The 71,447-nt window shown below is 46.8% G+C and overlaps 1 protein-coding gene and 1 pseudogene across 2 annotated transcripts; both read right to left on the bottom strand.

Moving 5' to 3' along the window:
* Positions 1-6,484: 6,484 nt before the first annotated feature.
* Positions 6,485-6,904, bottom strand: LOC107979326 (annotated as a pseudogene).
* A 45,641-nt stretch (positions 6,905-52,545) lies between these two features.
* Positions 52,546-63,521, bottom strand: Tbx3 (T-box transcription factor 3). Of its 2 annotated transcripts, XM_027414165.2 has the most exons (8): positions 63,133-63,521; positions 61,218-61,485; positions 60,237-60,296; positions 59,721-59,867; positions 57,782-57,858; positions 56,616-56,773; positions 54,525-55,195; positions 52,546-53,007 (listed from the first exon to the last, which is right to left on the bottom strand). In XM_027414165.2, exons 1-8 carry the CDS (start codon positions 63,519-63,521, stop codon positions 52,546-52,548), a joined length of 2,232 nt encoding a protein of 743 aa, XP_027269966.1. The 2 variants fall into 2 exon arrangements, with proteins under 2 accessions (XP_027269966.1, XP_027269967.1); XM_027414166.2 differs by lacking the exon at positions 60,237-60,296.
* Positions 63,522-71,447: the final 7,926 nt, after the last annotated feature.

Here is a 71,447-nt window from a genome sequence, read left to right as displayed (position 1 = left end):
AGTGGTCTTACAAGTTTGCACTCCCACCAGCAATGGAGGAGTTTTCCTTTTTCTCCACATCCTCTCCAGCATAGATCATCATTGGTGTTTTTGATTTTAGCCATTCTGGCCGGTGTAGGATGGTATCTCAGAGTTGTTTTGAATTACATTTCTCTGATGGCCAAGGATTTTGAGCACTTTCTTAAGTGTCTTTCAGCCATTTCAGATTTCTCTGTTGAGAATTCTCTATTTAGTTCTGTAGCCCACTTTTTAATTTCATTGTTTGGTGTTTTGGTGGGTAGCTTCTTGAGTTCATTGAATATTTTGGAAATCAGCCCTCTGTCAGATGTAGGTTTGGTGAAGATCTTTTCCTATTCTGTGGGCTGTCAATTTGTCTTATGGACTGTGTCCTTTGTCTTACAGAAGCCTCTCAGTTTCAGGAGGTCCCATTTATTAATTGCAGATCTCAATGTCTGTGCTACTGGTGTAATGTTCAGGAAGTGATCTCCTGTGCTAATTTGTTCAAGGGTATCTCCCACTTTCTCTTCTAGAAGATTCAGTGTGGCTGGGTTTATGTTGAGATCTTTGATCCATTTGCACTTAAGTTTTGTGCATGGTGACAGGTATGGATCTACCGGCAATCTTCTGCATGTCTGAATTCAGTTGCGCCAGCACCATTTGTTGAAGATGCTATCTTTTTCCATTTTATAGATTTAACATCTTTGTCAAAAATAAGGTGTTCGTAGATGTGTGGGTTAATATCAGGGTTTTCAATTTGATTTCATTGGTCTATCTGTCTATTTTTTGTGCCAATACCAAGCTGCTTTCAGAACTATGGCTCTATAATAGAACTTCAAGTCAAGGATGGTGATGCCTCCAGAAGATCCTTTATTGTACAGAGTTGTTTTGGCTATCCTGGACTTTTTTTGTTTTTCCATATAAAGTTGAATATTGTTCTTTCAAGGTCTGTGAAGAACTGTGTTGGGGTTTTGATGGGGATTGTGTTGAATCTGTAGATTACTTTTGGTAGGATTGCCATTTTTACTATGTTGATTCTACCTATCCAAGAGCATGGGAGATCTTTCCATTTTCTGGTATCTTCTTTAACTTCTTTCTTTAAAGACTCAAAGTTCTTACTGTACAGGTCTTTTACTTTTTTGGTTAGAGTTACCCCAAGATATTTTATGTTGCCTGTGGATTTTGTGAAGGGTGATGTTTCTCTGATTTCTTTCTCATTGCATTTATCATCTGTATATAGCAGGGCTACTGATTTTTTTTAGTTAATTTTGTATCCTGCTACTTTACTGAAGGTGTTTATCAGCTGTAGGAGTTCCCTGGTAGAGTTTTTCGGGTCATTTATGTAGATGATCATATTATCTGCAAATAGTGAAAGTTTGAGTTCTTCCATTCCAATTTGTATCCTCTTGATCTCCTTTTCTTGTCTTATTGCTCTAGCTATAACTTCAAGTGTAATAAGAAGAGATATGGAGGTAGTGGGCAGCCTTGTCTTGTTCCTGATTTTAGAGGAATCGCTTTGAGTTTCTCTCCATTTAGTTTGATGTTGGCTGTTGGTTTGGTGTATATTGCTTTTATCATGTTTAGATATGTTCCTGTTATTCCTGTTCTCTCTAAGATCTTTATCATGAAGGGATGCTGTTTTTTGTCAAAGGCTTTTTCAGCATCTAGTGAGATGATCATGTGGTTTTTCTTTTTCAGTTTGTTTATATGGTGGATTACATTGATGGATTTTCACATGTTGAACCATCCTTGCATCCCTGGGATGAAGCCTACTTGATCATAGTGGATGATTTTTCTGATGTGTTCTTGGATTTGATTCGCCAATATTTTGTTGAGTATTTTTGCATCGATGTTCATGAGGGATATTGGTCTGTAGTTCTCTTTTTTAGTTGTATCTTTGTGTGGCTTGGGTATCAAAATGATTGTAGCCTCGTAAAAAGAGTTTGGCAATGTCCCTTCTGCTTCTATTGTGTGGAACAATTTGAGGAGTACTGGTATTAGCTCTTGTTTGAATTTCTGGTAGAATTCTGCAGTGAAGCCATCTGGCCCTAGGCTTTTTTTGGTTGGGAGTCTTTTGATGACTGTTTCTATTTCATTAGGGGTTATTGGTCGATCTAAACTGTTTATCTGTTGTTGGCTTAATTTTGGTAAGTGATATCTATCCAGAAAATTGTCCATTTTCTAGATTTTTGAATTTTGTGGAGTACAGGTTTTCCAAGTATGACGTGATGATTCTTTGGATTTCCCCAGTGTCTGTTGTTATGTTCCCCTTTTCGTTTCAGATTTTGTTAATTAGTGTGCTCTCTCTCTGTCTTTTGGTTAATTTGGATAGAGGTTTGTCTATCTTGTTGATCTTCTAAAAGAACTAACTCTTTGTTTCATTGATTCTTTGCAATGTTTTCCTAGTTTCTACTTTATTGTTTTCAGCCCTCAGTTTGATTATTTCCTTGTGTCTACTCCTCCATGGTAAGTTTGCTTCCTTTTGCTCTTAAGCTTTCAGTTGTTCTGTCAATTCTCTAGTGTGACTATTCTCCAGTTTCTTCAAGTGGGCACTTAGTTCTATGAACTTTCCTCTTAGCACTGCTTTCAGAGTGTCCCATAGGTTTGGGTATGTTGTGTCTACAACTCATTAAATTCTAGGAAGTCTTTAATTTCTTTTTTTATTTCTTCCTCAACCCAGGAATGGTGCAATTTCTTTGTTAAGTTTCTGCCTGGTGGTCTTGTCTAGTGGTTAAAGAGGGGTGTTGAAGTCTCCTACTATAAGTGTATGTGGTTTTATATGTGGTTTGAGCTTTAGTATGTTTCTTTAGTATGTGGGTGCCTGGGCTGGAGAGATGGCTCAGAGGTTAAGAGCACTGACTGCTCTTCCAAAGGTTCTGAGTTCAATTCCCAGCAATCACAGGGTGGCTCACAACCATCCATTATGAGATCTGGTGCCTTCTTCTGATGTGTAGATATACATGGAAGCAGAATGTTTTATACATAATAAATAAATAAATTCTTTTAAAAAAACAAATGTGTGTGCCTTCTTATTTGGGGCATAGATGGTCAGAATTGAGACTTCATCTTGATGGACTTTTCCTGTGATGAGTATGAAATGCCCTTCTTCATCTCTTTTGATTGATTTTAGTTTGAAGTCTAATTTGTTAGATATTAGGAGTGCTACAGCAGCTTGTTTCTTGGGCCCATTTGATTGGAAAATCTTTTCCCAACCCTTTACTCTGAGGTAACGCCTGTCTTTGAAGTTGAGGTGTGTTTCTTGTATACAGCAGAAGGATGGATTCTGTCTTCGTATCCATTTGGTTAGCCTGTATCTTTTTATAGGCAGGTTAAGACCATTGACATTGAGGGATATTAATGTCCATTGATTTTTGGTTCTTGTTTGTTTTGGATTTATTGTTGGTCGTGTCATTGTTTGTGGATTTCGCCCTCCTGTTTCTTTTTGTGTTTGGTAAAAATGGATTATCTGTTGCCTATGTTTTTGTGAGTGTAGTTATCTCCATTGGGTTGGAGTTTTCCTTCCAGAACTTTCTGTAGTGCTGGATTTGTGGATATGTATTGTTTAAGTCTGGTTTTGTCATGGAATATCTTGTTTTCTCCATCTACATGGGATATCTTGTTTTCTCCATCTATAGTGACTGAAAGTTTTGCTGGGTACAGTAGTCTGGGTTGGCATCCATGCTCCCTTAGTGTTTGTAGGATATCTATCCAGGACCTTCTGGCTTTCAAAGTTTCCATAGAGATGTTGGATGTGATTCTGGATGGATGGTCTTGCCTCTCCTTGTAGTCTCTTCACTCGGTAAGGGTCGGGAAAGGGGAAGGAAGAGTGAGGTGTTTCCAGACTCAGGGAGCTCCTCCATGCTTGGGAAGGTCCACTCTAAGCAGGCGCAGGCCCAGAGAGATGAGGGGTGAATGGGAAATTGGGTAGGAATAGGACAGGAGCAGAGGGTACCCTCACCATGGTAGGGGTCAGGCCGTTGGAGGAGCAGGAAGGAGTATTTTATGTTTTTAAAGAGGTAATGTGGGGCTGGAGAGATGGCTCAGCGGTTAAGAGCACGGGGTGCTTACTCTTCTGGGGATCCTGAGTTCAATTCCCAGCAACCCCCTGGTGACTCACAACCATCTACAATGAGATCTGGTGTCCTCTTCTGGCATGCAGGCAGAAACACTATATACATAATAAATAAATAAATATTTTTAAAAAGTAATATGACCCTGACACCAAAGCAGAGTTCCTTTAACATATAATCTCGATATATGATCTGCTTGTGTTTATGGTAATGAACTGTGCATATTTTCTAAAGATTTTATTTTATTTATTATGCATACAACATTCTGCTTCCATGTATATCTGCACATCAGAAGAGGGCACCAGATCTCATAGCGGATGGTTGTGAGCCACCATGTGGTTGCTGGGACGTGAACTCAGGACTTTTGGAAGAGCAGTCAGTGCTCTTAACCTCTGAGCCATCTCTCCAGCCCGAACTGTGCGTATTATATCTATATTAAAATTATTCTGAAATATTGACTGCTACCCTGTCATAGAAACATTGTTTAACTTTTAGACAACCAAGTCACTTAGTTACACAAATTTTCTCTCTTAGCTGATTCTGAAATGGCTTTTTGGTTTCTTTAAATTAATTAATGTATTTTATTACATATACAATGTTTTGCCTGCATATATACCTGCATGCCAGAAAAGGGCACCAGACCTCATTACAGACAGTTGTGAGCCACCATGTGGTTGCTGGGAATGAACTCAGGACCTCTGGAAGAGCAGATAGTGCTCTTAACCTCTGAGATATCTCTCCAGGCCCCCAAAATGGCTTTTTGTATGTGATCACATGACTAGTTTTTATATTTTTTTTTGGCCTGTGCTAAATGCAAGTGAGTTTCTGTCTAGACTGTTAGCTGCTTCCACAGGCATCAGATAAATGTACTTATTAGTATATATTAATTGCATAACACAATGGCTTTCATTGTGTCATTTTCAGACATATATGTGACACTTTTTTTTTTTTTTCGTGAGACTGGGTCTCACTGTGTAGCCCTGGATGTCCTGGAACTCATTCTGTTAGACCAGGCTGACCTCAAACCTACAGAGATCTGCCTGCTTCTGCCTCCTGAATGCTGGGATTAAAGGCATGCGCCATATCTGGACTATATAAGATACTTGTCCCTCTTGTCTTCATTGTCCACACTTACCGCCCCCACTTCCTGTAAGTCCCTTCTGTTCCCCAATAGTCCTGTCTTCTTCTCTCATGCCAATCCCTCCCCAATTCTGCACCAAGAGAAAACATGACATTTCTGTTGTTCCATTATTATACTCAAGTCAGTGGTCTCCATCTCTCCCCATTTCCCTACAGATGACGTCATTTCTCTTCGTTCTGGCTGGTAAACCCCCGTTGCACACATTTTCCGTGTTTTCTCTGTCCTTTCTCCTGCTGATGGTGGTTAGGTTGATTCTGTACCATGGCTTAGGAAACGGTACAGCAATGATGGTGGGTGTGCAGGTGTCACCCTGGGGTGTATGGGCTCAGTTTCTTTCTGGTGAGCAACCGGGCATGCTACAGCAGGTCATGAGGTAACTCTTGTGTTTAGCTTTTGACAAACTTCTACACTGATTTCCATAGCAGTTGCACTAATTCACACTCCCACCATCAGTGAACGAGAACTCTTCCTTTCCCACCTCCTCACCAGCAGCTGTTGGTTGTTTTAGTTTTTAAGAATTTATTTTATTTTATGTGTACGGGTATTTTCCCCACCTGTATGTGCAGCAAAATTCTGTAATACCCCCAGAGGCCAGAAGAGGGCACTGGATCCCCTGTAACTGGAGTTACAGTTGGTTGTGCGTGATCAGTATCAAACCCAGGCCCCCTGCGAGAGCAGACAGAACTCTTAACTGCCCAGCCATCTCTCCAGCCCTTATTGTTTGCTTTCTTGATGATCGCTATTCTGACTGGGCTGAAAGAATATAAATATAGCATAATTTGGTTTTTCTGACAGCTAAGACGTTGAACATTTTTCTTATGAACTTAACTGACAACTCTTATTTGAGAAAAAGAAATCTGTTCAGTGCATTTACCCATTATTGGATTATTTGTTGATTTTTTGAAACATATTTCTGGGAGGGAGAGAGACACACACATTTCTAAGCTTTTGTGTGGGAGTCGCAGGGTAACTTGCAGGAGTCAGTTCTCTCCTTCCACCATGTAGGTCCCAAGGCCTGAGCTCAGGTCCTTTTAGTGACGAGCGCCTTTACCCACCAAACTACCTAGCAGCCCCTATTCAGTTCATTTTCTGGTTAACCCACACTGACCTCGAATTTACAGAGACCCTCCTGCCTTTGCCTCCAACTGCTAGGTTTAGGGCATGCACCCCCACACTTGGCTCCTTCATTTTCTTTCTTTAAAAAAAAAACATTAAACCCCTGGATGTTTATTATTATTTATTACAAAGGTAAACCTTGATCCTTGAGATGGGTTTATCAGTAGGACTTCTGGAATCTAGCTCGGGCTCCAGGACCTCCAAACTTTTTGGATTCACAGGGATGAGCATCAGCTACAAGCAGGATCCGATCATACTAGATGAAGATATTGTTACCCTCCTTCTTAGAGACCTGATCCACATATTTTTGGTAATAAACCCCCAGGGCTTTAGAGATGGACTGTCGGATAGCATAAATCTGGGCTGCATGGCCACCACCCTTCACATGGACCTGGATATACACACCAGCCGGTTGCTCCTTGCCAGCAGCAGAACAGGCTCCAGGAACTTATACTGCAGTGTGCCGGCTCAATCATCTCCGTGTCCATTCACCTTAATGAGCCTGCTTCCCCATTCACAGCTGTGGCTGTCTTCTTGCCTGGAAGACCTGCACAGACTGCAGCGGACCCTTGAATCGCATAGCTGAGATTATAAACATGAGCTCCTCACTCTGCTCTGTGCCACCATCAGAAAAGGTGGCTCCTTCATTTTCTATATTCTAGATATTATTCCCCTGTCAGTTGACTAGCTGGAAAAGATCTCCCATTCTGCAACTGCCTCTTCGCTCTGCATTTCCTGGGCCATATAGCTTTTCAGTTTGCTGCAAACTCACTGAGCAGATCTTGTTGACATTTCCTTGTTGTGGAATATTAGTTGAAGTTAGGTCACATTTCTTTATGCTGTGGAATATGTGTTTAATGATGCAGAGATGTGTTGCATTCTTTTGCGTTGCATTTGTTTAACTCTGTGAAGCTGTGTTACTTTGCCTGTCTAAAACACCTGATTGGTCTAATGAACAGGTGAATGGCAACAGCCAGGCAGGAGAAAGGATAGGCGGGGCTGGTAGGCAGAGAGAATAAATAGGAGGAGTCTGGTAAAAGGAGATCAAGGGATGAAGAAAGGAGAGGAGGAAGTCAGGGGCCAGCCACCTAGCTACACAGCAAGCCATGGAGTAAGAAATAAAAAAAGACATACAGAATAAGAGAAAGATAAAAGCCCAGAGGCAAAAGGTGATGGGATAATTAAGTTAAGAAAAGCTGGCTGAAAATAAGGTTGAGGCCAGGCCTTCATAAGTAAGAATAAGTCTTTGTGTGATTTATTTGGGAGCTGGGTGAAAAGTAAAGAGCAAAAAACAAAAACAAAAAAACCAATGTTTCTTGATCTGCTGGAGTCTTAGCTGAGCCCAGTGCTTGTCCTTCTCCTTGCACCCTTGGGACAGCAGTGATCTCTCTGCTTCTCATGAAGCTGTCTCTACAGGAATTAAGTTGTAGTGGGAGCTCTCATTTTGCTGCACCTCTGCACGTCCATTGGAAGGAGGAAGTGGGAGGAGGGGCAGAGAAAATGGCCCAGGCAAAGAGCCAGAGTGGGCTGAGGAAGAAGTGTTCAGAAGGAGGGAAATTTGAGCAGATGGTTTAGCTAGCCCTCCTCCACCTCTTTTTTTCCTCCCTAAGATAGATTTGGGGGTGGGGTGTTCAAGACAGGATTTCTCTGTGTAGCCCTGGCTGTCCTGGAACTCACTCCGTAGACCAGGCTGGCCTTGAACTCATAGAGATATGCCGGCCTCTGCCTCCCCAATGCTGGGATTAAAGGTGTGCTCCATCAATGCCTGGCTCTCCACAAGATTGATTTAATTTTTAATTATGTGTATGTCTCTGTGTGGGTTTGTGATGCTAGTATAATGTCCATGCAGGCCAGAAGAGGACCCTGGATCTCCCAGAGATGGGGTTACAGATAATCATGAGCCACAATGTGAGTGTTGGGAATCGAACCCAGTTCCTTTGGAAGAGCAACCACTGCTCTTAACCTCTGAGCCAGTTCTCTAGTTCCAAATACAATTTTAAAATATTAGCTAAAATAAATCCTTTCTCACTTAAAACAACTAAATACAGCGATGATTAAAAGTATAAAACAGGGAGCTGGTGAAATGGCTCAGTAGAGTAGGGCCCTTGCCGCCAGGTCTGACAACCCGAGTTGTATCCTCTGGGCCCACATAGCGGAGGGAGTGAACTGATTCCTGAAAGGTGTCCTCTGACCTCCACGTGTGTGCCATGGCAAATGGACCACCCACATATATACACATACAAACAAATGGATATAATAACTAATAACTGATAACTAGCCAACTAAATAAAGGATAGACTAGAAAGTCAGGTTTGGTGGTGCACGCTTGGAATCCCAGCACTCAGGAGGCTGAGGGAGGAGGATTGCAAGTTCCAGGCTAGATTAGGGGACATTGGGAGACCCTGTCTCAAAAACAGTAGCAAAACACACAGTCCACTTGTTGCCATTTCAAAGCCTCATATACACTACGTTTTCTTGTGCCTTTGTACATTGAACTTCACTGCAGCAGCATCAATGCTGTGTGAGTCTTGCTCTGTGGCAGCTGTGATGTCCTTAGTCATGTCACAGCTCCTGGGATGGCTAATCTTCATGGACAACTTGGCAGGCATAAGAGTCACCTGGGGGACACTGAGGCCCACAGGAATGTCTGTGAGGACAGAAAGGATTGTCTGAGTGTGGAGGGGACATCCCACCCTTTTGTTGCTGAGATAAACACCATGACCAAAGCAACTTAAGGGAGGAGAGGGTTCTTTGTAGCTCACGGGTCACAGCCCACAAGTCAGGGCAGAAGCTTGTGAAACAGAGGCCGAGGGAGTCAGCTCAGTGGTTAATAGCACGTGTCTGCTCTTCCATAGTATTTGGGTGCTGCTCTCAGCACCTATATGGTTGCTCACAACCATCTGAAACTCTGGTTCGAGTGCATCCAACACCTTCTTCTGGCCTCTGTTAGCACCAGGCACATATGTAGTACACAGACATACATGCAGATGAAACACCTATGCATGTAAAATAAAAATAAATCTAAAAGCAAAAAAAAAAAAGAAAGAGTGGGGCATGGTGAGTCACACCTTTCATCCCAGCACTCAGGAGGCAGAGGTGGGTGGATCTCTGTGAATTCAAGGCCAGACTGGTCTACAGAGTGAGTTTCAGGTCAGCTAGGGCTACAGAGAAACCCCGTCTCAAAACAAACAAACCCACAAAGGAGTTCAGATAACTGGCTTGCACTCTGGCTCACATCAGTCTTCTTTCTTATACAACGCCAGACTATCTATTCACCTAGGGATGGTCCCATCCACAGTGGACTGCACCATTTACATTAATCATCAATCAGGACAATTCCACACAGTCGTGCCCACAGGACAGTCTGGTAGAGGCAATTCCCCAGCTTAGGTCCTCTCTTCCCAGGTGACTCTAGGTTGTGTCAATTTGATGATAAAAAGTTACCAGCACAGGGTGGGTATCACCTGGAAGCATGGGCGGAATAGAGGGTACAACAGACATCCGATGCTGGCCTCGTGCCAAAGCTCCTTGTCGAGGCTCAGGGCCCTGTGGCTGACTCTCAATGGCACTTGATCCAACTCCCCCAAGTACTCCAGCTGCCTTGCGATGGAGTCCTGCCCACTACCACCTGTGCTACAACAGACGGAGATCTTCAAAAACCATGAGCCAAATCAACCCCCTCCTCCTGGTGGCTATCTTCTAAGATACCTAATTCCACCATAAACTCTTGGATATATTGACCCTACCTGCCATTGATCATGGTGCTATTAGGTGGTTTGGGGCTACATCATTATCCCATGCACTTGCAAGGACATTAGAACAGAAAGATGGTGTCATTATGCAGAGGTAAATGTCAGTGTGTGGTTCTGTCATTGATACCACACCGTCAGGGTCAAAGGAGTGGACATTCCTCACTTGTGTACATGAATGTAATATGAGTGTGCATAATTTTTAAAGTTATATTTATTTAGTATTGTGTGTCCCTGTACCACTGATCCCACATAGAGGTCTAAGGACAATTTTCAGAAATTGGTTCTCCATTTCTACCATGAAGGTCCAGGAGATGGAACTCGGGTTGCTGTGTTTGGCACCAGGTGAGCCATCTCACTAGCACCACATATGTGTAAGTCTGCTGTCGTTTGTTTGTTTTGCTTTTTGTTTTTTTAAGGCAGGGTTTATTTGTGTAGTTCTGGCTGCCCTGGAACTTGCTCTGTAGACCAGGCTGTCCTTGAACTCAGAGATCCACTTGCCTCTGCCTTCTGAGTGCTGCTGAGATTAAAGGCATGAGCCACCACCACCCCATGTGTATATATTTTAAAAGCTGCGCTCATGCTAGCTGAGGCCTCAGTAAAGTGACATATGGATTTGACACTCAGCAACTCTGCTAACACCCCGTGTTTCTCTTTTCATCTCCGTTGAAGGAATTTAATTTTCTCAGGCATGTCCCTTTTTGCCACCAGGAAACCACAAGGTGACAGAACTTTGGCAGATCTTCCTGAAGGCTCCCATAGCTGTAACTGGCCTCAGCCTAATACCACAGAGGGCAGGGGAGTCCTGAAAGTCAGGTACAGCAGACATCCGATGCTGGCCTTGTGCCAAAGCTCCTTGTCGAGGCTCAGGGCCCTGTGGCTGACTCTCATCTGTTCCCATCTTCCTTCCAACTTCACCCAGCTATCCATCATACCCCCTGTCATTTACTGCCTCTCCCTGTTCATAGCATTCTTACCTAGTTGTCTGTTCTAAACACACCACCCAAATCAATTATTCCATAATTACATAATCCATGGCCGTCAGAGGAATTCAGGGCTCTCTGTCAATGCTGTCAGGATACCTCAGACTTTCTGCTGTTCAGTGATGGTCTTCTTGGACCTCAGGTGGGTCTGCCTCCATCAGGCTGGCCTGTGGGCATGACTGTTCTGTGATGGTGTTCTTGGGTTGGTGTAGAAGTCTCTGTCTATAAACCTTAAACTCCTGCTGTGAGATGGGACACAGTCACAGAGATGAGACTCTAGAAACCTTGGGCCAGCTGCTGTGGCATTCACAGCGGGCAACAGCAATGACCCTGTCTCAGACAAGTGGAATGGGAGGACTCACACTGGAGTTGTCCTCTTACCTCCACATGGGCACCTTGGCATTCAAATGTACTCTCTCTCTCTCTCTCTCTCTCTCTCTCTCACACACACACACACACACACACACACACACACACACACAGAGAGAGAGAGAGAGAGACAGACAGAGACAGAGACAGAGACAGACAGAGACAGAGACAGAGAGAGACAGAGAGAGAGGGAGTAGCTATGACTCAGTTGGTAAGGGGTTTGCCTAGCCCATACAAAGTCCTGGTTTTCCTTCCCCAGCATCACATTCAGGCATTAAGAAACCTGTGATCCCAGCACTCGGAAGGTGGAGGCAAGAAGATCAGGAGATCAAGGTCATTCTTGAATGCACATGGAATTCAAGGCTAGCCTGGGCTACCTGAGATCCTGCTCCAAGGAGCATCTTGGCTCCTAGCCACTAGAAGTAATGTTGGCGGGTGGCCCTCTCTTTTTAGAGTGGATTTACCTACTATCTCCACACTAAAGCAAACTGTATGCAAATTGCTACCTCTGTAGGTTAAAAATATTCAAACATCAACAATTTCAGACAGCTTGTCCTAAATGGTCTTTTTACTAGTTGGGAGGAAGTAGTAGAAGAGTTGAGAAAAGACAAGCCAAGTGTCTTGATAGCTGAGGAAAGCTGTTTTGCTATGAGTACCTTGCTCAGAGTCTGCAGTCCACCTACTCCCCCATTCCCCCTTGCAGCTGCAGAAAACCCAACATTCAAACCCAAGGAAGGAAAGACATGTGCCTTTAAGAGTGTCACAGCTTGGTTTTATGGGGCCATAACCAACCCCAAGTCAATGGTGGAGTTTGGTTGGTGATCTGCACTGCATCTTGCTTTTAAAACATCACACAGAAACTTGTGTGTGGGTTCTGGCTATGTAGCCCTGGCAGTACCTATGTAAACTAAGCTGGCTCCAAACTTACAGAGATCTGCCTGCCTCTGCCTGCTGAGTGATGGGATTAAAGGCATGTACCACCATGCCCTACACACTCAGTCATTTTATATAAGATGGATGTAGAACAAACTTATCCCTGTACCTCCTATGAACCTTTACTCTCTCTATTACATCATAGGCTGAAAACTTAGAACCTCACCATGGACTGTTGAGAGGATTCATCAAGTTAATGAATGACATCATTAGTAGGAAATGCTTGGTATAAAGTGGTTAATCATAGACCCAGCATCTGCTGTATTGGGAGCTATGGTCCAAACTTCACATATACACATATATCTGCCAGCTACTCCATAAAGCATAAAGATTCTCTCTCTCTCTCTCTCTCTCTCTCTCTCTCTCTCTCTCTCTCTCTCTCTCTGTGTGTGTGTGTGTGTGTGTGTGTGTGTGTGTTTCTCTATGCTCTATGTGAAGACATTGCATTCAGAAAGTTTAAGTCGCCTGCCTGGCATCACACAGCAAGAAGAGGATCAGGTAGCCTTTGACTCCTAGGTGAGTATGTGGCTTCCTTAGGAGATCAGTATTAACTACATTCATCTCATTGTCTTTGTGACTCTGGGTGCCAGCCCAGGGACACTTGCACAGTTTCTCCCGTCTGCACATACTGCCAGGTTCCCTGTTAGATGGATACAAGACAACATTCAGGCCTTACTTTTCTCTCTCTCTTTTGTGGGAGGGCTGTGAGATCAGTCCTAGAGCCTTACACATGTTAGACAAGGGCTCTGCAGCTTGAGCTCTGGCCCAAGCCCTTCAAACTTTGTATTTTTACCATTTTCCCTGACTGATGAGTAAAAATTTTTAAAAAGAAGACAACACCTGAATGAAAAGAAGTATGATGGATGTCTCCGTGTGTTCCCATAGCTCCATGAGAAAGCTTCTGGAATGTTCTAGGAAGGAGAATTTTTAGTAGCCTTTGCCACCCACTTGCTCTCTATGGAAAGAAAAGAAAAACTCTCTAGCCCGTTGAAGAAAGTTCTAAGTCTTTAATTAGTTCACTTTTATAAAACTAATTTTCAGAGGTGTTGGCTTGATCCAAATGAGGTTACCCCTGACTCTGGTGTGCAAACTCAGGGCCAGGACAATCATTAACCGAGCCTGCTTTGCCACTTTGCCCACTGCAAGTACTAAAACAGGCAGAGAGATACACAAGCAAGCCTCCTGCCTCAACCCCCGCCCCCCACATACCCCCTGCTTCTCACACCTGTAAAATTACAACCAGGAACCATGGACTCTTAAACCACCCACATACCAAGCCAATTTCTTATGCCTACCTGTTGGGCGGCCACCTCTGACTCTCCCACCTCTCTGTCACCTTCCCACAAGGACAGAACGGGACAGAAACTTCCTTTCGGTCATCTCATTCTAAGATGTACCCTGTAGCATTAGAAAGGAAATTTGGTCTCCTACAATCAAAACCTTGTAGTCAGAAGAATGCCACATTGCCAGTTTTATATGTGGGTTTTTTGTTTTGTTGGCTTTTTTAAAAAACTTCCTTTGGTGCATAATTTTATGGAGTCAGGGTCTGGTTATATACACATCTCTGTGTGTGTGTGTATACACACTTCTATAGAATCCACTGCAGTTATATGTGTGTCTATAACTTTAATTGACATTGTTATATATTTAGATGTACAGTATGATAATCTGATACCCTGCACAGCATGTGAGGGTAGAGTCAGGTGCACAGAGGTTCTTTGTATTATGATTTCCTCTTTCCTGGTTATTTAGAGATTTGTGATAAACTATTCTAAGTTTAACACAGCAGTTCAAACCTGTAATTCCAACAACTGGGAGCCTGAGGCAGGGGGATTGTGAGTTCAAAGGACCAAATAAATATATAAATAATACAACTAAAAAGTAAATCAAGGAAAGTTTTTGTTTTGTTGCTGTTGTTTGGTTTTCTTTTTCTTTCTTTCTGTTTTGTTTTATTTTGTTTGGGTTTTTTTGTTGTTGTTGTTTTATTTTTGAGATAGGATCTCTCTATCCAGCTCTGGCCATCCTAGAACTAAGTAGACCAGGCTGGCTTCAACCTCACAGAGATCCACCAGCTTCTACCTGCAGAGTGCTTGAATTAAAGGTGTGTGCCACCACTCCTGCCTGGGGAGTTCTTATTTAGAACTTCCATTTTAGAAAAGATGCTGTAGGCATCGTCCCTCTGTAACTGATAATATACAAATTCCATCCAGCCACCATCAGCAACAACTGGCAAACTGGTTCCATGAAAACTTGATGGTGAGCTTTGTCACAGAATCAGACTTTTGAGGGCCAGCAAGATGGCACAGTGAGTGGATCAAGGTCCTTGCCACCAAGTCCGATGGCCTGAGTTTCATCTCTGGGACCCACACACAAACAAACAAGCAAACAAACAAACAAATGCAATTCAAGCATATATATCTCCAGGCTGGAGAGGTGGCTCAGTGGTTAAGAGCACTCCAAAGGACCAAGGTTCCTGGCACCCACATGGCAACTCACAACCATCCATGACTCTAGTTCTAGAGGCTCTGATGATCTCTTCAAGCCTCCACAGGCACTGCATGCAAACAGTACACAGACAAACATGAAGCAAAAATACCTATACACATAAAAAATACATTTTAAAAATTTCTAAATCAAAAACAAAACAAAACACAGCTTTGGCTGGGTGTAATGGCACATGCTTGTAGTCCTACCATGTGGAAGGCAGAGGCAGGCTGATCTCTATTGAGTTCCAGGCCAGCCAGGGCTACATAGTGAGACCCTGTCTCAAAACTAGTGTACTGGAGGTAATGGCTTACAGAATATCAGAGGACCTGGGTTTGGTTCCCATCTGATGGTTCATAACTTCCTGCCACTCCAGCTCCAGGGATTCCCATGCCCTCTATTGTAGTCTGAAGGAACTCCACTCACATGGCTCACACATGTGCATGCAAACACACACACATACACACACAGGAATACAGATAGATAGATAGATAGATAGATAGATAGATAGATAGATAGATAGATAGAGGAACCTTTATGCAAACTAGCTCAGACATGTGCAGCAACAACTATCCCATGTTAGTGGAAGGGTGGATGTAGGAGCAGTTTGCAGTGGGTCCCAGTCAGCTGATGACCTGAGGAAGGGCAGGGGAATAAGTGGGTAATGAAAATAGACTGTGACCCATTAATAATGGGCCAGCTCTTGAGTGTATCATCTTCCTCAAGGACACATGAGAAAATCAAATTCAAGGATGCTCTGTGTGGAAGGAAAAGACTCTTCTGGGGAGGGGTATGTGTGTGCATGCATATGTATATGTGTGCACATGTATGCATGTCAACATGTGCGTGTATACATGTGCCTTTACGTGCACAAAAGCCTGATGGGAACATCCGGTGTCCTGTTCCATCCCTTGCTACTTTGAGACAGGGCCTCTCATGATCCTGGAGCTACACTAGCAAGCCCTAATGACCACCCACTGCACTGGGTTTACCAGCAGCACCATAGATGGCTTTCTCATGGGTACCTGGATTCAAACTCAGGCATTATGGTTGTGTACCAAGCAGACTCTAAGCCACTGAGCCATCTTTACTCCCTTTGAGGGATTCCTGGTTGTGATAGTGGTGCAGATTTGGGTGGAGCTATGTCACCATGAGGGCATAAACCGTGGGGACTGAAAGTTTGCAACTGGACTGTTCCCAGGAGACTATGCCTGCCGGGAATAGGCTCAGCTATGCCCAGTGGCATCTGCGGGTGATTCTCACCTCATTCCCACCTCCCCAACCTGACTCAAGGAGCCACCAGACAGAACATCCACCTACTGAAACTGTCCTCCCACCGGCTTTCTCTTTTGCAGTTCCCCTGCTGTGGCTTGGGCTTGGCACTGGTGAGGATGAATCCTGTATTTACGAAAACCTGTCATCGGACACTGCCTACCTTGATAGGCACTTGGGAGATGTTGGCTATTGACGGTCATGGAGAAAAATATGAGGTTTTGGGATATGGTGGGAGTTTCTGGGCATCATGATGGGTGAGGCTCATTCCTGGGCAGTGAACACAGGCGGGTGGATGGAGTGTTTATTTAAAGGGAGTCCTTTCTTTTTCAGACACGAAGTTTACACAGCTTCAGAGAATTATTTAGGAGGAAATAAGACCTGCTACCTGCTGTGCCCACAACCTTACCCACCTGCCTTAGCTCTGCCCAGCTATGAAAACCAGAAGGGGTGCCCACCTCCTTGATGCACCCACTTTCCCATCTCCCTAGTAAAAGTAAAACCTGCACAAAGGCAACTGTGTTGCAAAGGGCTCTGCATTGCTGGCTCATGCTGCCCCACTAAAAGGTTAAAGGCTAACTTTGCAGAGGTGTGGACCAGTCTGAGAAGCCAGGGAGTCAGGCAGTAATGCCGGAGCAATACACTGCAGGCTGCTAAGGTGGAAGAGACCTCATCTGCCAGTGTCCCTCACCTGCAATGTGATGTTGACCCTCAGTCTCCCCACTCACAAATGCAAGGGACAAAATACTCCCCAAGGTTCCCCACAACTCTAACCCTGCATTTCAGGAAATAAAATACAGGTAAGGGATAGCAACATGGTTTGATGAGTAAAGGAGCTTGCGGCCAAGCCTAAGGATCCAAGTTTTATGCCTTTGACTCATGTGGTAGAAGGAGACAGCTGACTTTTAAAACTTTTCCTCTGACCTCTACCCATTCAACATGCTAACACACACACACACACACACACACACACACACACACACACACACACACAAACATGCACGCACACACACACTCATGGCACACACTCATGAATGCACACACATTCGTGGACACACTCACACACATACATATGCATGCACACACACACACTCACTCTCACACATGCACATGCATGCATACACACACACACACACACACACACACACACACACACACACACTAATAAATACATAAAAACAAAAAAAAATGAAGAAATTACCCCAACCCATGGAATGCTGTTGCTTACATTTAAGGTGGATCTTCAATGAACCTAATCTAGAAAATTCCCCACAGACACAGCCAGAGACTGGCTTCTAAGATGAGTCCAGATCCAGTCATGTTTAGTGTTAGCCCATGACAAGCCATGTTTTGACTTTAATGTGAAAGCCCCCCACCACCACCCCTGCGCAACCCCGGCTCATGTATTTGCAATGGGAAGCTGTGGAACCTTCCAGAGCTTGGGCAGTGCTGGAGGAAGGGGTTCACTGGGAGCCAAACTGGCATTGCTTCTTCAAGCAGCACTGCCTGATTCCTCTGTTTCCCAATCCATTAAGATGCCCCAGCTCCAAGCTTCAGCCCCTTGGAAACTGCTATGCCTTCCTTGCCGTGATGGACCGCTGCCTCAAACCCTGAACCAGAATAAACTCCTCCTTCGCTAAGCTGTTTCTGCCAGGAATTTGTCATAGCAACAAGAAGAGTAAGCCGTATTAGGTGGTACAGCACTGGCATCGGCTGTATTAGGCAGGACGGCACTAGCATCAGCTGTTTTGGGCTGGATGGCGCAGGCATCAGCCATATTAGGCAGGATGGTACTGGCATCAACATCCTCCAAAGCCTCCATGTTCCCTATTATGAGTTGAAGTTGACAATACATGAATAGAGACATTAATAGAGACACCCAGGAACCTGGCTGCTCTTGCAGAGGATCTGAGCTCTGTCCCCAACACCCACTGGTGGCTCAGGTGGTCAGTCTTGATTCCTGAAGCACAGAGACCACCAACTGCAACTCTAACTTTCCTCTCCAAATTGTCCCTCCATCCCAGGGCACCCACTCTGCCTTCACACGCATCCTTCTTCATATCCGACATCTCCAAGAGGCCAAACTTGGCTTATTTTCCTGTTCACTTTTATCTAGTATGACTATTTTGATTGCACAAGTGCACACTTGTTATGGATGAGACAGAAAATAGTCATGAAAGAGAGTGGGGGACGATGACTCCTGGTCAGGTGTGGCACGGTGCCGCAGGCCTTGTCATCCCAGTGCTCACACGGCTGAGAAAGGCCACTGTTGGAATTTCAGGCCAGCCCGGGCTACATGGTGAGATCCTGTCGGGTGGGGGGAGAGTATCGGGGTGTATATCATTTTTAGAGTTCAAACCCCAGAATCCTACAAAATGGATGTCATGGCACAGCTTGTGATCTCTCTACTTGGGAGGTGGAAGCAAGAGAATCGGAGCCTCAAGTTTGGGGCCAGCCTGAGCTACACGAGACCATGTCTATGGAAAGAAAACTCAAATCCCAAACTCAGAGGTAAGTATTGATAATAAAATATTTAAATCTGAATATGCCATGTGATCCTTAATGAAGCATGCTACTCTCTTCTTACTATATTGTGCTGGTCTCAAACTTGGGGCAAGCCTCCTGCCTCTGCCTCCAGGTGCTGAGACAACAAGCCTGGACACAACACTCGACTTTTGCCAAAAATTTCCTCACTTAGAATATTCCAACTGTATCCATAGGTCAGTAATTCAGCTGCACAAATTTTTTTCTCCAGTCAGAATTTCTTCTAAACAGATTCTGATAGTTCCACTTGTCCCCACCTGCTGGGTGTTGTGTTAGCATCATCCCCCCTGTCTTAAGAAACCTGTGAATTCCTTTATGCTGCTCCTGCCTGGGTGCTGAAGATCAGACAAGGTGGTAGGGTGGCGGGGCCTCTCTGGATGTTTATTTAATGCCTAAAACTTTGCTTCTGGTCCCACAGAGACTCCCAGTTCTTGCTTGGGGACATCCTCACCTACTCTTTGTAAACACAGGAGGTCAGGAAAGGGTCACAAGAAAGCCTGCCCTGATGATCCTGTTGGGGCTGGCTGGCCTTTTAGAAAAGAGAAGGGGTCATTAGTCACCAATAACCTACCATTTCCTGGCGATTCCCGGCAAGCCGAAGAAAAGGCCCTGGTAGTTAATGTAATGAAGAGCCTGGTGCACTCTGTGGATGGCTCATGCAGGAAGTAAACAAATAAAGCCAGGAACAGGAGCTTTGCCCTGGTGCCCCCCGGCCCCCCCCCCCCCCGCTCTCCCCACCCCCATTTTCCTCTCATCTGCCTCCTTCCCCTCCACCCGAGGAGCTGTGTACCAACCCTGCTCCTGGATACTCTGACCCACTTCTCATGGTGCAGCCTGGATGGGAAGTGGAAGTCAATCCACACAATATCCACTGAGGATACCCAGAGAAACCTTACACGTCCCACCCTTTGTGACGCAGGCAGGGCCCCTAGAGGAAACAGAGAATGTCAAACCCCTGCCACCAGTGAGTCTACAGTGGATTTTTAACCCTGAGTGGCAGTGGCTGACCTATACGTGTGTGTGTGTGTGTGTGTGTGTGTGTGTGTGTGTGTGTGTGTATGTACAAGGACAACTTTCAGAAATCAATTTTTGACATCTTCCACCATGGCAATCCTGGGAATTGAACTCAGGTCATTGGTTTAGTGGTAAGTGCCTTTACCACTGAGCCATCTCCCTGGCCCCTGATTGTTGTTTGTTTAACTTTTGTTGTTAGAAACAGGGTCTCACATGGCTCAGACTGACCTGGGTCTCCCTATGAAACCAAGGATGATGGCCTTGAACTTCTGATCCTCTTGCTTCTACCATACTAGTGTTGGGATTATGGATGAGTTCCCTTTGTGCTCCGTTTATATTGTGTGTGTAGGGGGATGAACCCAGGGCCTCCTGTGTTCTTTGCAAGCTCTGTATCAACTGAGCCATATCTCCAGTCCCTAAACTGCCTCTCAAACATGGCTTTGGCACCGATGGAGGATTATATCTGCAGGACAAGGTGGCCATGTTGGAAGTACAAAAGCAGAGGGAGGAAGGGAGCATTAGACGGAAGTACCCGGAGGTGTGACCACAGTTGCTGTTAGCTTCCATGTTGGGTGGCCCCTGCCCAGAAGATATGACATCCAAGGAACTGTCAGTGACTAACCCCTGGTGACGTGGAAAGCCATGGGCCTCACACAGTGCTTCCAGGAATATCAACCAGCTCCATTGCTCATTTGCTCATTTTTGTCCTTTTGAAAAACTGTGTGGCAAAGTGTAATGGGACTGGGGCCAGCAAGATGGCTCAGTGGATGGGGGTGCTTCCTGCTAAGCCTGATGACTTAAGTTCAATCTCTGAGGTCCACAGGGCAGAGACAGAGAACCAACTCCCTCCTTAAGTTACCATCTAACCTTTGTGTGAGTACTGTAACATGGGGGGAGGGGGTGGGAGCTACATACAGGTGGCTGGGTTTGGTGAGATGGCTCAGCCAGCAAAGGTCTAAGTTCAAGCCCCCAGGACCCACATGGTAGAAGGAGAGAATTCACTCTCTCAAGTTGTCCTCTGACCCCTCCTCCATACGCATTCTTCAGCACATATAGGTACACACAAGCACACACTCTAAATGTCATTAATTAAAAATGGGAAAGAGCAACCACTCTGCCCAGGGGTTCCACATTATTGGGAGTCAGCTCACTGCATAAGGAAGAACAGTTGAAAAATATACACCTGTCCTGACCATGTTCAGACTTTCCAGACAATGCTGCATACAGCTAAATGCACAGCATTGGCATTGCACAACACACTGTAAGTCACCTGTTATTCTTTTGCTTAAATTAGAAATGAAGAAGAGGCACAAGATGAGACATGAGACTAAGAGACGGTGTTAATGAGTTTATTATAGGGTGGGAAAGCAAGAGAGAGAGAAATAGAACAGAACAGGACAGAGAGTGAGGAAGAGAGATAGGCAGAGAGAGAGCAAAGAAGCAGAGAAAAGTGAAGAGAAGAGAGAGAAGAGAAAAAGCATGAGTGGACAGGGGTCTGTCTTTTAAAGGGGTCCTCTACACCTGTGTGCAGACTTAGTTCCCATGGAACCCTGGGCTGACCAGGGTACTGCCTGAGTAGATTCTGCCAGGTAACAGGGGCAGGCCAGCATAATACCTGAACCTTTCATCACCTACTGGTGGTTCAGCATATATGGGAGTCAGGCATGGTGATGCACACATGAAATCCATTACAGAGGTGGCAGCAGGAATATCAGGAGTTAAAGGTCAGTCTGAACTACATGAATCCCTGTTCCTGTGTGTGTATGTATGTATGTATGTGTGTGAGTGTATGCATATGTATGTGTATGTGTGTGTGTGTATAATGTATGTGTATATGTGTGTGTGTGTATATGTATGTGTGTATGTGAGCCTGGGTGTATTATGTGTGTGAATTTGTGTATGTATGTGTGTGTATATATGTGTATTGTGTGAATGTGTATTATGAACATGTATATTGTGAGTGTGTGTACATGTATGTGTGCATGTGAGCATGTGTGTATGTATGTGTGTATAGGTATGTGTGTATGTGTGTGAATGTGTGTATGAATATGTGTGTATGTGTGTGAATGTGTGTATGTATGTATGTGTGTGTATGTATGTGTATTGTGTGAGTGTGTATGTATGAACATGTATATTGTGAGTGTGTGTACATGTATGTGTGCATGTGAGCATGTGTGTATGTATGTGTGTATAGGTATGTGTGTATGTGTGTGAATGTGTGTGTGTATGTGTGTATGTATGTGTATTGTGTGAGTGTGTATGTATGTACATGTATATGTGTGAGTGTGCTTATGTGTATGTGTGTACGTGAGCATGTATGTATGTATCTGTGTATACATGTGTGAGTGTGTGTGTGTGTGTGTGTGTGTGTGTGTGTGTGTACTCCATGCTAGGAAGAGTTTGTAAATTAAAGTATTTTATGAAAAAAGTAGGTAGAAAAGGAACTCTTACCAAATGGGCCAACAACATATATCCTCAAAATACATGTGGGGGTGGGGGTGGCAAATTGGCTCAGTAGGTAAAGGTGCTTGCCTTTCAAAGCCAGGAGACCCAAGTTCAACCCTAGAACCCATGCAAAAGTAGGAGAGAACTGATTCCATAAAGTTCCTCTGACCTCTACAGGTGAGCTTCCCTGTGAGTGTGTGTGTGCGTACACACACACACACACACACACACACACACACACACACACACACACACACTGATGATGATGATAATGATGATTTTGAAACTTGGATATTTATTCCCTTTACTGACTCCTAGCCATGCGGCATTCCAGTGAGACCTCTGGGAATGCTGACCCCACCAGGCCTCAGTGACTTCTGCCTCCGAACAGAATATCTCAGACTCTTCCACAGGGACTTGGCAAACTGCCTCTTTCTAGCACAGGTCACCCAGTTCTGGTCCCTAGTCACTCTGCAGGGGGTAGATGTCAACCCCCAACAGTAAATTCACACAGAATAAATAAATTAATGAAAAAAACGACCAAGTCTCAATGAGTAAAAGTCTACCCATGTGTTTATGATCTGAGGGTGGTGGGCCCAGAGGTATCCTCCTTGGAACTGGAACTCTGTGAGGACAGCCTTGGATGGGACATACTTCCAGAAGGATTCTCAGCAAGCAGGGAACAGTAAATACTGAGATACCCACGGGACTGCCAGAGAGAGAGAGCTCACCTGACTGCCTACATCACTGAGAGTTCATGGAGACAATGGACATATGTGAGAGACTGTCTTCACAAACTGTCCTACTAACCTGCCATTCATAAACACACCTTTAGTCCCAGCACTCGGAAGGCAGAGGCAGAGGCCAATCTCTTTCAGCTCCAGGACAGCCTGATCTACAGAGCAAGTTCCAGGACAGGCTCCAAAGGTACACAGAGAAACACCATCTCAAACAGACTAACAAAACAAAACAAACAAACAAAACAAAACAAAAAGAGATGGTGGGAGAGAGGGAGGGAGAAAGGAAGGAAGGAAGGAAGGAAGGAAGGGAAGAAAGAAAGAAAGAAAGAAAGAAAGAAAGGAAGGAAGGAAGGAAGGAAGGATGGATGGATGGATGGATGGATGGATGGATGGAAGAAAGACATCACAAAGCAACAGCTACAGCTTTGGTTTTGTTTATTTATTTATTTAAGGCAGACTCCCATGCAGCCCAAACTGTACTCAAACTCACTATGTTATATATCCATTGATTAACTCCTGATTTGAACTCCTGATCCTCCTGCCTCCACCTTCACCCAAGTGCTGGGGTGACAGGTGTTGGTCACCACACCTAGCTTATGTTGTTCTGGGGATGGGACCCAAGGAAGGCTTGCTGAATGCTGGGCAAAGCTTTCTACTCACTGAGCTGTTTCCCCAGTCCACACAGAATTGTTTATGGCCAACAATAGAAAAGGGATGCATCCCCCACTTCCATCAGCTAGAGATTTGTGAGATCAACTTTGGCATGGCCGTGTTGGAAGACACTCTCTAGGGGGTTGAATATGCTGACAGGGAAAGATGGATGTTATATCCTGTACGTTAAAAAGCACAACCTAAAAAAAAAACACACACACACAAGTTGGGGACTGGAGAGATGGCTCAGAGGTTAAGAGCACTGACTGCTCTTCCAGAGGTCCTGAGTTCAATTCCCAGCAACCATATTGTGGCTCACAACCATCCGTTATGAGATCTGGTGCCCTCTTCTGGCGTGCAGATATACATGGAAGCAGAATGTTGTATACATAATAAATAAATAAAATCTTAAAAAAAAAACACAACTTTTTAGAAAGTAAGATTTTAATGTTTCCTACTTCTTTTTAAAGAATATATACATACATACATATATATGTGTATATATATATATGTATATGTATTATACTTATACTTATCCCTAGAATAGGAATGGACTTTGGGAGGCCATTTCACATAGAGGAATACTCCCTCAGCCTAGACACACCAGGGAGGGCATAGGCCCTATCCCAAAGGATATGACAGACTCTTGAGACCCCCCCATGGAAGACCTCACTCTCCCTGGGGAGCAGAAATGGTATGGGATAGATAGGGTATTAGTGGGGGTCAGGGGAGGAGAGGAGGGAGAGGGAACTGGGATTGACATGTAAAACAATCTTGTTTCTAATTTAAATTAAAAAATGGAGGGAAAAATGAAAATGAAAACACTTTGGGCAGGGCAGACATCTATCTGCTCAGAGGCCAGGTGACACCTTCAGGTATGTCCCCTCAGCCTGTGGCTGTTGGGAAGGTGGAGGAATGTTCTGTTGGAAGCAGCCTGAAGTTAGCACTGAGCTCCCGACCCGTTGCCCATTGATGCCTCCTTGCCATTGGCTTCTGGTTCCTGGTTCTCTGGATTGGTTTTTCAGAGCTCAGCTTTGACAATAAAATGTCATAGTTCCCTCACTGAGAGGCAGTTCAGTGCTTAAACCATTTGTGCTGTGGCCCTGCTGCCTGTGTTTAAATCCTAGAGTCTCCTGAACTAGCTGTGTGATCTCCTAGGCAGTAACCTCTCTGAACCATCTGCAAGACACAGAAGGCCTGCTGGGAGCTTCCCATGTCCTGAGAATGAATTGTAGGTATATCCCCCAAAACAATTTAGGGACCAGTTCATGTGTTCCAGAAACTTCTCATAGATGACTTGTAACTTTTCTAGCTTCACTGTGAAACAGGCGTTGTTTTATCCTTGTCTTTGGGATGAGGAAATATGAATGGTAAAATACATGGTATATGCCTGAATCCCCACACTTGGGAAAGCTGTGGAAGGAAGACTGTAAATTGGGGGCTAGCCTGGGCTACATGGTGAGACTGTCGAATAGAAAAATAAAAAGGGAACTAGCAGGGTGGGGGAGTGGAGAGGGAGGATAATAGAGAGGGGAGTTAAAATAAATAAAAAGAGAGAGATGTGCTGTCTTTGTCCTTCTTTAGCTTTTACTAAAAGAAACATATGTTTGTTTTTTGTTTTTTGTTTTTTTCCAAAATGGATATACATCACTGTGGTCCAGAAGCAAGGAAAACATAGGAAGGGGTTGAGGCAGGATATGCCTCCAACACACACCTCACCCCAACTAGGTCCTTTCACCCACCTTCAGCCAAGTCCCTATGCCATCATGTCATGAACCAACTCAGGGACCACTCCCTTAATCAAGTCAGACCCCCACATACACACACACACACTGGATCATCTTCAGATGTGACATCCTGACATACCCAGGAGTATCCTCAGCTAATTCCCCATGAACCTCTCAACCTGATGAAGCTGAGTGACCCAAGCTATATCAGCCACAGCAGGCAGAGTCCCTGCCTTACATTCACAGACGAGGGAGGAGTTACCAAGGAGATGACAAAAAATCCCAGAGAAAACCAGTTTACAAGGAAAAAGGTTTATTCCAAAGGGTTCCTGCTCATGATCAGGTTGGTATCATTTGTTGCTTTAGGAAAGAGCTCCTGCTCTGGGAAAGTGAGCCTGGGAGAGGAGGTGGCCTGGAGAAGGAGCCTGGGCATAGAGGCTCACAATCATCCTGTGTTTGTGTGTGTGTGTGTGTGTGTGTGTGTGTGTGTGTGTGTGTGTGTGTGTGTGTGCAGATGCTCACGTGCACTTGCAGATTCATTCACAGGGTGTGGGCAGGTGTGTGTGTACTTGTGTGTGCAAATGCATGCATACGTGGTGTATGTGTGTGTACATGCACATGGGGGCCAGAAGTTAACCTTGGGTGTACTTCCTCAGGTGTAGCTCCCATCATAACCATGCCCACTGAAGGGGAGTCCTCAAGATAGAATCTACAAACTTAAGTCGTTCCCTTTTACCCAGACTTATCTTCCCAGCTTCTGGTCAATGGAGGAGCATCTTGGAGTCTCCCTAAACAATGGGACTCATTTTGGTTTCCTCACACTACAATATTCCTATTCCTTGGAGAGGTCTAAGATTGTGGGAATCATCCTTGTTGAGTGTGGGAAGACTGGAGCCCTAAGTGCTTATGGGGATTATGTCCTCTCTGGGGACACACAGCAGTGCCCCTAGCCCCTGATATCCATGCTGATTAACCTAGAGAAAGGTTCATGATGGAAAAATTTAATCCCAGGCATTTCCTTCTCCAGGCCACCTCCTCTCCTGAACCTTGACCATGACCCTAAAGCTACTAGGGGAAAAAATAGCCTGGGAGATAAAACCTATCCACCATTACTGAGAACCTGCACTGCCCCAGGACTTACCCGAGTCATATCAACCTTCGCATCCTGGGTGCTTGCCCTGCCCATTTTAGGCTTGGGGAAACAGAGGTTCTGAGGTACATGTGGTTTAATCTGAAGAGATATCTGCTCTCTGAGGTAAGAGCCTCTTTTGGGGGTCACTATAAAACTGGCTGCCTAGAGGTAAACCTGGTAGAGAAACAAAGGCAGAGAGAAATAAAACCAAGGTGGACCAGACTTTACCGACCTAAAGATAAAAGCCACCGGAACAACTGAGCTGTGGTGGCCCATGCCTGTCACACCAGCACTCTTCAGAGTCAGAAGCAGGAGAATGACGAGTTCAGGGTTATCCTTGGCCACTTAGGAAAAGTCAACCCAGCCTGGGTTACATGAAACCTCGTCACGAACAAAGCACAATAAAACAAAACATTAGAACTCAGACATGGTGGTGGTGATGTTGCAGAACGCATTCATTAAACCAGCCTTGCTCATGATGGAAAGGCGGGTCATACACTCAGGGCCCGCCTGGGCTACATAATGAAACCCTGTCAAATAGATATAAGGGAAGAAGAAGGAGGAAGAAAAAAAAAAAAAGAGCAAATGACAACCATTTTAAAAATCCATGATTGCTATTTCCTTCCTTCCTTCCTTCCTTCCTTCCTTCCTTCCTTCCTTCCTTCCTTCCTTCCTTCCTCCCTTGGTTTTTTGAGACAGGGTTTCTCTGTGTAACGGTCCTGGCTATCCTGGAACTTGCTTTATAGATCAGTCTGGCCTCGAACTCATTGGAATCCACCTACCTCTGCTTCCCAAGTGCTGGGATTAAAAGTGTGCACCACCACAGCCCTGTTAAAAATCCATAGCTATTAATATTATGATTTTGCTATATAATTATTAATATTCTGTCTCTGTGTATGGTTTGTATGCACACCAGCAAAGACCAGTGTTTGTAAGTGAAAAACAAAAACCCAACTAAAAGAGTCTGGGAATGGCTGGGGCCTCCATGGTTTGGGTTCAGGCATCGCTGGAGTCTCTATCACTCACCGTTGTTCTTCTTCACTGTCTGCCTCATTCTGATCTTTAGCTGAACTTCTCTGGGTCACAGCAAGGTGACATCACTGTAGCACCCCCAAACTAAGAGAAGGAAATATTTCCCTCCAGTTCCTAGGGACACAGTTCCTTGGGTTTGAGGGTCTTCCTGGAGCCAATCACAGAAGCCAGCCACAGAAAGCTTTCGAATGGAGTCTGTAAGATGGGTCAGCAGGGATAGGGTCTTGATGACACAGTTATTTCTTTTTCTTCCTACCCAGAGCGTGCGGACTAACGTGGCCACACGTGGCCACTAGGGGGCAGCAGAGTCCCAGAGGCGTCTGGCCTCCTCGACTGCTGGTGGCCGCCTGTCCTCCACAGCAGGAAATTGCAGGCGCCTCTTGGTTTAAGCAAAGCTAATTGTTCAAGAGTCCCAGACCTTTCTGGGATCAGATAAAGCTGGCTGTGTGACTTTGAACAACTCATTAACCTTTCTAAGCCCGAGCCTCCTCATCTTAAAACTATAGATAATGGCCAGTGCCTACGCCAACGGCATTGTCATAAAAGCTAAGGAACTCCTAGTAAAGTGCTGCAGGCAGAGGGAGGATCAAGAGGAAACGGTGGTCAGGACCAAGGACTTGATGTTTTTCACAACAAGTTTATAAAACTTAAAAAAAGAAGTCTTAGTGCTTGCTCAGAGACTTAAGGAAAGTCCTGCATGCGAAAGGCGAAGATTCTGGGCATAGAGTTGTTTATGGGGAAAATGGAAACTGAAGACCCAATATAATGGGGAGACACCAATCAAGTGGGGTTGTTTACACTGAAGGGTTTGCACGCCAAGGAAGGCAAACAAAGGAATCTGGGAAGCCCCGGTGTACAAGTGTGAATATACTTGATGCACAGTGTGCATGTGCATTCTATGTGTGTGTGTGTGCGCGCGCATTAATGTATATTCATTCGTGTGTATATGTGCACTCCTGTATGCTCATTCACGTGTATGCATGTGCACTCATGTGTGAGTATGTGCATGTGTGAAAACATGTGCATTTGAGTGTGTGCATGTGCCTGTGTGTGCACACACAGGTGTGTGTACTCCTGTGTGTGCCTATGTGTGCGCGTGCACAGGTGTGTGTACTCCTGTATGTGTGTGTGTGCCTGTGTGTGTGCGCACAGGTGTGTGTACTCCTGTGTGTGTGTGTGTGCGTGCACGCGCGCGTGCACGCACAGGTGTGTGTTACTTCAGATGTGGTCATCTTTTACCACCTTGCTTGAGGTAGGGCCTTTCTGTTGTTGGCCACTGTGCAGCATGCACTGGGCTAGCTGGCCCACAAGCTCTGCAAAATTCTCCAGTCTCTGCTCACTCACCTTGAGGAACTGGGATTACAGACAAACCAATCTTTGTGTGGGTTCTGGGGAATTTAAACTTGGGTACTCACCCATACATTCACTACCCACTGAATGCCAGGTTCTGTTGTTTTGAGATAGAGTCTGCTATGTACTCAGGCTGGCCCCAAACTCACAGTGCTCTTTCTCTGGCCTCCTGTATGTGCAGGATTACAGATGGGCACCACCAAGCCTGGCTATGGTGGCTACTTCAAAAAACTATTAGAAAGTGGATTGAGACTATCCAAGGTGGGCATACCTGTGAAAGAAGTTGAAGTGGGAAGCACAAAAGATTCCAAGTGACCAAAACAATGTAAGCAGAAAGATCACTGTTGGGTCCTAGCATGGGATCTCAAATTATACTACACAGCAAAACCAGCTTGATTTATAGGTGGCTTGTCCTAATGTACATCTGTGCACCATGTATATACATTGCCCTTGGGAGCCAGAGGAGGGCATCAGATCTCCTGGAACTGGAGTTACTACAGATGGTTGTGAGCTGCCACGTGGGTGCTGGGAACTGAACCCAAGTGCTCTGGAAGCAACCAGTGCTCTAAACCCCTGAGTGATCTCCCCAGCCCTCCCCCTTCTGTTGTTGTTGTTTGTTTGTTTATTTTTTTCTTGTTGTTTGCAAGAGGGTCTCATTTTGTAGCCCTGGCTGGCTTGAATCTCACTGCTGTATAAAACAGGCTAGCCTCAAACTCACAGAGATCCAACTGCCTCTGCCTAGACAGTGCTGGAATTAAAATGTGTAACACCCTTTTTCTGGCCTCCTCCAGCACCAGGCACCCATGTGGTGGTACACAGACATACATGCAGACAGAAGACCCATACACATAAAATAAAATAATAATTTTTAAATATTGAAGGAAAAAAGACAGTAAAGCAAGCGAGGCGTAGAGGCTGAGGCAAGAGGATTGCAAGACTGAGCATAGCCTGAGATACACAGGAGAGGAGATGGGAGCTAGACGATCTGAGTTGCAGTCCTAGCACCCATGTAAAAGTGCTGTGAGTCAGAGCCAGGCAGATGGGTCCTAGGAACTCTATGCCCATCCAGACTAGCCAAAGGCAAGCCTCAAGTCCAAGGAGAGACCCTGGCTCAAAGCATATGATGGAGCACGATAGAGGAAGACACCTGACTTGTGCACATTCACACACACATACAAAACACATTGGTTAACCACTCTGTCCCACTGTAAGTGGAAAAGGAAGAATTCATTCTATCCTAAGTGATAGTGGACTGTATTCATTGTCATTGTGAAGATTTAAAAAATTAAAAGAAAAATTTAGGAATTCAGCCTGGGACCTTGCACTTGCTCATGGGTTTTCTATCATGGAGACACACCTACAACGTGGGACTCAGGTGGTTGTGGGCTGGATACCCTAAAATCAACCCCCACCCTCACTCTAGTCAGCAGGTTCCCTCAGCACCTGGACCTTACACAGCCATTCTAAGTCCTAAGAAACCAAAGCAGAGAAGGGAAGGAGTCTCGGGGATTTAAGAACTGGGCCAGAGGCCGGCCGGTGATAAGCTGCTTTTCAGCCAGACTGGAGGAGAAACTGAAGCTGAGAAGAGAAAGTACTGAAGGCCGGATCCCCTGAGGCTGGAGAGGGCACCTTCCAGCCCTGCAGGAAAAGGAATTTGCTCGTCTCTCTAAGACCCCCCAGGCCAATGGGGAATGTTAGAGTCAAGTGCTCGGAAATCAAGCCAGGTGTCCTCGTTGGTGATGCAAACAAACAAGATTAACATACAAAAGCCCTGATGAAGCGGTCCTGCCAGAGCGGACCACTGGAAATACCTAACTCACTGACATTCCTGGCTTCACTCCCTGCCCCGTGTGACTAGGGACAAGCTATCTACTCAACCCGTGCCTCACTCGGTTTCCTCAGGCTTAAAATGGGTAACATTGTAATGCCTATTTTGTAAACTTGTGAGCAAGAATTTACAATAGCCGGACCGTAGTGGCGGAAGCCTTTAATCCCTGCCCTCCGGAAGCAGAGACAGGCAGATCTCTGTGAGTTCAAGACCAGCCTGTTCTGCAGTGTGAGTTCCAGGACAGTCAGGGCTACACAGAAAAACCTTGTCTCGAAACAAACAAAAAGGAATTTAAAATACTGTTGACAGTTTTTATTGAGCACTACAGCTGTGTCAAGCACCATTGGAACCTGGCTCCTGCCATAGAGCACTTGTCTGGAATTCCCCAGAAGTCTGGGTCTGAATTCAGGGGTAGAACACTGGCCTAGAATTCAGCAGTGAGGCTGTGGGGCTAGGGGAATTCGATGCCCTCTTCTTGGCCTAAACAGGCACATTCCACATGTGAGCACACACACACACACACAGAGAGAGAGAGAGAGAGAGAGAGAGAGAGAGAGAGAGAGACAGAGAGAGAGAGGCAAATACCCAATAGTCAGTTATGTTAGATTAGTAAATTTTAATGTTTTAAGATAGGTGTGAAATCTACCTGGAAACAAGGGAAGCACACTTTATTGAGTAATAGCCATAACAACTGATTTAAGTAAATTTCAAAATACATCTCCTCTAGTACCATGGCAGGGTTTACACTCCTAAATATGAGGACAGGAAGAGAAAGCCGAGAGGATAACACCCCATTATTAGCCCAAGACTCGTGTCTTTCACACTGTTGTGAAACTATTTTCTGCAGGTGATCTACCTTATACAGCAATGGTATGCAAATATAAATGTACGGAATGTGAGCAGGGTCTAAAAACAAAGAGAGAGGCTCTTGCACATACAACTGTATACAATCAGTTCACCCGATAGAGTGCTCTGATCGCTTTACATGTAACTGTATGGTAGAAGTTGCTCCGTGTGTGTATCTCTGGCCACAGTGAACTCTGAGCAAATGTTCATGGCAACATACTCTCTGGGCAAATGCTTAAGAAGGGCTTCCTCCTGTTTTTTGTGAAACTAGACCCTTGAGGATCCAAGAAGACCTGCTATTCTCCTTCCAGGGATAAGCAAAATCCTCAGAGGCAGATGTCACCCCAGTTCAAGGAAATTCCTAGACCTTTCACCTCAAAGCCAGAGGCTGATCCCTTGAGACAAACAGGCTAGAACCCCAATGCTGTCATTTAAGGGTGTCTTTCTTTCTAGGCTAGTCTGAGCAACACAGTGAGAGCATGTTTTTCCCTCCCTGCTGCCTGTGTTTGTAAGGAACCTACTGTGTGCCAGTACACAGAGGGCCAAGTTCTGGGTGGTCCTAGGAAGGTGCCCCTGCTACCAGCCTCTTCCTCACTCACTTCCTGTTTCTGTTTCTGGTCTTTAGTGAAGGGAACAGGAGAGAGTGAACTATGTTTACCTGAACAGGTGGTGCCCATAGGGAGAGATTGTTCTGAAATCAATGGTGTGAACCTGTGAGGTCTGCCTCTTAGAGCTTCTACAAACACGGCGGTTTTACAAAGGTGAGCGCCCATTCAGGGTAGGGAAAGAAAGGAGATGGATGGGGGTGGTGGGACTAGTCATATCTAAGCTATGGAGACAAAATTCTGGACCCTGGGGGTTTGGAAACACACAGATCACACAAGATTCTAAGAGAACTTAATCTCTGGGTGAGAAAGACAAGGGTTTGAACTCAGACTCCAGGAAATGCTGTGTGTTCTTAGGGCAGTGACTTAACCTCTCTGTACCAGCATTTCCTTCTCAAAGCACACAAAGAGGAATCACAAGGGCTTAATAACAGAAACAGTGAAACAAATAAGGAGGGTGTTCTCCCACCTCACACCAATGCCAGGAGGGAGTGAGGAGGTCGTTCCTTTCCACCCTGGCTATGGAAGGACTTAGCCTGTCACTGACAGAGCTCAAAGCTCAAAGAAGACATCACGATTAAAGGAAGGGAGAGCCTCTTTGCTTTAATGTGGGTCTTCTTCTTCTTCTTCTTCTTCTTCTTCTTCTTCTTCTTCTTCTTCTTCTTCTTCTCCTCCTCCTCCTCCTCCTCCTCCTCCTCCTCCTCCTCCTTCTTCTTCTTCTTCTTCTTGTCTTCACTAGCGTGTGGACTGACTCGTGACACTCCCACCTTTAACCCCTGGGGTCCGACAGCCATTGTCTTAAGTGTTCTGATGGGTAAAATGGCTTTGCTTGGTCAAGGTGTCATTTTGCATATCTAAAACCAGGTGATCTAAACCCAAGGCACAAAAGATCCCGTTCCTCAGGTGACCTAAGGTCAACAAAGTGCAGCTTTATTCCCAGGGGACACACTCTTTCATCCAAATGCAACTGTAGCTTGGAGAGGTGGTCCCCACTTGATGGAAAGTTGGGAGCCAGCCTGGGCTACAGAATAAAACCCTGTCTCAAAACAACACAAGCAAACCATAGTTGGTGCATCTTAAGACAAGGGAGAGGGGGGTCCAAAGTCAGAATGATTAGGCAGACAAAATATTGTGTGTTTGTGTGTGTGTGTGTGTGTGTGTGTCTGTATATGTGTGTGTGTGTGTCTGTATATGTGTGTGTGTGTATGTGTGCATGTGTGTGTATGCCTTGTATGCCTCTGTGTGTGTGTGTGTGTGTGTGTGTGTGTGTGTGTGTTGCCTAAAAATCATGATAATTGTGAAGCTGACTGATAGGCACTGGGTGAGGACATGTCATTATATTTGGACACCTTCCAAAATGTTATGGTCCCAGTTCCATGCATTCTTTGAAGGGTCTTGAATTCCGGGTACGAAGACTTCCTCCCAGTCACTTCTTCAGATTGCTCGATCTTGAGATGGCTAGAGATCTTTGCAGACAATCCGAAGAATGAGTAAACAAATGTTTGTTTTCGCCTCTTTTAAGATTCCTGAAGGCACGAGGCAGTCAATGAAGACGTGAACAAGTCTTTGGCCCCGGTGGCCCCAAAGCGGCTGCTGGCTCCAGCAGTCTCTGCCCTTTGTTTTCCTAAGACTCTGAGCTGTTGTCCCCACCGGTTAAAAAGCCATCCCTGGCCCTGCTTTCAAAGACAGCCGGTTGCATTTCAATGTCCCCTTCCCGGGCGGGGATTCCCCGACGCGGTGGCGTCTAGCAGTCCTGAAAAAAGACGCGAAATCATTAGCCCTAATTAAGTCCTCCCGGGCTGGCTGGCTGGGTCGGCGACTGCATTCCCAGCCTCCCCAGAATGAAAGGGGTGGGGTGGGGGCTGGAGAAAGGGCTCCCCAGCTTTCTCCTTCGGAGTTAGTGGGAATGAGAAGCTGGGAGAGGCGATTTGGACCAGGGTCCTAACCTTTAAAATAGGCTTGTGTTCTGTCTGTGCAGCCTTAGAAGAGGAGATAGGCCTAAAGATAGGGGAACAGGACTGAGGGGACTGGTGAAAATTAAACATCCGTTCATTCCCCTGGATAGGGGGGTGAAGGACCCACACAAGGCAATATTTTGTCAGACTTTACAGGTTTTTAAAATAGGTCAAGGAGGGCATTGTAGATACAAGGACATGAAAAGAGGAATCGAGTTAACATTATAAATAAATATTCAATTACAAAATGATGAGCAGTATTCCCCCCTCCCTCCCAGAGAAGTATTTTTTTTAAGAGAGGGTATCAAGTACTCCAGGCTAGCCCTGAATGCCAATGTACCTAAGGATGGCCTTGAACTTCTGATCTTTCTGCCTCTGCCACCAGAGTGCCGGATTACAGGTGTGGAACACTATACCTAGTTTTAATATTTTTTAAGATTTATTCATTTATTTTGTATACAGTGTTCTGTCTGCATGTATGCCTGGAGGCCAGAAGAGAGTACCAGATCTCATTATAGATGGTTCTGAGCCACATGGTGGTTGCTGGGAATTGAACTCAGGCCCTCTGGGAAAGCAGCCAGGTCTCTTAACCACTGAGCCCACTCTCTAGCCTTGTGTTCTGTATTTTATTTTACTTTTTAAAAAGACTCATTTTTTTAAAATGAAGGCATACAGTGTTTGCCTGCATGTATGCCTGCCCACCAGAAGAGGGCAGCAGATATTTGTGAGTCACTGGGTGCTGGGAATTGAACTCAGGGACCTCTGGAAGAGCAGCCAGTGCTCTTAACTGCTGCTGAGCCATCTCTCCTGCCTATGTTCTGTATTTTAAATAGCAGGTGTCAAAATAAAGTCTCGATGGGTGTGGTATCACATACCTGCAATCACAATACCTGTGAGGCTGAGATAGGAAATCACTGTGAACTTGAGGCCAACCAGGACTAGAGTGAGTGAGTTAATGACCAGGGGAGTGAAGGGCTATTACTACCAGATGGTAGCTGGTCTAAGTAGGGGTGAGGGTAGTTTATCCAACATTAAAGACGAGTAAGAAAGCACACACCTTTAATCCCAATACTAGCCTCAAAGCAGGGGCAGGAGAATCTCTGTGACTTTGAGGTCAGCTCTATGAGTTCCAGGACAGCCAAACCTACACAGACAAAACCTGTCTTGGAAAACAAAACAAAATAAAACAAAAAGAAAGAAAGAAAGAAAATGAAAAAAAGAAGAAGAAAGGTAAGGAGCCGAGCAGAGGTGGCACATATCTTTAATCCCAGCACTCAGGAGGCAGAGGCAGGCAAATCTCTGTGAGTTTGAGACCAGCCTGGTCTACAAGAGCTAGTTACAGGACAGCCTCCAAAGCCACAGAGAAACCCTGCCTCAAACAGTCTCCCCCCCCCAAAAAAACAGAAAGAAAACAAAAACCAAGTATATAAATAAATAAATTTTAAGAGTAATTAAAACTGAGTATAGTGGCCCACACCTTTGATCCCAGCCCTTGGGAGGCAGAGGCAAGCAGATCTCTGTGAGCTCAAGGTCAGGATAGCCTACATAGAGAGTTCCAGGGCAGCCAGAGCTACACAGTGAGATCCTGTCTCAAATAAATAGATAAATAAAGGCTGGAGAGATGGCTCAGTAGTTAAGAGCACTGACCGTTCTTCCAGAGGTCCTGAGTTCAATTCCCAGCAACCATATGGTGGCTCACAACCACCTTGAATGAGGTCTGATGCCCTCTGCTGGCATGCAGGCAGAAAACTGTATACTAAATAAATAAATAAATAAATAAATAAATAAATAAAATCTTTTAAAAAATAGATAAATAAATAAATGAAAAATATTATTTTTTTTAAAAAAAGAAAAGAGTTTGAACAGAGGTACCCTGCATGGGTGAGCAATGTTGTTTCCAGAAGACATGGGCTATTAAGCAAAAATCCCAGTGCCAGACAGGGGACACCTGCCTGTTTGTTACTGGTCAGGGAGCCACTGGAAGCCCCACAACCAGCACCGGCTACTCTCATTGCCCTTGGTTGCCCACCATAACTATACAGTAAGACCCTGTTGCTGAAAATACCACACACTTTGGTTACGGGACTGAGGTTAGAAATGACCCAGAAGCTTCCTCCCCTCTGACTGGCTTTGATAGTGCTGGGAGGTGCTATGCAGCCACTGGGGAGCAAAGCTATCAGTGGTCTTACTCAGTGCTGGATCCTGCATGATGCAATATAGATCAGCTAGACAAGGTGTGCCCAATGGTGCAGTGGTGGCGTGGATGTTATGTGAGTAACCAACCACTTTCTGGTGGCCTTTATACCCTGCTCCACAGGTGGGAATTTATACCTGATGTATGAGCCTGTCTGAAAATCTATGACTGGGAAAGTCACAGGCCCTGGGAGGATCCCACTATAGATGTATTGCTACATGGTCAAGCTGTTACATTGCCTTTCTAAATATTTATGTTCATCCCCATGGATTAGTGCTGTGCTCAACTTTGGTCCAAGAAGCTGTGTCAGCTGAGAGCAGCATTGAATGCCGAGATTCGTAACTGGACAAAGTGCTGAGAACAAGTAGCTGTGAGCTTTTAGCCCTGAATGGAGCATCAACCCCTCACCAAGGCTTAGGGACCACTGGAGAGAGAGAAGAAAGAATATAAGAACCAGAGCATGGAGATCGGGGCTGTGAAATATTGTCTTCTAGACATGACATGGCCAGTGGCACTCATGAACCTGCAACAGCTGGGGTGACATGCCCAAGATCAAGCCAGTGAAGTTTCCAGTAGGAATAGGGTGGGTGGGTGGGTGCACTCAGGAAGCTTTGCAGCTAACATAGAAGCTGTGGACAGTTGATGGCTCTGGGCAGCCTTGTGGATATAGCCCCTGGTTGGCTGGTTGCCCATGTTCCAGTGGATGTCCCCACACCCATGTGCATGTAGGGAGTTAAACTCTGTGGGTTATTAAAAAAAAAAAGAGGGATGGGGTGCTGAAGAGATGGCCCAACAGTTAAGAACACTGGCTGCTCTTGCAAAGGACCCAGGTTTGATTCCCAGCACCAACATGGTGGCTCATAACTGTCTATAACTGCGGTTCCAGAGGATCCAACACTCTCATCTAGTCTCTATGGGGAGTACACACAGGTGGTAAACAAACATGAAAGCAGGCAAAACATTTGATATAAAAGAAGTAATTTTTTTTACGTATTTTCCCACTTGATTGAGAATGTATACTTTAAACTACTCCCTCCACAAACTATCCAATGCCCCTTGTCCTTCTGCTCATCTAGTTTAGGGGTCCAAGGAGAGCTACTTTGTCCACCCCTCTCCACCCTATAATCAATGGTTTCCAAAAGGTGTTGGGTCTAATGACATAGTCTGTATTTCTGCTCACACCGTCCAGTTTGTCCATCCTACCGGCCATTCATCATGTCCCAGGCTGTCTTGAGATGATGGAAGTGGGAAGAACACATCTTCAAAAACAAAGTTGATGCTTTTATTTATTTAATTACTGATTCTTCTTGCTTTCCTGGCCCTGCTGGCGGCCGGAGCCTGAGTGCAATGTTGCCTGCTTTCCACTTACTTCAGTTACTCCCCAGAATGCAGGGTCTGTCTGAAGTAGTCCATGGGCATTGACAGGGGTCCACTTGAGCCTCCAAGCATACACAATGGCCCTGCATTCCTAAACCTGTTTCTGCTGTCTGGGGGACTCTTCTGATCCTCAGGAAAGTGTGCGATAGATAACAAGTTTTACTGGAGAACTCTGCCTTTGTGGTCTCCTAGAGTGGGAGAGATTTGTCCCCACCTCCTGCCCAGCTCTCAGATACTTCCTCTCAACTGCATGGACTGATGTCAGTTCAGAAAGTTTAGAGGAATTCAGAGTATATGGTATGAGCCCCTGGGTCAGGGAGGAAGAGCCCAAGGGACGGAAACCCATTAAGCTCCCATCTCAAGCCCTATCAGAACTCTGCTCCTAGCTCCTACTGTTCAAGAACAAAGTGGGGCGAGGCATCTGCTGTCCGTTCTGAGCTCGTAAAATGAATCCTGCCATGGGAAGGAAGCGGATGGCCCATGTGTTTTGAAACTCAGGAGGAAGAACAGGTGGGGTCCTTTGGCTATAAATGGACACTTGTTTTTCTTGGAGGACCCCATGGCTCTCAGATGTGTAAGGACTGTGTAGTTCAAGCAGTGGGCATGCTAACCATGAGGCATCTTCTAGAAAGAACTATGAAGTACATAAGACATGGCCTTGGGATGCTGTTGCCAAGGGCCTTGATGACAACATTGGGCCAAAGAGAAAATAGAGGCCCTCAGGTCAGGGCCAATTATGAAGTCTCACTATTCTGGATGGTCTTGAACTCAGAGATCTACCCACCTCTGCCTCTGCTGAGGTCACAAACATTCATAGCCACACCCAGCCAGTACTGGAAGTGAAACTAGTGACTCATTCGTGCTAGGCAATCACTGTACCACTGAGGTATATTACCAGCCCATGTCTTAGCTTTTATTTTGAGATGGGATTTTACTAACTAATGCAAGCTGCCCTTGAACTTGCTATGCTTGAGTTGCTGCATTAAGAGGCCTAGACCACTAGCCCTGGATACTTGGTCCATTTTCCTATAAAGAGTCTTTCCTCCTACCTAGGTGTGGTGGCACACACCTTTAATCCCAGCAGGTAGATCTCTGAGTTCAAGGCCAGTCTGGTCTACAAAGCTAATCCTAGACCAGCTAGGGTTACACAATAACACCCTGTCTCAAAAAAAAATACAAATCATAACAATAATAATACAAATAAATAAATACTCTTTCTTCCTGAGACGGTGAATTCCATGAGCTGAAGGATGTACCTACTTTGAATATATTTGTGTTTGAGGTGCTGGGAATGGAACCCAGTGCCTCTCACAAGTGTTATGCTCTCTACCACTGAGCTAAATCTCTAGGCCCACCTTAGCGTTTCATGTAGCCCAGGCTGGCCTGAAACCTAAGGTGTGTGTGTGTGTGTGTGTGTGTGTGTGTGTGTGTGTGTGTGTGTGTGTATTTGTGTGTATCCATATGTGTATCCAAGGATAACCTTGAACTTTGGAACCTCCTGCTTCCACCTCCCAGTATCAGGAATACAGGATTGAACCACCATACCTTGTTTATGTGGAGTTGGGGATCAAACCCAGACCTCATGCAAGCTAGGTAAGCACTCTACCAACTGAGTCACATCCTCAGTGCCCCACCCCCCAATCTTGACATGCATCATAGGCTTAGCACAGAAGAGAAAGTGATTTAGCTGTCAGTCAACAATGCAGGGCTCGAGATGGAGCTTGGAGGGGCAGCCAGTGATTGGCTTGTGCATTTCTCTCCCATTTCTGCCTCCTGTTTCATCCTAGAAATGCTGGGATTACAGATGCAGGTTCCTGCAGCTGGCTTTTCTGCATAGGTTAAGGAACCCACACTGAGATTACCAGGCTAGTGCAGCTTGTGTCTTTTCACTTCAACAAGAAGTCAAAATGCTCAGCTTTGGAATATTCCTTTACACCCTGTGAATATGCATCACTGTGATTGGTTTAATAAAGAAGCTGACTGGCCAATAGCCAAACAGAATAAGGTTAGGCGGGAAAGACAAACTGAGAATGCTGAGGGGAAGAAGGACAGAGTCTGAGGAGTCTTGAACAGATGCAAAGAGAAGCAAGATGGGCCTCCCATACTAAGAAAAGGTACCAAGCCACATGGCAAATCATAGGTAAGAAATATGGGCTGATTTAATATGTAAGAGTTAGCTAGATGGGCTGGAGAGATGGCTCAGAGGTTAAGAGCACTGACTGCTCTTCCAGAGGTCCTGAGTTCAATTCCCAGCAACCACATGGTGGCTCACAACCATCCGTTATGAGATCTGGTGCCCTCTTGTGGTGTGCAGATATACATGGAAGCAGAATGTTGTATACATAATAAATAAATAAAATCTTAAAAAAAAAAAGTGCTTACCTAGTAACAAGCCTGAGCTATTGACCGAGCATTTATAATTAATATTAAGTCTCTGTGTTGATTGAGAAGTAGCAGGTGGGAAAGAAATGTCCACCTACACCCAGTCCCTGCAGCTACTCCCTCCTAAACTCTGATTCAGCAGGTCTGGGTGGAGCCCAGGCAGGACTCCTTGGAGCTTCCCCAGGTGAATCTGAGGTGGAGCAGGGTGAAGAATGCCTCACACACATCTTCTGCTTCTTCTCTTTTAAGACCTAGTGTCGCATTTCCCAGGCTGACCTTGACCTCCTGATCCCCCTGACACCACATCCTGAGTACTGGGTTTCCATGCCCAGCGTGAGGACAGCAGTACTAGATGGAGGGTTTGTGTGTCCCAAATGACTGCTGCACTGTGCTGTCTGAAAGCCATCATCCTTTTGGATTTGTCCTCTGCACTGTTACTGGCCAAGGCGGCCTTCACCCTCCACCCCCCAGAATACTGAGCTCTCGGGCCTGGAAATGGCTCTGCTAGCAAAGCCTAATCCTCCTGTCATTCCATGTCTTTATCTTTGCCATGAACAAGCCTGCCAACTGGGAGTGATGATCATAAATACACACACAAAAAAAAAAAAAAATGGGGACATGAGTGTGTGCACGTTGGGGCTCCTGGCTCGATTTGCTGTCATCAGATGTCACCAGCATGTTGCTTTTGAGTGAGTGTCTATAAAATCTGAAATTGTGGACTGACCATTGTTCTTGTGTCTGTAGGTACACCAACCTTTTTGTTATCCCACAGTGTGGTGGCCAGGAAAGAAAAGAGGTAGAGGACAAGGGGTGGTGGCCTGACTGTTTCTGGGTGGCATGTGACCGTTTTAAACACACAGAGACTCAGGCCCACAACTACAACAATAACAGCTTGCATCAGACCCCCTGGGTACCAATCCCAGGGCTGTGGTCTCTATCCATGTCATCTCTCTACACCCCTATAAAGCAAAGATGGTTTTATTAATTTCTTCCACCAGCGTTAGAGATTAAACCCAGGTGTTTGTTCAGGCCAGGCAAGCTCTCTGGCCCTGATCTACACCCCAACTTGGGCAGTCTTCTTTTAAGAGGAAAGAATGGAAGGTTCTAGAGAGTTTAAGCTCTTTCCAGGGTCACACAAATCAAAAGCAAACTGGGGGTGCTTCCACCCACTATCTGACTCCAAGTCAGGCTTGGTGGTGTAGTTATAACCCCAGCCCCAGGGAAGCAGAGGGAAGGGGCTAGAGAGTTCTAGGATAGCCTGGCTTATATAGGGAGACTCTGGCTTTAACAAGGCAAAAATCAAACAACAACCGGAGCTCCCCAATTTTACTCTCTCCTGCTGAGAAGTCACAGAAGGCTTTTTCAGACTCCAGTCTTAGTGTAGTTCTACTTAGCTTTATTTTTGCATACACACGTGCCCACGATGGCTTTGATATTTTGCATGTCAGGCATATTTTCCAAGAGCTGAACCCCCTGCATGGGGTTTGTGGAAGCACAAAGGTTAATGACCTACAACACAAATTGGCTGGCTGGAGTCCGGCCGCCTTTCTGCCCCTGGGGCTTTGTTCTTTCTTGCCTTCTCTCCTTAGCTACAAGACCTTGTTCCGTGGGGACAAAACAAACAGGGGCTGTCAGGGCCGAATTGGTCTCTTCAGCCACACAATGAGAAGTGGGAGTGGAAACAATTACTCCTAACACAGCCCCGAGGTTTACCTAAATTATCTGGGTAATTGCCTCCATTTTCAGCTTGGATTTGGGCTCTGAAAATCCTGGAGCTTCAAAATGATAAATAATGAGGTTCTCATTGAGGCCAAAGTCGAGAGGGAGCCAGGGGCACAGAGGGATGGAGGGGCAGGCTGGGGGAACTTGTGATGAGGTCATGCTTGGGTGGGAAGGTTTGGAGGATTCATGGAGAGTCTTCTAGCCTCAGTTTCCTGGGCTGGCCCTCAACTGGATGGCTGTTATTGGGAGTAGGGGAGGGGAGAGGAGGGGAGAAAGGAGAAAGGAGATGAGTGGTCCCAGGGAGGAGAAAAGGAGACAAGAAGGAATAGAGAGGGTGATGGAAGGAGGAAAGAAGGAATGGGGAAGAGAGAGAGGGAATGAGAGAGAAAGGAACACAAAAGCTCTTTGTGTGCTGTGACTTTGTGCAGGATGAATTGTAAACTTGAGAAGGGAATAAACACAACCTCCTGTCTCCTCTACTTAGCCTAAAGAAAGTGCCCGCCCTGCTCATGATACATACACATACACACACACACCAGGAGGAGCTGTGGGCTAAACTAACCACTTCCCTTCACTTTTCTTCCATGTCTCACATTCTCTTATTAACCTTTGGCTGTGCTGTTATAAACCGTACAATATGCAAATGTATGGGTGTGGTCAGGTTTTAGTTGAACTTGATAAAAGAGTACTAAAATGTGTATTGCACATTTAAAAAATTTCCCCCTTCCCAAGCATGGTGGTTCACACCTTTAATTCCTGAATTTGGAAGGCAGAGGGAAGAGTTCGAGGCCAACCTTGTCTGCACAAGGAGTCCAGGATTACATAGAGAGACCCTGTGTTAGAAGGCAAAACAAAATAAAATTCCCCCATCCAATTGGAAGAGTAAAGTTGTGAGTTTTGATCTACACCAGTAGGTGGGAGTTCAAGGCCAGATGGGCAGCATATCGAGATCCAGTCTTCAAAATAAAAACTGCTAGGGTACAGTCTCAACTTGATCTACAGTCCCTAAATAAAAGTAAAACAGTAAGAGAAGGACCAGGGACTCAGTAGAGTATCTGCCTACCCCTGGCATACACAAAGCCTTGGGTTCCATCCCCAGCATCATATAAAAACAGGGTGTGGGAACAAATGCTTGTCATCCTATCACTGGAGACAAGGAAGAAGGAGGATTAAGAGTTCAAGGTCTGGCTGGAGAGATGGCTCAGTGGTTAAGAGCACTGACTGATCTTCCAGAGGACCTGGGATCAATTCCCAGCACCCACATGACAGCTCACAACTGTCTGTAATTCCAGTTCCAGGGGACCTAACACCCATGGCAAAACACCAATGCACATAAAATAAAAATAAATTAATTTAAAAAGAGTTCAAGGTCATCCCCAGGCTCATATCAAATCTGAAGCCAACCTAAACTATGGGAGACCTTGCCTTTAAACCAACTAGCCAGTCAGCCAGCCAACCAACCAACCAAATATAACTTTCCCTATCACATGTGAAAGTGGGTGGGTACCCTTGGCTTGTAGGTCATACACTGTCCATCCTGTCAATGTCTCCTTGCTCCCATAGGGAGGACAGCAAAGTGTGTTAGGGGACAAGTGTAAACATTTCAAATGATTTGATGTTTTGAAGCATAAGAGATACATCGGAGACAGATGTGGAGGGCAACCTTCCCCCATAGCATACACTCCTACAGGAAGCCTTTACTGTTACCCCATCATGAGCAAGAAAGCTCAGTCCTGAGGTTCAGCAAGAGCATTCTGGATGAAGTGACATTGATATCCCCAAGGGGAGGTACTTGAGGGACACAGACTAAGGCAGTGGTTCTTAACCAGAGCTGATGCCACCAACATGGTTCATGGCAACATCTGAAGACATCTTAGGTCGTCTCCTGTGTCAAAAATGCTACTGGCATCTAGTGGACAGATGCCAGAGCTTAAGGGTGCTACCCCTCCCTGAATGCACAGGACAGCCCTGAACTCATAGAACCAGCCAGTTGACAAGGTCACCAGTGCCCAAGTTTCAAAACCTAGGCTGAGAGAGCATCATCGTAGGGAGTTTGGGATCAGTCCCACTTTTGGTAGGTTTGAGTTAAGGCAGATGGTGAATTTAGGGAACTCCAAAGACAAGGATTATGAAAGATGAGGTTTCAGGGATAATCATTAGGACCATCCATGGGAACCTTGTGGTCCAAAGAAGGACCTAGAGATGATGAAGAGGAAGCCACCTGCACATCACTCATCCTCCAAGACCCACATCCTCACAAGTGCTCCGAAAATTATCTGCCACCGAGTTACATCCTGGACCTGGGGATATTTTAATTAATTGGTAAAATAATTAACCAATCAATAAGTGTACCATGCATGTGAATGTGAGCACACAATGGCGTGCGCATGCAGGTCAGAGGACAGCTTCCGGGAGTTGGTGTTCTCCCTCCATCTTATTGAGACAGGGTCTCTTTCTCCCTAGCTGTTTTTGCGGAACCCAGGACCCCAGCCTGGCAGGACTGTGAGCTTCGGGTAGTTCTGTCCCCAGCCCCCATGCCCCATCTCCGCAAAGGAGTGCTGTGACTGCAGACATGCCACCTCATCTGGCTTTTTAAAACATGTCTTCTGGGGTCAAACTCAGGTTGCCAGGCTTGCTCTGCCAGTACTTTACATGCTCCTCCACCTCGTGACCCAGGAGAAATTACGCAACTCACTCAAGGTACCAGGCATATGGATAAAACAGGACTATGGTCCTCCACATGGTATCTTTTTTGCCTTGGCACCCTATTTCCTCCTTCCCTTACTTTATTTTTGAGGAACTGGGCATAGAATCTAGGGCCTAACTCATGCTAGGCAAGTCCTGTTCCATGCTCTTCCAGCCCTTTTCAGAGACTCGGTCCAGGCATTCGAAAAATTCCATACACTTCTCCGATGCAACCAGCAGATGGCAGCAAAGGAGCGGCCTGGCGATGTCGTGGGCCCCTGCCTGGCTCAGGCTGGCTGCAGCTTGCTCTCTTAGTTTTTCTTTTCTCCCCCCCCCCATCCCCCCACCAGGGGAGGAACCCCAGACACAATGCAGGTAGAGTGAGGTTCTCAGGTCCTGTTTTGACCTGAAGGCATAGGAAGGCAGTCACTCCGATCCCAGCCATCTCGAAAGTGATCCTCTTCAAAGACAGAGCAAAGGCCAAGTGCCCTCAGCTTCTAGGGAAGCAGACACCCATTCTTGCATGACTTGCCTTCGAGAAAATCCTGGGGGCAGGCTTGGAGTGGACTAGAGGTTGGTTTGGAATTTATCTTGAGGGGCTGGAATGGGGGTGTCTGGTAGCAAGCTGGAGACTCCCGTCAAGGAGGCAGCCTACTATTTCATGGATGGTCTTGTTTGGAATAAATCTTGTGGCTGAGCAGGACCCAGTAGGGTTCACTGAGTCTGGGCTCACTTACAGGGTAGTAGAGGGGCCTCCCCAGTTACTAATATTTGTAAGGAAATAAAGAAAAATGAACGAGGTTCCCTTTGCTTCTTGATCTTTCCGCACTGTCTAGGGTGTTTCAAGTAGGGATTGCTTGGATGAAAAGTGAAAAAGGTACAGGATGGGAGACAGGAAGAAAACATACCCAGGGCAATCTCTGACTTTCAAAGGAAAGGAGTCCCCGGACATATATATACTAGGCCCATGCACCGGTCTGGGGCAGGTGCCTGCTTAGTTTCTAGCCAACAAGGTGGAAAGAATGGCATTGCATGGAAAGGGATCCTAGTTGTTTTTTTTTTTCTTTCTCTTCTTTGCATCCAATTTTGTTCAGGTGTCCCTCAGGCCCCAAGGTAACCGGCCCCCAACATGCACACAGCCATTCCCCAAAAGCCAAACCCAGTGTTTGTCTTAGTGGCAAGTTTGAAGTCCAGAATTCTAACACCACAGGATTGAGATGTTGGGGTCCATCTAGGCTACAGAGGGAAAGGCTGTCACAAATAAGATAATGTCAAACAGAAAATTTGAATTTCCTGAGGACAAAAAAAAAAAAAAAGCTGAAGAAACTTGCCTATACACTAACCTTGCCACTGTGATGTCCATAGAAGCAAGTCCCTGCCCCAGATGGGACCCCAATAGTCCCCCCAATCAAGAAGACCTCCCCTGAAGTTCGATATTCCCTCCCTCCATCCTGGCATCTAGTGAGAAGTAATTTTGTTTTATGAAAAGTAGTTGCCTTTTATTGCCTGTGATCGCTCAGGGAGGGTGACCCTCCCAACAGGAAATTAACACAGAACTCATTGGGGGTGATAATGACTGCTCATAATCATTTGGCTGATAAGTTAATATAATTGATTAATCAACTAATTATACAGTACCTGAACACACTCACACCCTAGCCTTAGCTTCAAAATGAGCAGGGGTGTTGGGGGAAGAGAGTGAGGGAGTATTCTAAAGTATTAAATTCAACCTAGACAAAACCAGGGCTGTAAAAGCACTATCTCGGGAGTCTCCAAATATCCCCAGATTCATTGCTTATTGTGCATCTCTGAAATTCTAGTATCCTCCTGAAAAGCTGTGCACGTCTGTAAAATACATTTTTTGTGTGATTTTAGGAGATCCTTGATGGGTCCCCCTAGACAATAGCCAGTGAGCTTAGCACAACTGGCCCTGGGAAGAGTTGGATGGGCTGAGAGGGTAGGGGGTTGTTTTGCCTGTGCAGTGGCACCTGAGCTATTTGGACATGATACCTACTCTCCCCATGGCTCTCTGCCAGGTTGGGAGGACTGGGAGACAGCTAGAGCTACTTCGGGTACTAAGAATGCCTGTTTCAGGCACAAAGAGATTAAAAAAAAAAAAAAAAGTCCGAGATGCTGGTGCTGGGGGCTGAGATAAATGACAGTCTGTGAAGGTGATAGGAAGGAGGGTCCCTCCCAAGTGTCCTTGACACTTGGGGACCTTGCAGAGGGCAGAAAAACTCTGGTGTGAAGCAACACAAGTTTAGGGTTGGCTCTGCCGGGCCAGGGAAGCCAAATCAAACTGCTGCTTTGCAATCTGAAACCAGAGCCTGGGTCATTAGCAGGAAACCAAAGTGCTGGGGGATCGCATTTCTAAAGAGTCAATACTGCACTGGGGTAGCTGGGTGCAGTGGGGTAGGTGCCGAAAGCAGGACCAAGCTATCCCCGGTTCCAAGGACCCCTTCCAGTCCCCCCTGTTTTTGTATCCTATTCTCAAAGCTAAACTAAAGCTGGGAGACCCAAGATAAAAAGTCCTCAGTTTGGGTGCCCAGCACCTTATGCTCAGAGCACAAGGCTGTATTCTCCAGGCAAACAGTTTGTTTACGGAGCTAGCCAGACTGTGGCAGGACCTGCACCTGGCCTCTCAGTGTGTGTGGCCTATAGGATGCCCCGTGGCTGGTCCTCTGCCCATGATCTCTGGCTTCTCAGTGGAACCCTAACCTACACTCCCTTTTCACCACTTCCACTTCCAACTGGAGTCACATAGATGCCAATAGAAGACCTGAAAAAAGCCAGCCTTTGCAGAGGTTTCTAGAAACAGAAGAGGATGAACCAGCAGAGAGCAGACACTGTCCTCTCCGAATCCCCAACCTGCAGGCCGTTGCTCCTGGCTAGAGAGAGCAATTGTAGACACTGGAGGTTGCAGGGGAACTGGGACTGGGAGCCTGGGACACGCAACTTGTTCCGGGACCTGATAGAAGGAAGCCAGGCTTTTAGCGCTGCGCCTGCTCAGATAAGTGCTCCAGTGTTCGGCTGAGGATGGATTGGGTATCTGTGGGAGTCTATCCACATGGAAACACAGGCCCTCACCCTAAAATCTTCACCAGGAGGGAAGTAGACATTCCAAATCAAAGCCGTACTTTTGACATCACACCACGGATTCAGACCAAAATCACAATACTGCCCTCTGAAGAACGAAAAGTGGGTCAGTCCCAAACATACCTACGATTTCTCTGCATCCGGGGCCGCAGGTAGCAACACCTGCAGGTAGAAATGAAGGTTGCTTAGGTTGGTTGATGTTCGGGTTCCATCCACCCACCCAACCCGAGCTTTAATTATTTGGTGATGTATCTGCTTTGTGCCTCAGGGTTGAGAATTGAACACACTTTATGGGGTTAATTGTGAGAGCGACTAAGGTCACTTCATGGGGTGCTTTCCCCCACCCCCAGTGCCAGGGCCCAGCGCCCCGACCCCCACCCCCAGCGCACACACGCGCCCCTTGCACGCCATTGATTTCTATCGTGGTTATTATGTGTGCTTTGAACGCCCACATCTGCAACATATATTTCTTGATTATACGCATCTTGATTATAAAACAAGCAAGTGCATTTTACATCCGGAACTGTCTTGCAAATGAAACTCCTAAATCCAAATTGGAAGAGACATCCACAGATGGAGCACACACAAGTACACGCAAACACACACATGGCTTTCTAACACCTGCGGCTCCTGGCCTCAGAGTATCAGCACCCCACAGCTTCTTGTAGCTACAAAGGTCTATGGCTACATCTAGAAGAGCCTAGGCCACCACTGGGGGGGGGGGCAAATACTACCCCCCCATAGCCATTTTCTTGGCTGGCTGCCAAGAAGCCAAATTCAGAAACCAGCGAGGCAGAAAGTGTACTGATGGGAAAGTAACAAGCCTCTTGTAGACAGCCCCAAGGAGCCTGTCTGTTGGTTTAGGGGAAAGGCCAGAACTAGGGTTTTCCTTGAATGGAATTTTTCGAAAGGCCTATAGGTATTTCGGGAGCTTTCACAGATGTATGAAAGGGTGGGTCTCAGGACAGTTCGGGCCCAGAGACAGACTCCGTGCCAGCCTACACACTCACCATTTACAAACACCCTTTGCTACTTCAGGACAACCTAGACACGGGAGCGGGGAGCGGGAGTACTGCAAGGTCGCGACCCCTGCCTGTGCCCAAGCGCGCCCTTCGGCCCCTGCAATTAGCGCCGGGAGGTCAGGAAGAACTCGGACGCCTCTACCCGCAGCTCAAAGACCAGCAAAGGTGACCCCGGCCCCTCCCGTAGGGTCTCAGACGCCAGCGCAGCCTGGAGCCGATCTTCCCCACGGGCGGGCAGTCGCCCGGAGGGCTCTGGCCAGTACCCGCATTCATCACCTGTATACACACCGATCTGCAAGCAGCTCAGCCCTTCAGGCCGCAGCATCTGACCACTCCAGGGGGCCAAAAAGGCCTGGTGGTTCCAGAAATTCTGGTCGTCCTTTGTCCCCGCAGACGCGGCCAGAAGAAAAAAGAAAACCCCCAAATTAAGAGTTTATATAGTACAAAAAAACCGAACATCTCGGAAGATGTTAGTTCGAGTTGAGTCTATGTGGGTAGAATTCGAGGGGAGGGGGTCTCTTTTTATCTGCAACGCCTCCATCCAGGTTACTGCCTCCTGTAAGGAACCAAGGTCCCTCGTTGAATTTTCAAAAATCCCTTGGAAATCTCATCTGAGGCCAAAACAGGAATGAAAGGGGTGAGGAGGTGAGGTGGGGGTGGGGCTGGGTGTCAGTGGGGAGGATAAGTCGGGTGAAGGGTGGTTCCGTGAGAAGGGGTGCTAAGGTAAAGCCCTCAAGTTCCGGACACCCAAAGGCTCTGGAATATCCAGTTAGCCGCTGTTAGGCAGGGCGCATTCGTGGGTCAGACAGATAGGTGGCACTCGAAGCCTGGGAGAGGGAAAAAAAAAAAAAAAAAGACCCAGGCGCCGGCCCCTAGTGGCCTCGGCAGCCGCCGCCACCACCACCATAAAGCCCGCGGCGAGATTGCGACCGGCGCCAGGTGAGTAATAGGCACAGAAATCCAGAGAGATTGTGAGCGGGTCACCCCCGGTCCATCAGCGCCACAAGAGTTATACATTAACAGCACTATATATAAATAAGATACAGAGGAGATTATAAAGAAGACGAAAGAAAAGAAGGGAGGGAGGAAGGAAGCCCTAGGAGGGGCCGGGGACAGGTTTGGGCACTGTCCCCAAATTTGGGGCATGGAGAAGGGAAGAGAAGAGAAAATCTGACTGAGAAAACCAAGCAAATTCTGTTTGGTTTGGTTCAGTTTCTGCTTTCTCCACATTTGAAACCGAGCTATTTTCTCCCCAATTTGGGAGCTCGCGCAGCGGGAGGCCATGAGCCAACCACCACCTTCCCCAAGCGGACAGCCAGAGTTTTGATCCCGGGGAAGAAGGCCTCTCTGGTCCCCTGGTCCCCTAAGCACTCTCCAATCTCGGCTCTCTAGTCGTTTTCTCCTCCTCCCTAGACAGCTGGCGGGGGGGGGGTGTTGCGGCAGTGGGGGTCCCCACGTGTCTGGGCTCGAAAAGGGGGGTTGCCCACCCCTCTAAAGGTCTAGAGCTGGGTTCTCTTCCAAACCCATAAGGAGGGAGGAGAGGGGGCCCCCTCATGACCGGCCGTTCAAGAGGCCTGAAGGTGACAGGGACATAAGGCCCGGCTGGCGGGCTCCGAGATGGGGGTTGGGGGCAGCCAGCCGCCAGGCAGGCTCCGGCTAGGTCTTTGAGTCAAGGCCCCCAGGGCAAGAAGTCCTAAGGGCTAACTTTAGAGAACATACGCCTGCCCGCCCCCAGAGGAGCCTGGAGGATAGGGAGACCAAAAGATTGACAGAGGTTCCACCATTTTTTTTTATTGGAAGATTCAAAGATAAATTGAACTTCAAAAAGATAACTTGCCTAACTACCTCGGGTTAAGGGAAGAGTGGAGAGGGGGCGGGGTGATACTAGCTTCCTGAGTGAATTTTGCCTTGGAGGGTCCATTGGGCTCCCGAATTACCTTTCCTCTCCTGATCAAGCTAAGTGCGCACACTGTGGGGTGGGTTGAGTACCCTCCCTGGCCTTGTCCCAACCCTGAATGTCCATGGACAAGGGACATGGCTTAGCCTTTTCCCCGTGCCAGATTCGCGGGATGTAGGGAGAATTTATTTATTTTGTGATCAAGAAGAATTAAAAACGAAAACCCTTCTTAGCGCTCCCAGCTTATTTCTGGTCGGATTCCTGGGGGGGGGGGGTGGCGACTTTGAACACAGGGTAAATCTTCCCCTATTAAAACTGAAGTATATGAAGTTCCTATTTATGAAATTTAATCAGGCCCCTTTCCCCTCCGGTTCCCTAAATTAAAGGGAAAATATTTTCAGATCGATGTGGCCCCCTTCGCAGGAGCAAGGGACTTTTTGTTTTCAGCTTTGTAATTTGAGTGACATCTCATTTTGGTTTGCTGGGGGATGGGGTGGTCTTAATTATTATTTAAAGACGAAAGGAGAGCAGGCAGGAAGATCATCTCCTTTTAATTTTCCAGCTTCGAGAGACACTCTTGAAGAAATCATTAACACAACTTCAAAACTCATTTCAATAAAAATTTATTGAAATTTCACTGATGTTTTTAAGGAGAATTACAGAAAACTCATCAAGGACTAAACACAAAATATGCCTTCATGGTTTTTTTTTTTTTTTTTTTTTTTTTTTTAGTTTGTTTTGCCTTTCATGGTTGTGTGAACGAGTCCTTCTCTGTACACCAATCCAAAACACCGTCAAGATGAACAATGACAAGAAAATCTCACTTGGGTTAGAAGATGCCAGAGCCGACTGAGTATGAACACTTGGGTGGGTTTTAAATGGAGGCCTCTGCTCCCACGAAATCTTAACCTCTGCCAGAGTTTAGGACATTTCAAGTGGAGCCTGGAAGGGCCAATACCTCCCCAATTTTGGTGAAAATAGGAAACAGTATTTCCAACCCCGCCCCTCCTCCACCGGTTCTTGGACACTTAAAAAAAATTGCAGCCAGCTCTACTTGAAAGCATATAAATGGAGGCACAGAAGCCTATGCTCGTTAGTATGAATTAGCCATCTCCCGACCTGGAAATAAAAACCAAAAGGCAAAACAAGAATAAAACCTGACAGACACACTCCTATATTTACATCCAGCTATGTACAATTCAATAAATTAAAGTTTAACTTTCTGAGCGGTCATATTCCACCTATTTACAAGAGATATCAAATAATTACATAAATACTTTGTCCAATAGTCGTGTTTCCTCTTTATTATTTCTTTTAAAACCTTGTTATTGCATATACAGTTAAGAGAACTAATGGTCCAACAGGCACACGAAGCCCTCTACAGCGCTTAGATAAAATAAACTCAGTTGATTTCATTCCCATTGCTTCCCTTTTATCCCCACCCCGCCCCACCCCCCACTTCCTCGGGGGTTGCCGATTGGAGCAGGGTTGAGGCTGACAGGGTTTTCGTTGTTTTTCCGTGAAAGCCAAAAAAACATCCAAAAATAAAACCCAGAAAACTGTAACATGCAAAAAAGACCGGTATCCTCCTTTAAAACTTCACGATATTAAAAAGACACAGGATTCCTTTAATATAGACCAAGCAAGGACAAGGCCTTCTCCCTTCCTCAGCAAGGGTACTCAGCAAGTGATTGAGTTTTCAGTCTTCAGAGACAGTTCCACGGGGACTTCATTTGTCCCCGTTTGGGGTTTGTTTGTTAGTTTAGGGAAAAATTATTTTTGTTTCCACTTGACACACAAGGGGGAAAGAAAGAGATTTGGGTGCAGTCTCTCAGACACCCACTCTCCTGGCCGGCCTGATTACCTTGTTCTTCAGCCCCAGCTTCCACAGCAGCCTCCACAGAAGTCATTCTAGACACAAAAGCCAGTTTGCCCTCCACCCCCACCCCCGCGTCTCAATGCAACAGCAGCCTGTTTCCACAGCTCAGGAAGACAAGGCCTGTGGTTCTTTGGAAGGAGCGTGGAGCTCCTTCCCAGACAAAACTCAAAGGATGGGTTATCACCCCACGTGGAAGGCCTGTGGTTTATTTTAGGTCCAACAAAGTGCACTGGCAGATTTGACCGATCTGGAATGGAGAGACCTTTGGGGGGAGCATTTTGTTTTTGTTTTTGTTTTTGTTTTTGTTTTTAAGGGGACCCGCTGCAGGACCTGTCCGGCTTGGCTTCCAAGCCACTGACCAGCCGCTGGATGCTCTGCAGTTCACTGGTAGCTGCCTCCTTCTCTGAGCAGAGTTTGGGTGACAAGGACACTGAGCTGGAGGACAGCGTGGAGGAGCGGCTGTTCAGTTCCGACCCCGAGTCCACAGCCACCGAGGCCGGGCTGGCCGCCAGGGCGGCTGCCTTGGCGTCTAGGGGCCCTGCGGCGGAAGCCATAGATGGCAACGCAGTGGCCAGCAGGCTGCTGCTATCAGGTACTGGAACCGGGATGGAATATGGACTGTAACGCAGCCTGGGGCGCATGCTGTTCAAGTTGAGGAACGGATGGCGGTGCACGGAACTGGAGGCGGCCGCTGAGGAAGCCGCAGCTGCAGCTGCCATGTATGTGTAGGGGTAAGGAAAGAGGCTCCCAAAAGGCGACATGGCCAAGCCCTGGGGAAGGAAGAGAAGAAACATAGGGAGTCAGAGAGTGGGGGACCCCTCTCACCCACCTCGTGCTATCTGGGGCAAACCACCTCTCTTGGAGGAGTTGGGGGCAATACTTTCCATTCAGCTCTGTTACCCTAGGCTACAGATCCCTTATATGTTAAACCAAGGGGTTAACATCCTGGGAACTTCGTGGCTATTAAATCTTCTGCAATATGTCATCCATGGTGCCTGACCCTTGGGCCTATTAGCAAGTTTCCATGAGGGCCAACAGCTGCACCTGTTGAGTGGACTCCGGGAGGGCCTCCACCAAAGGGACTAGAGTTAAACTCTGGTGCACACATTATCATAAAATCTTCAATTTTACCCTTCTAGATCTTTCCCAAGTTGGAAAAAAATAAGGATGATATGAAAGGAAATGGAGGAGGGGTGAAAAGGTGTTAATTATTAATAAAGACAGCAAGCACCCAGCCTCTGAGGCTGTCTCTCACTCAGGTGGGAGACTGAGGCAGATCAGGGAATGGGAGAGGAACCCATACAGAAGCAGAATTTGCATGCAAGAGCCCAGGGTGTGTCCTTTGCCTGGAAAAAGTCTAGACTTGTCTGTTCAGGATGACCCTCCTCCACCTGTCACCTGCCTGTCTGGGGAGACCAGCCTTGAGGTAGGAGGGTTGGAAGTAAGTTAGAAGCTAGCCCGTTTTGTCTCAGCTTCCTCCTCCCCTATGGGGAGGGCTATGTGCCTTTTGGCTCTGGCAAGGGAGACGAATGTGCTCAGACAAAACAAAAGGTCAGAATAGGGCGAAAAACCCCAGAGAGGCTTCCCACCGGGTTCAGAGCTTTCTCTTCAGCCCCTTAGTGCCGGGGCACAGCTGTCTGAACCACACACACAGGCCTGCCACAGCCAGTCCCCCTCTCCTTTGACATTTCCCACGTGTGCACAACCCATTAACCCTTTGGAGATAGGCTGTCCCGCTGGCCTGTTTGGGGTGGGGGTGGGGAGAAAAGCTTTGAACTAGGTGGAAGGCTGGCTGACTCCAGACCAAATTCTCACCCAGGGAGTCAGTCACTTCCCCTCCCCACACCTCAGTCCGTTCCTGGGGGAATAGTGGTTAGGAGCCTCCAGAGAAACATGTTGGCTCAAAGATGAAATCAAAGAGTCCCGGTGAGTCAGACAGGCTCAAGCTCTACTGGGGGGGGGGGGGCAGCTGTGTGACCTGAGTCAAGGGATTCAACATCTCTGGGCCAGAGATGATACATCAAATGATTCCAACTTGTCACAATGTTAAGTAGTGTGGAATTTAGCCATGCCCAGACTAACCTACAGGAAGCAGTTTAAGGGGGACTTTAGGGGGTGAGGTGGTCACGATGGCTCAGTGAGATAGTTGCAACACCCAGCAAAGGGTCAATAAAATATTCTAATGGTTACTAGCATGAATCACTGCCTTAACGGTCCTAGGCAAGGGACTGACTGGGACTGAGAGACACTAGAGTGAGGTCAAGGATGGAAGGTCAGACAGGAATACCTGGGAGGCCAGAACATGTTGTTGAAGATGGAAGGGCAGGGTGGCAGCCGAAGCCCCGGACAGTCCCTGCGCTGCGGCAGCGGAGGCCATGGCTGTGGAATCCAGGCCCGAGACTCCGGTGGATGCCCCGGAAACTGTGGCCAGCAGGGGCCCCATGCCCGCAGCCATGCTGGAGAAGGCGCCGCCCATGGCGAACTGGCTGGGGTGCAAGAAGAGGGGGTGCCCGTTGAAGAACTGCTGGCCGGCTAGGCCTGGGGCAAAACCCAAGCCTGGAAGGGGCCCCTGCGCCAGGTGCGCGGCGGCGTCGGTCTGCACTGACAGTGGCGCGAAGGCGTCCTTGGTGGGCAGTGGGCGCGCCTCATCCACCTTGGCAGCGCCTGGACCTTCGCGTCCGGGGCTCCTGCGCTCCTCGGCTCCCGGGACGCGCGTGCTGGATGAGATGGTGGCCGGGCTGTGGCGCGAATCTGGCGATGCCTTGTCCAGCCGCGCGGTGTCTCTGGCCCGGCCGGGTTCCGCGGGGAACAGTTGCGCCCTGGTGGCCGGGCTGCCCTTGTCTCGGCCTGGCTCCTCCGCGGTGGTGGTGGAAATCTTAGCAGCGTCGCAGGCCTCGGTGCCGTGCTCCTCCTTGCTTTCGGCCTCGGCGTCACTTTCGGCTTCGCTGGGACACGCATCTTGGGGAAGAGAGGAAAACGCCAGGGGAACCGGCGGTGAATCTTGTTTCCTAGTTTAAACTCCACCTCCCAGCCCGGCGCCGTGGCACAACTCCTGGCATGCCAATAGTGAGGCATCGAAGGTACAGCCTGGAGTGAGACTATCTCCAAAACAAGATTCCCAATGGGCCGCTTATTGGTTGTGTAACCCCGACTCAAACCACTCCCAGCCTCCGTTTTTTCCTCTCTGTAAAATGGGAATGATGCAACACTTTTACAGTTAAATTCAAGAAACATCACAAGTGTTAAGACAGGGCTCAACCTCTTCCAGCCAGGCCCCCAATGGACAGCTTTTCTTATTGTAATGATTCTCCATTAAAACAAAACAAAACCAGAAAGAAAGCTACAACTCAGTCAAAACTTTCTCTTGCATTTCTCCCATTGGATTGCAAATTCGCTTTTTAAAGATGAGACCTCAGAACTCTGCTGGAATACATTCCTGTCACCTTCAGAGTCTTTGGCTGGGGGAGCAAGGGAGGTCAGGCGCTTCCACAAATTTGTGAACGTTTTGATTTGTTTGGAAAGAATCCTTACATCTGAATGGGCACAGGCAGAAACTAACACCGCCCCCCCCCCCAAACACACACACACACACAGAGTGGTCTATGTTCCCTCAGTTCCTACAAAGATGGGTGGTGGACAATCAGATCTTATTTATTTTAGTGTCTCTTCCACCACACCCTCCTCTGTGGGTGTCCTACCAGACAAAAAAGAAAAATGAACCCCACTTTATGTTAAAAGCTTAAGTGGATTGAACACATAAAAAAAGCTTTCCATTTTATTTCACTTTAAAAACAGGTTTCTTCCCGTTGAGAGCTGTCTTTCTAAATAAATGCTACTTGCTCTTTAAACAGAAAACTGGCTCAAGATTCAAACCACTTTTTCTACCCCTACCCCCACCTCCCTAAGGGCTTCGCCTCCTCCTCCAGATCAGCTGTGGCTTTTTGTCTACCACCTTCCCTGCACCAGGTGGCTGAGAATCCCTGGCCTTCTCCCTGCCTAACACATTCTCACTCAGAATTCAGCTGGAGGTTGACCAGCACCTGAATACTGTTGACTGGAAAGAGAAGACAGAAGGGAGTCGGGAATGAAGGACAGACAGTGCTTCAGGTGCTTTGTGCAACTGCCCTTGCCAAGAGGACAAGGACACACACACACACACACACACACACACACACACACACACACACACACACACACACACGGTGTTCTGGGTTCTCCTCTGCTAGCCCCACTTTCAAATGACTCTTGTCTGCAGACTCTAGAAGAACCTACTTAACTCCGAAGTCAGTCTACTGGCTCAGGACCTTTCCTAACTTCCAAGGCCTCAAGGCCAAGAAGACCTGGAGTCTAATCATCACAGATTAGATGCCAAGCTTACCTTTGAGGTTGGATGTCCCCACAGTAGACACAGCCGGAGAGGAGGCCTGGGCAAAGCAGTTGAAGGCTGCCTGCTCACTGGAGGACTCGTCTGAAGTCCCAGTCTCCTTCTTGTGTCTCTCATCAAATACCCTCATGGATTGCAGGGTGAGCTGCTTTCTGAGACAGAGGCCCACACCCATCGTTAGAGAATGCCACATACACTTCCCTTCTTTGTTTTCTTCTCCCACTTTCCGGAGTGGCACACACCTCACCCCCTACCCAACATGAAGTCTACAAAATGTGCTGGGACCACGCAAAACAGACCCCAGCATTGTTCGTGACTGTTTAACTGGGAGGAGGCCTATGCATTAGGAAAGAACTTGGCCTGGGAAATCTTGTTTAAAACCCTGGGACAGAAGCTAGAGTTGTCCTGTCCAGGGTCAGTGACACTACTGGCCTTACAGAGGGATGGTGCTGTGAACACCCAGCCCACCAAACATCTGCATCGGCAGGAAGCAGTCATTACATGGTACATGCAACTATAACCTGTTTACTAACACATTAATTGGAGTTTACACTTATTTCAATGTTTGAAATCATTTTTAATGCTCAGCCCCAGAAATAAACTTTAAAAATTGGTAGATGATTTTTTTTTTCTGGACCTGTAGAAAATCTTCTAAAAGGAGCGTGGGGTGCACAGGTTTTTCTATGGTCTTGCCACTGTCTGTCTATTTAAAGCAAAAATTGATACAGAGATCCAGAAAGGAAGGAGGGAGGGAGGTAAAGCATCCTGTATTTCACAAGGGGCCTCAGCTCCAGTATGGTGCTATTTGAGAGAGGAAGTTGCAAAGACTCTGGAAGAATTTGTGAATGGCTTGGTCCCTTCTTGGGTCTTGCTCAGGACAAATGTCAATTAACTAACAATGAATAGGCATCCCTATTACCTGTTACCCCTGAGACCATTTTCTGGCCAGCACTGCAGTGTAGTCTTAGTTCCCTTAAAGACAACAAGTAGCATAGAATGTTCTCTACCTGGGCCATAGAGCAAGAAGGAAGAAGCTGACATCCCCCATCCCTGACATACTTCCCAATCCAAATATTATACATTTATAATACTTTCAAGTTCAAGCCTAAGAAAACAATTTCCCCCTATTATCCCTGAAATTAAAGTCTCACTCAGCTCACCTTTTTTCTCTCCTGCCATTTCCAGTGTCCCGAAAACCTTTTGCAAAAGGATTGTTGTCTATTTTTAACTGAGTTATCTAGAGAAAACACAAAGCAAGACAGACATTAGCTTCACTTTCTAGAATGTTCTAAATGTGCCCCCCCAACTCCTCAGTCTCTCCTAGAAATATGACTGTCCAAGTAATCACAGGAATGGACCAAGTAAAAGTGAGAGGGAAGATAGGAAGGGGTTGAAACATCAAGAGATTGGAGTAACATTTAATGTTTTTGGGAGCCAAGCAAGGATTCCACACTGAGATTATCCAAAGAAATTCTTTCCTTTGGACAGTTTAGATTTAGAAACGAGACTGTCCCAATGTGGCCAAAAGGCACAGTCTATGAATATGAGTTAGTAAGCTTGTTTTGATTTTTTTATATAGCACAATTAATTATGAAGTATGCTAAAATGCCATTTCCTGCTGTTTTCCAACCACTGTCTCACACACACACACACACACACACACACACACACACACACACACACACACACACACACACACACACACAACACACACACACCCTATACACAAAAACCTTTTTTGTGAATCTAATAAAATTAATTATGGGGTTTCACTACCTTGCACTAGAATGACCCTCCCCCCCCCACACACACACACCAGGCAAGAGAGGAGGTGAAGGAATTATAACACTGAGGACTTAGTGATTTCAAAGGTATGGCCACTGGTAGCATTTGTTTTCATTTGTTACTTTTGTCCCCCTCCCCCTCCACCACCACCACTATTAGGCAGAGAAGGCCCTCAGCCTCTGATTTATTTAAAACCATTAAAGTAACAATGTAACTTTCACAGGATTCTGGGTCTAGAAGAGTCAGTCTGCTTGAAGAAAGATTGTTATCTTTAAACTCTAGTCTGGTAGAGAAAATATGTATCCAGTGACTAGGAGGTGGAAACCTGGGTTTTGGTTTGGGGTTCTGTTATTTAAGGATGTCAGACATCAGGTTTTGCATGAGGCAAGAAGATAGTGGTGACTTTACATTCAGACTAGGAAATGTGAGGATCAGTGTCCACTGGGACCAGGGACTGACCATGAGTTCAAAGTACAAGGTGTTGCTGGGTGAAGTGGCCTCTCCCTGAGGTCCAGAGCTCAAGCGAAGAGCCACAGGGGTTCTCAACCCCTCCCCACCCACCCACAGCTGCCATGCTCCATACTGGTGAACCATCTCTAGACACTCTTTTCTGGGCTTGTGTTCAGTTTCCCAGAATTCCCGGCCAGGAGAACTGCAGACTCCAGGTATAAGCCCTTTTTAGTCCCCAGCTTCAGGCCCAAGGAAGAAAAACTTTAAGCTAGTGACTATGAGCTAGTGACTATTCCCACCACTAAGTGGGAAGTCTCAGACAGCTCAATCAATATAACCCTGCGTTAGGGTGTAGTTTTATACACCGTTACCATTATCAACAGCAGCAGCATAAAAAGTAATTAAAACAAATCATGTATTCAAGATTTTTGGCTATGAGAGGAGTGCCAATCTCTACTCAGAGTCTCCAGTCAGGGTCCCAGACTTTTTTCACCTTAAATTGCTACCTGGTTACTTCCAGTACTGGTCTCTCTCTCTCTCTCTCTCTCTCTCTCTCTCTCTCTCTCTCTCTCTCTCTCTCTCTCTCCTTTCCTTTCCTCCTGAAGAGGATGAACTAGGAAACACCAGGAGACAAGCCCCTGGGGCCAGGGCAGTGACTGGCCTGAATAGCAGTTTTAAACAAGCATCAGATTCCCAGATGGGAGGAGAATTTTGCCATGCCCCCTCCATTGTCCCCCCCCCCCAAGGAATTAGTCCTCTCCCTAGAAGGTCAAATCACACAGGGACTTTTTGTCCAAAGTTCTAATGACTTTCTCAGTGCTAGCAAGCAAACTTAATGGTAGATAGAAATGCCCTGTGGGTTACCTTGTCATTTTGGTAGGCAGTCACGGCAATGAATTCTGTTTCCGGGAACAGGTATGTGCGAAATGTACTATAAGGCAGTTTCAAAATATCATTGGCTCTGACGATGTGGAACCGGGGCTGGTACTTATGCATAGAGTTGAGTATGGTCTGTAGAAGCAGAGAGAGGGGGGACACACATCCAAAAAAAAAAAAAAAAAAGAAGAAGAAGAAGAAAAGAAAAAAGAAAAAAGGAGGAAGAAGGAAGAGATAGAGAAAAAGAAAGAAAGAAAGAAAGAAAGAAAGAAAGAAAGAAAGAAAGAGGGGAAATGGTTTATTAAGACAAATGAGATCTTAGGTCCCTTGCCAAGCTGACATTGTCCCCACTGCTGGGTCCAAAGCCCACCTCCTTGGGGTACATTTCACACCACAGTATGTTATTTTCTGGAGACTTCCAAATTGTTCCTCAGCTTCTAAAGCGTGCCTCCCACCCCACCCTCACCATCTATATATTCATTCGTACCCTGAACCCTAGCCTACCTGGGTCCCAAAACTATAATTCCCCTGCCAGGTTGCGTGATCGCTTGGGAAGGCCAAAGTCTTGAAAGATAGAGAAAAACATGCATTTTAATTTACAAAATGATTCAGTACTTTAAGCGCCCACTAATTGACAAGCCCAATCCACTTAAGGCCTTGAGAGGCCGCGCTCTAGAGAGGAATATTTATGCCCTAATCAAATCAAGGGCTTCAAATGCAATCCCTGTCCGCTTTAGATATTTCCGAGCCATTCACGTCTTCCTGGGCCTAATCTTTCTGCTTATTCCTCGCTTATCACTTTGTTTATTCTATTGAAATGCTGAGGAGGGGCAGGGAACAGGCAAAGGTCCCCAGGCCTGACTTTCACAGGCAACCCAAGTCTCCGTAAAGTCGCTAAGAACATTCACTCCCCTCTCGGAATCTACATGCGTTTCCCAGTACACACAGATCACATTTTTTTTTTCAACACCAAAGGTTGAAGCTTGTTCCTACTACACCTGACTTTCACCAAGCCCAAATCACTTTTAGCAAAAGAAAATACACTTTCAAAAATGCAGTCACAGCTTTGGACTAACCTAGTAAAGGCTTTGAACATTTTAAACTTGCCCAAGATAGGACATGGCTGATTTCAAAGAAATAAAATAATTATTCCTAAGCAAAACAAACCCTGTCCAAGTACAAAACTTTAAAAATCGATTCATAACTTGTTCTTAGTATTGCTCTACATATCTAGGTCCAGCACCTACTCAGGACCTTTGATTGCTAGTCAGGTAAATTCTTCTAGAATGTCAGGCCTTCCAATATCCAGGGAGCAAGATCCTCCCTCCCACCACCCCCACCCACAATCCACTCTGCAACTAGGTTGCAAATTGTACAAAGTTGGCTCTATGTGACAACCAGTAGCCAGAGAGGAGCCTGGGCCCAAATTCAGTTTACCAGTAAGCCATACCTCCCAGAGTCTTACTGATAGTCAATGAAACTTACAAATCCGTGTTTATCCGATATGTTGTTGGTGAGTTTCAGTTTGTGGAAAGTGACGACTTTGGACATCCACTGCTCCCCCGTAGCAGGGCTGTCTGGGTGTATGTACATTCTCTTTGGCATTTCGGGGTCTGCCTTACCGGCCACCATCCACCGAGAATTGTGAAATTTATATCGACAGTCATCAGCAGCTATAATGTCCATCAATAGGATATACTTGGCCTTTTTATCCAGCCCAGAGCACCTCACTTTAAATGGGGGGAACATTCTCCTACAAAAGCAGAGCACAGGAAAGGGAAATAGATAAATAAGATGGGGTACAGGGCTCAGGACCTCAGACTTGGCACCATCTAAAAGCATAAAGCTTTCTGCCCAGACCAGGGAGGCGACAGGGCAACTGTGAGTAAAATTGTTTACTTCCACACTGACATTAAAAATGCCCAATTTCCCACTGCTTTCCTATACCAAGCCTCAAATCAAATCAATTACAGCAACCTCTTGTCTCTAAAAGGACCTACTATTTCTTTAAAATGCACCCCCCAAAAAAAAAAACTCATGTTTGTCTGTGTGACTGTTTAGATTGATTGCTCTCTGTAAAGAGGAATGAATTCTTGCCTAAGTTTTGTCTTTCTTTCTTTTTCTGAATGTATTTAGTTTGAAACAACTAGAGGTAGGGTTTTAAGAAACAGTGGTTAATAAAGGTTAGGATTTTCCACCCTCCCATTGATGAGAAACATTAAAGCTTATCGAGGAAATAAATGCCCAGTTGTGGACTGACTGGTGAGCCCGAGGCTGGCGACGTATTACAGTGAGTTCTCAGAACGGAGGTTGGAGGCAGACAAGCGCTGGGCCTGGTAACCCATCCGTGATTTAAGCTATAAACCGCATTCCTCTACTCTGTAGGCCACTGCAAGATCCTGCTGTTTAATTTCACAGAAGTGCTGGCTTTCTGTACTTTTGACTTAAAAGGAAGTACTCAGTTATGAAAACCGACTAAATGTTTTGTGGGTTGGAGAAAGATCTGATGCCAAACTTTGGCCTCAAGTAGTTTGGAGGGAGATGGATAAGTGGGGGTTTTATTTTCGTGCCCTTTCAACTGGTATCCTGATAAACCTCAATGCTACAGACATTTTCTTTTTTCTCAAATCAGTGGTTTTAAATGTTGGTCCCAGGGTCCTCTCTTACAAGCTTGTTTGGTCACTTAAGGACACTAAATGTTATGTAAAATAATACTATTCGAGCTCAAAAGCAGGGTTCCTCAGGTCTACAAACATAACCTTAATTATCAAGAGTGCCTGCTCCGTTCTCTCTGGGCTTGCAGACAAGCAAGATGGCCATGGGAAAAGAAACGCAAACGTCCTTCGCTCCTTCGCCTTCCCATTGATTTCTCTGTCCCAGACCAGTCAGGCTTAGGCCGCCTTCAGCCCCAGAAACTAAACTGAAAGACAGAAAGGGCCGGAGGAATCCCCACCGGTCTCCCATTACCGTACAAGAGGGGCTTTAAGTGTCTATCCTGGGAACAGACAAAAACAAACAGAAATAAAGATATTTCACAATGGCTTTATAAACGGGCTTTCAGGAACAGGGTGCTTTTCTCCATAGCTGCAGAAGTCAGTGTGTGTCTCTTTCAATGGAAAACACCTTCTATTCTGTACAGAACGCGGGATGCAGGTCCCAAAGAACCCCGCAGCGGGCCCAGGTAGGCTGAAATTTCCTGACCCTCGGGCAGGGCCCAGGAGTCTCTACAATTTTTATTTATTTATTTATTTATTTATTTGTGGTGGTGGGTAAGTTTTCGTGCCAAACGTAACAAACAGGCAGAAACTACTGTTTTTAAGAGACAGACCAAAAAAAAAAAAAAAAAGACACGAAAAACTTCAGATGGTTTGAGGGGGAGGGGTCCCCACTGATGTCTTACCTTCCCGACTTGGTAATGACCATCTCCGTACCCCGCTTGTGAAACTGGTCCCAAAGTTCCTTGGCCTCCAGGTGCACCTTGGGGTCATCTTCCACGGCCTCTTCAGGTTCTATGGTCTTCAGAGGCCTCAGATGCGCCTGGGGTCCCAGGGATGAGAATGGAATGCCGGTCTCAGCGGCCCCCACCAACTGATCCATGATGGGCTTGGCCAGGGCTCCCGGCAGGGAGAGCGCCGCGGCGCCGTTGGGAGGCAGCGTTAGCGCGGGGAAGAAAGGCGGCTGGTGGCCCAGCACCGCGCTCATGGCGAAGTCCGGCGCCCGATGAGGTAGGAACGGATGATAGGCCATGCTTGTCCCAGGGATAACCGGATCTCTCATGGAGAGGCTCATCCACTCCAGATAGGGAACCAGTCCGCAGCTGCTGGCTTGGCTCCGCTTTTGTTTTTGCTTTTCAAAAACAATAAAAAAATTCAACAGCAACACATAGTTTTGTTTTGTTTAAAATAAAGAGGAACAAATTACAACTAAAGCCTTTGAAAGGGAAGGGTAAAGTGTCTTTGGGGAAAGAGAATGAGTCTTTTAAAGAGGGCACGGCGACAGATCAGGAGACATAGCCTCTGCAGGGGCTGTCCTGGTGCGAGGAGTGTGTTTGAAAAGCCGCTCCTGGAAGTCGGTTTCAGTAGGGCGAGCAGCAAGCAGGGGCTCGACTGGCGCCCGAGCCCTGTGGCTTAGCTGGAAATAGACACACAGCCTTTTCCCGGGGTGGCTCCCCGGCTCCCACGCTCTTTGTTGCCAAAGCGCAAGGTTCTCCGAGACTTTTTTTTTTTAAACCTTTTTTTCGTCTCCTTCCCCCGCCCCCTAGCTCTTCTCTGGCTTTCTCGCAGGAGGCGTCTTAGTTGAGCTAGATAGACTCTGGCTTTCACAGTGAGCGAGATCAAGGGGGAAGGAAAAGTCTCTCTTAGAAAAAAACAAAAACAAAAACAAAAACTGATTTAAGCCCCTTTCCAGCGACGTTATCAAAACGGTAACTGCGAAGCTGGCTTCAGTTCGCGCTCCTCCTCTTCTGCCTGGCTCCGAGCTGCGCGCAGTGTCTGGGTGGCGATCCGAATGGTGCCTGCGATCTTCTGCCTCGGGACTCGGCTGTCTTCCTTGTGCTAAAAAAACGTGAGCGAAATCGCTTTCCTAAAAATAATAAATTAAAAAAATCAGCGTCCGGGCGCGCAGGGCGAGGGAGGTTCGAGAAAACGGGTGCAAAAAATAAAATAAAAAAAATAGGAAAGGAGGGAGAGACGGGAGTGATTGGGAGCTGGAGTAGGCGAGTAGAGGGAGGGAGAGAGAAAGAGAGAGAGAGCGAGCACCTCGCCACCCTCCTCCGCCTCTAGAATTCCCCGGGCGTCTGCTCGGCGGCTCTGGACGGTCGGGCTGTGCTGTGGGCTGCGGGAGCCCGAGGCTTGTTGATTGGCTCTTTGACGCTTTCGGACCAATTGTGTGGCTGCATAGGCGTGGTTTTCACAGGTCGAGTGCTGGGGGAATAGAGCCGAGTTATAAAAAGAAGGTGTCGGAAACTGGAACGTCGCTGCGCCGCGCGGTACTACGGCCTGTCCTGCGTTTATGTCAACATGATCAGAGGGGAGGGCGGGGAGCCACCAGGGCGCCGCGCGCGCACCAAAGTCGCCTCTAGGTGGCTGATCCAGAAGAGAGTTCGCAGTAGTCAGAGGAGCTCGCCCCAGCTCCTTCTCAGCTCAGCCTACGTCTGAAAGGCCTCAGCCATCCAAGCCCCGGGGATCCGGGGAGGAGGCAGGGCCAGGGAGGAAGGGGGAGGGAGCGAGGGCGGGAGCCAGGCAGCCTGCCCGGCAACCGAGGCGCCGGGCAGGGGCGCTCGCCTCTCGCGCGCGCTCTGAGCGCTGCAGCTCTAGCCCGCAACCGCTTCTCTGTGCAGATCTGCAGCTTCTTCCCTTTGACGGCCCCGGGCTAGCCAAGCCAGCCGCCGAGCCTCCCATACGGCCAGTGCGCGTGAACAAAAGCTCCCCGCTTGCGCAGCTATGCAGCCCCACGTGGAGACGCCCAGCCGCCTCTAAGTCAAGTCCTTTAGCTCTTGCGCCTGGGTGCTCTGGCTTCCCGAGCCACCGGCGCATGGAATCTCACAAATCTTTTTCTCTCCCCGGTGCGTGCTCCCTGCCCGCAGCTACGTGCAAAGACCCAAACGCCCCCTGGGTATCTGTACCCGAAAGCGCGCCAACACACTGGGACCGAGCCCCACGCGGAAAAACACACGCAAACACGTACAAGGCCTGAGCACCGGCCCAATCTAAACTCGCTCTGAGATATGGACTCGGTTTTTGTTTGTTTTGCTTTTTCGGTCTTTTAAAAATGCATTTACTGACCCTTTTGAGCCCAGTTCCTCTTCCATTCGGATTGCGGATACCGGTGTTCCCCCCGATGGGGGTGTGGGTGTAGAGAAAACGAAGCCGCTGGAACAAGTGAGTGCAGCGACTGTGGGCCTGGTTCCCTCAAGCCCCTGTCCTCAACTCCCCGCCCGCTCGCCGGGGAACTGCGGACCTGGGCTGGGAGAGTTGGTTGCGGGAGGTGCTCCAGCCTGGTATCTTCCTCAGGCATCGTACTTATCTCTTGGTGCCTCAGTTCCTTCTCCACCCCGGGAATTTATCTTAGCGTAAGTCGGGAGCGAATTTGTACAGCACACCGTGAAACGCACCCCTCTACTCCAAAGGTTGGGAGACTCGGGTCCCTGTTCATCCCAGGGTGTGGAAGAGGGCAAACTGACTGATGAGACTTGAATCTGGTAACCCTGTTACCGCAGCCCATGCTGGGGTCAGAGAACTCCCCCAATCCACAGTACTTGTTTGAGGGTGGAGGAGCTAGGCCACCCCAGTTTAAGTGGAGGGCAATCTTAGTAAAGTTTTTCGTTTTCCTAGGACAAGACCTTCTTTGCTAGGAGAGGGAACAGAAAAGGGGCTGGTTTCCGGGCCTAGAGATGAAGCTTTGGGTGTTTGTGTGTGGACCCTTTGCTCCTAGAGTTTCCCTTTGACGATATCCCCCACCCTGCACTGCCTGTCCAACTGCAAGTCCGATCTGGCAGCTACTGGGTGAATGGGCAGTTCCCTCGCCCAGATAGGAAAGAACATTTGAGGCCACTAGCTTTACCAGTCTCGCATGCATTGATGTACAAGGTTAAGAGCATTCGGCGCCAGCACTAAGCTTTCTTGATGAGGCCAATGAGAATAGAGTCGTTCTGTGAACTTGGTCTGACTAGCCATCTCTCCCCTTTCTTTCCCCTTCTTAGCCTTCTGTCTCCGTGTGTCCACGGTTGAGAAAGAAGGAAGAGGGAGAGAAACGAAAGAGGAGGCAGTGGCTCATAACACCCCTTTCCCGTTCCCTGTTGCAGATCACCGAGTGTGCAAGAGGCCAGGCCAGGCCCCTCTCTGCACGGGCCACCGAGGTCACCGTTGATTCTCTGAAAGCAGAAGGCTCCCCTCCCCCTCTGCGCCTTGCCATTTTAGCCAGAGCAGCCCCTAGAACTGAGAGATCCGCTTTGCCAGCATTGGAGGGTTAATTTCTGTGCGCCCGCGTGGAGTGCAGGAAAATAGTTGTGGAATTGCGGTGTGTTTGACCCCCCCCCCCGGTCACCCACGCAGTGCCCTAAGGATCCATGGGCTAGCCAGAGAGACCTTGGCAACGGATACCCAGCATTTTGGCCTCGGGGTCTCCTCTGCAAACGCGAGGCGAGCTCGCTGACTTTGCATGCAAATATCTGGCCTTGTTTTTTGGCTCCAGCATGGACCGAGAACAATTTCTGACCCTCACGTCACCCCCCACACAAACACCCTTCAGTCGCCTATTTTGACTGTAGCTCTAACTTAACCCTGGGGTCACCCCAGTTTGCCACTTCTGGCTTCCACCCCTCACTCCAGTGCGCTAGGAAAAGGGGGGGGGGTGTGGAGGAAAGTTTGCGGGATTCTGAATTGAAATGTCTACATGTTGCTAATGGTCTACAAACTTCCGCCAATTACGACTGACCTCCCAGACGGTGCCCCTGGAGGCTCGTGTTCTGTAACGGAGGCCGCGGCAATGCAGGGATCAAAAGCGGGAAGGTGCGAACTCCTCTTCGTCTTTGCGTGCCCGCCGCGCCCCCCTCCTAGTGGGTGATAAACCCACTCTGGCGCCGGCCGTGCGCAGGGTGATTAATTTGCGAACAAACAAAAGGGGCCTGGTGGCCACTGCATTAGGGTTAAACATTGGCCAGCGCCTTCCTCAGGCTTATGGCAGGCCGGGCCTCCCGAAGAAGCCACAAGGTTAGCACGCCTCGATCTCCCTCGTGAGCCTCCAGCTGCTGATCCTTGGTGCCGGTTTCTTCTTTCTGGACTCCTTGATTGAATTTAGCCAGTCTTTCCAACAGACTGGAGAACTGGGTGAAAGCTTCCAAGCTTTCTAGGTGTCCCTAGAAGAAATGTGCCCCCACCTTTTGCAAAATGAGGATTTTTTTCCCTCTTTGCATATAGGGACTGTGTTTTGAACAAGATAAAAACGTTGCGATGCCTGAAGTTTCTGAGGAAAGAGAGACCAGCTTCAAAGTGGGAGGGGGGACGAGACAGGAATCGGCACCTCAGCCAACTGTCTTAGCAGGCATCAGCAAGCAATATTCCATTTTCCCTGTGGCACCTCCTTCTCATACTCTAAAGGGACAGACACACTGACCCTTTGTGACCGAAAGGTGTTTATTTGAAATTTACAAAAAAAAAAAAAAAAAAAAAAAAAAAAAAAAAAAAAAAAAAAAGGAACGGAGAGGGAAAGGACATGGTGTGAGCCGGGCGGTTGGCTTTGATAACTTTTGCTTCCCTTGCGTGAGGTTTCGTGAGAGACACTGTTATGCCCTCTTAAACATTCGCCCTTGGTCCACCACACAGCTTTATTATTGAACGTCTTGTTGACAGGAGGGCATGGAGCTTCTCCTGAGGCTCTGAGGCCTGATTATGAAATTGGGAGAAATAAAGGTATTAAATTTACTGGGAAGGTGTCTTGGTAGTCAAGTCTTGGTGGTGGAAGTGGCTATTTGGGGCCTGATACCCTGGCTGATTTCATCCTGGGATCTCAACCCCTTTGACACTGAAGCACTTTGAAACTGCCTAGAGCAGAGTATAGGATTTTCAGTCTCCTCCCGTTGGAGGCAGGGTTTCCTTGTAGTAGGGTTCAGCCTGGCCTCTTTGGAAGCCCTGGACTACCTTAACCCTTCTAGTCTCCTCCCCATCAGAACCACTCCTACACACTGGCCTGTCTACCTCAATTGCACACCTTTCATCTTAGAGGAAGCCTGAATTCACGTCTCCCTTAACTCTGGTTCCCCAAAACTTGCTGGGAAAGCTTGGCTGTCTCTGAGCTGGGTGCTTGGTCCCTTTGAGAAGGGTTTCCTTAATTTACATGACATGTTGCCAAGGCAGAAAACACCTCTCTTTTCTTTCCCTCCCTCTAGCTTCTCTCTCTTTCTCTCTTGCCACCTTCCTTTCTTTCCTCTCTCCCTCTTTATCTCCATTTCTGTTCCTGTCCACTCAGTTATTTGAATGCAGGAGCATGAGCTTTCTCTAGGTTTCCTCACCTGTCTGTTTTTTCTCATCCTCTGGAGTCTCATGTTCCATTTCTCTCTATTGTCCAGCCCTTGCTTCTCTTGTTCCTTCATGGCTTTTAGTTTTTAATTCACTATCTTGTCTACCATTTCTTTCTCTGTGTTTTCCCTGGCTGTCTTTGCTCTTCCTAAATTCCTCCCTGTCATTTTAACTCACCCCAGCCCCCCCCCCCAATTTTCCAGTTACCTTGACAGACTAGAGGTACCTTTTCCCTGGGGTCCTAACAAACACCTTTGCCTCCTTGCTTTGGCTGGGAGAGATAAAAACAAAAACAAAAACAAAAACAAACAAACAAACAAAAAACCACTTTGGCTTGACCCATTTGTCCGCACATTTCTCCTTCTCATCTTAAATTTTCGAAAGTCACCCTTTTCTTGATTTGGCCAGTATCCCTAATCCCTATGACCTGGGATTCCCTCCCCACTCTCTAGGGCAAGAGCCTGGGGTGAGGGGTGCAGGCTGGGCTCCAGTAGAGCTCCTAGCTTCTGCCTTGCTCCAGCAGGACATGTCTTTCCTGTAAGGTGCTTCCTCCACCCCCACCTCCCCACCCCCGTCCTCTGACATCCTTTTACATTATTGATCAGGGCAATCCAGTAGGAGAGTCTGAGGCAGTGAGTGAGATAGACAGTGGTCAGCATTCTCCAGGTTTGCTTGGGTGCCAGTTGGTTTGTGCTGTTTCTAGGGTGTCATTCTTAACGTATTAACTCTGAGTTTAATGTAAATATAATTCTGGCAGAGGTGAAATGAAGAGATTTCACCCTCTACATTCTTCTTATTAGCGCTCAGCTCTCATCAAAGAGGATCACCTCCAAAAAAATGGTGAATTTGGACACAGCTAGTAATTCAGATAAGTTGTACTGGAGGCAGTATGGAGGGAGAAATGAAGGTAGCTGGAGAAGGTGATACTTTTTATACATCTTCAAATGCCTCCCCCCAGAAAAGGAACTGACCTTGGCTTCCTAATTCCAAGCCCACCAGCATCTTCTAGATTTGTGTGTGTGTGTGTGTGTGTGTGTGTGTGTGTGTGTGTTACCCAATTTAAAATAAAAAAGGGTAACATAATGGATATTACTTACTCTAGCAGAAATGAATTCACAAGGAAAGAGCTGGGTTTTTTTTTCTTTTTCTTTTTTTTAATCTGACCTAGACTCGACAAGATACTAGCCAGAGTTAACTCCTGTACCCCAGGTATTTTTGACTACCCCACACACCTCTTTCTTCAATATAAACAGCTCCTTAATGACCCATGCCAGGATTTGTGTGTGTGTGTGTGTGTGTGTGTGTGTGTGTGTGTGTGTGTGTGTGTCTGTGTGTGTGTGTGGCCTTTTAAGAGAATGAAAGGAAAAGCAACACATGGTCCACCTTCACCTGAAGACAGACAGACAGACGACAGACATGGCATTCAAGAGAGCTCACTTTTTCTCTGTTCTTCTGGTGTTGCTTCTGTCATTAAATGCCAGGGTTGTAGAGGTCTCCGAGTCTTACCCCTTGGGAGCAGATGGGGCAGAGGGGACAAGAGAAGACTGTAAGGGAGAGGCATGGAAAATTCAATGGCTGCTACTGTCAGGAAGGTTGACAGGCCGGAGAAAGATGGGTGCCTCCAAATCTGCTGAACTAACTGTCCCCTGGCTGCCCAGGACACGTTTTCTTAATCTGAACCCAATATCCATTACTGTGCTCCCCCCTTTACTGGGTTTCAATTATACAGGGCCAGAGCCCAGAGTTCATGGGTGTCTAGTGCTGCTTCATTTATCTCTAAGCAAGACACAAATGAAAGCAGCAGAGAACAGGGATATTGTCCTGGTGTTTTTGAGGGGTCTCCCTCTCTCCCTTCCATGTCCTCCTTATAAAACTTCCCCCAGCTTGCCCATGGACCCAAAGGTAAGGGCTGTGTGCCTCTCAAAGGTGATTAGCTTGTCCAGAGAGGGAGAGCCCCCAAAGATGGAGCTGTCCTAGGTTAATCACAGCTTCAGAGATGAGATGGGCACAGTCATCTGAAGGGTCCCACTGAAGAGCCATCTGGCCTTTCTCCCCTTGCATTTTCCTATGGAAATAATAATAATAATAATAATAATAATAATAATCTTTTCCAAAGTTATCTTTTTGTAGTCCTGAGGCAAATAGTTGTGAGCCCTCATTTGCTGATATGCCTGGCTGTAGGAGCCTGGAAACATGGCTTCCAGCTCTTAGATTCAAGATCCTTATTCCAAGCCTGCTTTGTCCAGAAACAACTCTCCCAAAGTCAGGCAAACTGGCCATCCTTACTGCTCACAAACATGGAATCAAGTAGCAGCCCCTAGGCCACCTCTGCCTTCTATGCCAATGGACACTGTTCAGCAAGGGGAGAGTTACATACAGATCTTGGGTGAGATTTACCTCCCTAACAATCTTTTCCACATCCCCTCAACAGGGATCCTCAACAATGTGTTATTTCTACCCAACCATTCCATCTTCCCAGTGCATACCCAATCCTTCGTGTTTTAGCTGTCCTACATTTTTGTGTGGTATGAAAGGAGTGACCAGTACCCATTGGAGGTCTTCGAAAAGATCCTAGCATCCCTTAAAGGTTCTGGCTGGATTGAAGTTTGAATACACACACAGCCCGGAGTCATTTATCTTTTAAAGGAAGGTGAGGGAAATGGACCTAAAAGAATGTTGGGGGTTGTGAGGGCTTTTCTGA

The sequence above is a fragment of the Cricetulus griseus genome, chromosome 4 (genome assembly GCF_003668045.3).
Source record: "Cricetulus griseus strain 17A/GY chromosome 4, alternate assembly CriGri-PICRH-1.0, whole genome shotgun sequence".
NCBI lineage: Eukaryota > Metazoa > Chordata > Mammalia > Rodentia > Cricetidae > Cricetulus > Cricetulus griseus.
This window is presented reverse-complemented; position numbering and strand designations above follow the sequence as displayed.

What these genes read in the sequence shown, in the direction of transcription:
- Tbx3 (XM_027414165.2), bottom strand. Translation starts at nt 63,521, where the DNA reads ATGAGCCTCTCCATGAGAGATCCGGTTATCCCTGGGACAAGCATGGCC. An exon ending in CTGCCTACCAAAATGACAAG is followed by an intron (nt 57,859 to 59,720) that starts GTAACCCACAGG and finishes TGTTTTCTCTAG; the next exon opens with ATAACTCAGTTAAAAATAGA. An exon ending in GGGGACATCCAACCTCAAAG is followed by an intron (nt 55,196 to 56,615) that starts GTAAGCTTGGCA and finishes CTCTTCCCCAAG; the next exon opens with ATGCGTGTCCCAGCGAAGCC.